This window comes from Macaca mulatta, chromosome 9 (assembly GCF_049350105.2).
Source record: "Macaca mulatta isolate MMU2019108-1 chromosome 9, T2T-MMU8v2.0, whole genome shotgun sequence".
NCBI classification, from domain to species: domain Eukaryota; kingdom Metazoa; phylum Chordata; class Mammalia; order Primates; family Cercopithecidae; genus Macaca; species Macaca mulatta.
In genome coordinates, this window is record NC_133414.1 from 70,020,480 (window position 1) to 70,092,068 (window position 71,589).

The window sequence follows — 71,589 nt, forward strand, 5'->3', positions numbered from 1 at the left end:
GAGAAGACTTTTGAAGGCAGGCATGAACCTGTGATGTGGGTCACTCCTGGGGAGAAGCAGAAAAGAGTGGGTATACGCTTCTGAAATGCCCTCTCATCTGCTGCCATGTCTTCTGTGATTACAGACAGATTGGTAGTATAAAGTTCTTATACAAGGCCAGGCGTGGTGGCTCACATCTATAATCCCAGCACTTTGGGAGGCCGAGGTAGGTGAATCACTTTGAGGTCAGGAGTTCAAGACCAGCCTGACTAACATGGGCAAAACCCTGTCTCTACTGAAAATACAAAAATTAGTTGGGAGTGCTGGCATGTGCCTGTAATCCCAGCTACTTGGGAAACTGAGACAGGAGAATCACTTGAACCTGGGAGGTGGAGATTGCAGTGGGCAGAGATTGCACCACTGCACTCCAGCCTGGGCGACAGAGTGAGACCCTGTCTCAATAATAATAATAATAATAATAAAATTGTACAATCAAACATTCTGGAACCTGAGCGAATGCATGGAAAGCAACTGCCCTTGGGGGTTGCCTGGATCTAGGCAATGGACTTGTACTCTGAGTGATATTTGGGGGTTGTTACTGCAGTGCCCATCCTTCCTGGATACATTTGAATATTAACACGTTTGCCCTCTATTTACTTAAAAGTCTGTAGGCAATCTCAGACTACTTGGCTGAAACACCTTCGAGCCACAGAGAGGGACTTACGAGCACCCTGCCTGAGCAGAATGGTCCTTACGTAAGTCCTGTTTGTAGGGCTGAATAAAGTGTTTTCAAGATGTCTCTAGGCCCTTTGATCTGAGGAAATTGCAGAGTGGCCTCATTGCCAGCCCTTCTACATATTTATTTTAAAATTCCCTTAATACTTCATTTGAGGGGTAAGTGCCTGGGGCCAGGCCAGGGCCGAAAGGTCAGATGACAACTTCTGTGACCAGAGGGAAGGATCAGGACAGGAAGGGGATGCTTGGCCCCCAGCTAGAGAGACAGCCCGAGAGAACAGAGAGAGGATGAGAGGGATGGGGATCCTGCAGAGAACCTAGACACTTAGTGCATCCCTATAAATGTTCACAGGAAAGAAAAGAGGGAGTGGAGGAAGGTGTGAGGACTTCATGAAGTGATTCTAAAGCTCTCATGAAAGAATGACTCTCAAGGGTTAGGAAAATTGCTTAAAATAGGATAATTAGAATGGACTTGACCCATCTATGTTAGAGGGTTTTATAAAACTAGCATAATTGAAGTTGTATATTAATGACACAGAAATAGACAGAATAATGAAAAAGAACAGAAAGGCTAAAAATGGGTCCAAGTATGTATATATACACGTATGTATCCTATATGCATGATAAAGAGAGAATGCCAAAATTATAGAAATACAATGACTTACCAATGAATCATTCCATGTTAAATAGTTAAACATTTAGAGAAAGTGTAAAATCAGATTATTTTATTACATATACAAATTAAAATTAGAAGAAAATATAAGTAACGATTTATGTAGTCTTGGAAGGAAAAAGAACTGTCTAAGAATGCTATCGGACAGGGGAACCCAGAGTGATAATATTGATATATCTGACTACATGAGAAATACATAAAACTTTTCTACTGAAAAGTAAAACACAACATAAAAGAAAAATGGTTATGTATTTGCAATGTACATAACAGATACATCAATAAGAAAATTATGAATATCCAAATAGGAAAATGGCATAAGAATGAGAAAAGGAAACCTAAGGAAGAAATACTAATGGCCAATAGTACTGATATGTGAGAAATGCATAATCTTAGTAGTAATTTTTAAACCTTAATGAAACAGTAATATGTATCCCAAAATCTATGAGATAGAGTTATAGCTATACTCAGAGGAAATAAGTAGCTTTGCTTTCATTATTAAAAATTAAAAAATAAAGAAAACGGACTGAAAATAGTTGAACTAAGTGTTCATTTTTTAAAACAAAATTTTAAAACAACAAAAAAATAAAGGAAGGACAAAACAAATAAATATAAAAGTGAAATTAATGAAATATAAAACAAACAACAATAATAGAAATAAGTTGGGCATGGTGGCTCAGACCTGTAATCCCAGCACTTTGGGAGGCTGACGGGGGAGGATCACTTGAGGTCAGGAGTTCAAGACCAGCCTGGGCAACACAGGGAGATCCCGTTTCTACCAAAAAAAAAAAAAATTAAAAATTAGCCCGGTGTGGTGGTGTGCACCTATAGTCCCAGATACTTGTGAGGCTGAGGCAGGAGGATCACTTGAGCCCAGGAAATCGAGGCTGCAGTGAGCCATGATTGCGCCACTGCACTTCAGCCTGGAAGACAGAGCAAGACCCTGTGTCAAAACAACAACAACAACAAAACAATAATAGATATGACAAATTATCTCAGCAACTAGACTTTTTAAGAGTTGAATTAGACAAATACATGTTGATAAATCTGTATAAGAAGAAAAAAGCCAACATATAGCGTAGTAGCGATAAGAAAGGAGTAGAGATATGAAAAACATAAAAAGAATTTTGAGATAACGTATTCACTTCCTTTTAGGCATTGATCAGAATTGAAAGCAGCAAGAACTCAGGGAATTTGGCATCCCTCCCCATCCTTCCCTTGCTTTTGCTCTGTGGCCTGGGGTCAGATTCTACACTCCTTGCCCTGAAGCTCCAGGTGGTTTATAGCTCCTGGCTAAGGAGGAGGAAAGTGACACTGCTTTTTATCTGACGTGGAATTTAGCTCACAACCTTGGTGCATTAGGCAAGCATGACCATATAACAGTGAGTGTGATGTTAAACCATCTCTCATCACCTTCCCCTCCTTCTCAGGCATGGTTGGGAGCTTCTACCTCTGGACTCCCCAGACCCTTTTCACATAGGGAATCCAAAATGTTCATGACCTTTTCTGATTCCTGCCCTTGGGGTGCTTGGGAACCAGACTCCATCAGTGTAGGAGAGATGACCACCCAAGAACTGCTTGCAGACAGCACAGGAAAAGGTCAGCACTGCTGGGCAAGGTGAGATCTCCAGAGGATGCTCTCACTGGGGAAAAGGGCCTCACATGCAACTCGGCATATGGCTTCTGGTAGTACTTCTGTGATTGTCACGGCCATAAACTCTCATAGGGATAGGAAGCTGGACACATCAGGAGCTCTGGGCAGGGCTGGAGGGCTGGACAATGAGTCCTTTTCCCCACACCATCTGACATCCCTTGGTAATGACTGTGGGGTTAAGTGGCTTTCAGGGTCTTTTCCAGGCTGTGTAGGAGATAGTCGATTAGCTGTCTGGCACAGATAAGGGGGAGGAGAGGGTCAGTATGTGTGCTAATGTTTGTCATCCTTGGCTTAAGAGGGCACTGCCCTGCAGGTCCAGAGGGAACCCAACAAGGGGGTTGCCCTGAGCTTCATCATGCGCCCAGTGAAGGCACCTTCTGGGACTTCTGCAAGAATACTGTGCTTCCACCAGTTGGCTTCCCAGGAAGCCCAAGAACAAGAAACAAGGACAGTGTTGAAGCTGGTGGAACAACAATGTCATTTCCATTTGAGACCCCCTAGGAGATCCCCACCATCCCTCTGTGCACTGGACCCTCTGCTGGTGGCCTAATGGGTCCCAGGCAGAGTCCCTAAAGTGTCCTGAGTTACAGGTTCCCAGCCTGAACCCCTTTGTCCTTTTGAAATGATGTGGGGTCATCACAGGAAAATCACAAGCAAATACTTAGTAGTGTTCTCCAAAAGAACCTGATTCAGAGAAAAGTCCAGATTCTTTCCCTGCTGATGCTGACGAAAAAAAGTAACTGCATTTGAGAGAGATACCCAAAAAGTCCACAAAGGGAACCCAGAGAGGAACCCACAAATCCAGCCCTGACAGGGCTCGGGCAAGAGCAGCAGCAAAGTCCTGTCTTGAGGGGATTCTGAAATTGCTTTGGACACAGACCTGTGGAGGGGCAGGCAAGGAGAGTGTGGGGGTGGCCTGTGGGTCCTGCCCTAAAGAGATCACATTCTAGGCTTGGAAAGGAGACAGATGCATAGACAAGGAGCAGAGCATCCCGCCAGTCTCCGGGGCTTGCTGTGCACTGAGGGCTGTCGGGATCCAGCATGCTGAAGACCTGCGGTCACGCAGTAGGAGCGTGCGTCTGGCCCGACCCTGCAGGGTGGGAACACAGCCCAAGTGAGCAAAGCAACCAGGACAATCGTGGAGAGGAGGAAAGCAGGAGCATCCGAAGTTGCAGACAAGGTGCTTATGTGATCCCACCACTCACCTGGCTGGGCTTGAGTCTCTCTGGATTTGCTGGCCTTGTCTTGGAGGCAACCAGCAGGGGACAGCACGAGGCCACAGCACGGGCTGCGCATGGCCACTGCTGCTGGGGCCAGGGATACTCAATTATCAGAGAAAGGAGGCTGTGCCCGTAACCATATTCCAAAATGAGTTTTGCTGTTTCTCTCTTGGATCCAGCTTAGAGCTGAGTTAAGCTCCAGAGAAGGGAATTGGGTCACACATCTTGGTGGAGGACTCAGATTCATTCATTTATTATTCATTCACTTATTCACTCAACAGTTATTGATTGAGTGTGTATGTGGTTCCCAGCCCTTTTCAAGGCACTGGGACTGCAGAGGTGAGTGATACGGTCTTGTACTAATCACAACAGCAGGGACTAATGTTGGCATGGCCTTTATTGCAGGCCAGGGCTGTCCTAATCGCCTTGCTTATATCAGTTCATCAATTCCTTCAACAACCCTCTGAGGTGGACACTGTCATGATCCCAATTTTACCAAGAAGGGAACTAACACACAGAGAGTGTATTATGTGACTTGCCCACGGTCACACAGGTGCAAACTGGTAGAACCAGGATTTGAATCCAGGCAGTCTGACCTCAGAATCCTCACTCTTTTTTTTTTTTTTTTTGAGACAGAGTCTCACTCCATTGCCCCGACTGGGGCACAGTGGCACGATCTCTGCTCACTGAAACCTGTGCTTCCTGGGCTCAAGTAATCCTCTTGCTTCAGCCTCCTGAGTAGGTGGGGTTACAGGCATGTGCCACCATGCCCGCCTAATTTTTTGTATTTTTAGTAGAGGTGGGGTTTGGCCATGTTGCCCAGGCTGGTCTTGAAATCCTGAGCTCAGATGATCTGCCCACCTCGGCCTCCCAAAGTGCTGGGGTTACAGGCGTGAGCCACTGACCCTGGCTAGATTCCTTATTCTTAACGACTTTGCAACACTGACATAACTTGAGCAGATGGCCAAGATGATGTCAGATAACCATAATTCTTAGAAGAAAATAAAAAGGAGTGCTGTAATGGTGACTGGGGTTGGAGCAACCTTAGCTTCAGTGGTCAGGCAGGGACTTGGGTGGCGGGGGGAATGGTGACATACAATCTAAGACCTGGCAGGGGAAGAGGATCATATTAGTGCTCAATCTCTGTGGACCCCCCCGGTGTGCTAGAACACAGCTTATGACCTCTTACGGAGGACCTTTTGTCTATGATCAAGCACCCCAACTCACCCAGAGTCTCTGGAGTCAGCCCGAGCCAATATTCTTCAGTGGGGAGTATGCAGATATGGACCTGGAGACAGGCTCGGGGAGGTAGGGGCTGAGCCCCCCAGTGGCAGAATGCTGAGAACCTCAAGCACTGGGCCTGCTGGTTTCCATACAGGCACTCAACACACACTCACACATGCACAACAATACCCACAAACAGCCCCAAGCCCATGTGTACACAATTCCCCCCTCAAGGTCTCACGCATCCAGTGCCTCATGTGCTCTGAAGCTCCTCAGAGCTGTCCAAACCCCAGACCCCCTCCCTAAAGTCACAGGAAGCAGTGAGACCCTGGAAATAGGAAGGTTTGGGTCTGCAGTTGGTTTTCACTACTGGGGCGTTGGTCCGTTGAGGGAGATCCTTTGGAGTCTGACAGTATAGAGTTAAACAGCACCCCCTTATAGGGGGTGCTATAAGGAATGGGAAATGGGAAAATGCTGGCTTCCAGGCTCCAGGGTCACCCTGTATGGTGAGAGGCAGGCAGAAAGCCACTGTGATATCTGTATTTCTTGGGGCAGTGGTTTCAAAACTGGCCAGACATCCGGAACACCTGAGAAACCCATGAAGATGACAGATTTCTAAGGTTTTCACTCACAGGGTCCAGAATGATGCCAAGAGCCTATGATTTTGTCAAGCATGCCAGTCAATTCTGCTGGTCACTACTACTTAGAAGAGATGTGCAAGGTGGCACAAGCACAAGTCAGGGTAGGGCAGGCTGGGCTGTGGGTTGGCAATGGCTAGCCTTGCCCAAGGCATTTGCTTGGTTAATGAATGGCTGCTTGCACCCCACTTCTTTGAAACATGCACTTGTGTTTCCTGGACAAACCACAGGTTCATAGTTCGGGACACTGTCTACTCCCCACACAGTGGCCACCAGGGTTGTGAGCACCCTTTCCCAGATGGCCCACTGCCCTGATCTCCTCCCCTCTTCCCAGCAGCACATCAGCCACTCATGGTTACCAGGACAACATCGCTTTACAAAATCCACTTCCTGGCACCTCCAGCCCAGGCCCTCTGATAACATCCAATCCCTTTTCAGTTAATGGAAAAACCCTGAGCTTTGGCAGGCTCAAAAGCACAGATCAGTTACACAATGACAAGCAAACAGCCTTCTAGGTCAGAGGCTCTGCTGTGACACAGAGGGCAAGTCCAGGGACTGACTGTGACCCCTGGCACTGGTCCCCCTCTGACAGCCACAGAGAAGGGAGGCTGGCTGGCACCAGCAGGAAGAAGATTTGACAGATGTGAACACTGGGCCCTCAGCTGGTACCCCAAGCCCCTATCTTCTAGCTTGGACATGGCTAAAGTGAAGCAGCAGAGCTGTAGGACTCTGAGGAAACAGTGTCCTGCAGGCACAAGGCCCTACAATTCCAGGATTCAGACCCAGGCAGGAGCCTGGGCCTCGAGTGTCACAGGCTTTGGTAGTCTCCTTCATTCAAACACAGGAGGGAGATTGTGATTATACTTGCTGTGCATCTACTTCTGTAGACATAATTTAAATCCGAAGTTCCCATCTTGAGGCCAAGGTATATTTGTCATTCTAATTTACCCAGACTGTCTTCTGTAGAATTCAGAAATAGCTGATAAATATTTAGCCCACAATACTTTGGACAGAATTGCCAGGCAACAAAAACTGAAAACAGGGCCGGGCACAGTGGCTCATACCTGTAACCCCAACACTTTGGGAGGCCAAGGTGGGGGGATCTCCTGGGCTCAGGAGTTCGATACCAGCCTGGACAACATGATGAAACCTCATTTCTACAAAATACTAAAAACTAACTGGGCATGATGGTGCATGCCTGTAATCCCAGCTCCTCAGGAGGCTGAGGTGGGAGGATCGTTTGAGCCCAGGAAGTCAAGGTTGCGGTGAGCCGTGATCATGCGACAGCACTTCAACCTGGGTGCCGGAGTAAGATCCTGTCTCGAAACAAAACAAAACAAAAAACAACACACACACACACACACACACACAAAATACAACTGAAAATAGTTCTCAGATCCTGCTGCTTTGCTCCTGAATTGGCTCCTACAGTCTGGGTTTGTGTGTGACAATTGATTCATTAAGTTTTAGAAGAAAGAAGTCTTTAGTACCTATTTATAGACAGGAAAATTGAGGCCGAGGAAACTGACATGCTGCTCAGCACATTAGTCACAGAGCTAACCTGAAACCCCTGTCTCCTGCTCCCAAAATCTGAACTTCCCACCCACCAAGCCGTCTGTCCTTCAGTCCTAACATAGTGCACAGAGACCCGGGCCTTATTCTCCCCTGGGCATGGCCCAGAGCCCGAGCCCAGGCTGCACAGAGTTCTGAACACCAGCTTCCCTTCCAGGAGTGCTCTGAGCATGGCCTTCAGGTTTTTACTCCACGCAAGAGGCAGCAAAGGAAGACTGCAGCTAGGAGATGTCTTTCAGCTCTGTGGTCCAAAAACCAACGTGAGAAATGAATGGCAGAGACATCTACTCCATTAGAACAAACGGCAGGGCTCAAGAGGTTGCTCACAGCCATCCCCACTCCTGCAATCTCAGGGGAATGAGCTGCCTGGGGCCCCTCAGGCCTGTCCGTGGAGTGCGTGGCTTCATTGGGTTCCCTGTGCAAGAGATGCCAACCATTGTCTATTTCTTAGTAAGGAAGCTGCCTGTCCTCAGTCCTTCAGACAGAGAAAGAGGGAGAGAGAAGGGAAGGAGAGAAATAGGGAAAGGAGGAAGGGAGGAAGAAAGGAAGGACGGGAAGGAGGGAGAGAGATAGGAAGAAAGGAAGGAAGAGAAGGAGGGAGGGAGGAAGGAAGAAAGGGAAGGGGGAAGGAAGGATGAGTAGGAGGGAGGGAGACTGTTTGGAGGGTCATCTTAAATCCAAAATGTTCCTCTTGTCCCAGGTCCTGGAAGGCCTGGATGAACTGAAGTTTCTATCTTTGGACTTTCATGAGAATCCTGTATCTTTTTTAAAAATTGTTTTTCTTGGCATCTTTCTTACAGAAAAAGAAACCTGTATCTTCAGATTAACTCCGCCTTCTCCCCAGCTAACACACATCAGGCTTCCATTGCTTGCAGATAAAAACTGAGAAATGAATACAGACAGGCAGTCTGTCTCAATTCCAGACTGAAGGAAGAATAACGTGGCTGCAGATATATTTAGAGAAAGGAGCTCGAAAGAGATGGTCAGGTGCTGGATCAGGGAGAGAACAAAGCCTGACCCATCCGGAAGCACTGACCATGGCAATCTTCCTTACTATCAAATAGAAATAGGAGCCTTCATGCCCTGCCAGGTAAGCCGAGAGAAGAGAGAATCAGCAAGGAACCTCAAAGTGCCAGGGGGCAGGAGAGGAGGCTTATGAGCTGGGGAGGAGGACAGGGCATTGGTGGCATAAAAAGCTCTTAGAGCAGGAACGTAAGGCCATAGTGATTGAAAGAGAGAGAGGAGGAAAAGAGCCCCGTAGAAGGAACTAAGAAAAGCAGTCTGAAAGGAAGATGGAAGAATTGGAGCTTGCCCTGCAAGATTTTTTGCATTTCCCTGACTGAGGGGCAATCATTGCATGCTGGAAAACCACCCCTGTGGAGTACATAACTGCATGTTTTACAGTTTCATGGCTGAAGATATTGTCCTTTATGCCCAGTGTGGAAAAGGAGGCATTCATCTCAGCACTGACCATGACAACCCTCCTTAGCATAACATAGGAAGAACGATATAACCATCACCGGCCAGTTTTCTCATTTTCATCTTGGCTGTGAGAACATTCAGGTGTAACATTCATGCTTGGTTCTGGTCATTCTTTTGTTCTGGGTCACTGTATATGTGTGTCTTTCCTCCCTCTAAAAAGTTTCTGGTCCTTTCTTTCTCTATTTGCCATAAACTGTGGCTTCATATGTGCTTCTAAAGCTTAACCAATTTCCTGTTCCCTCGGTAAGCAGTCTGGATTGCACTGGAAGCAAGTAATTATTTTGCTCGACATCACAAAAATACTCCTCTCATTGACCCCAATTTTGGCTCCTATAGAAGGATTTTTTTGGAATTGAAAATTCAGTGATATGGCTGTCTATGTAGGCCAGAGGCCAAGGACACAGGTCCTGCCACCCTCACCCTGATGGTCCCAATGCCCTTGGCACATACCAGCCCTGCCCTGATAGTCCCGCAGAAGGAGAAAGTGTGCTTGACATTCAGTCCCTGGGTTCCTACCCATGCGTCCCTGTGTAATTTTTTGATGCACCCATTTGACAAATATTCATCAAGCACTTACCAACCATGAGGTGATTTTCTGGTAGTTCAGATACAAAGAGAAGTAAAATAGAAAACTAAGATTAACTAAAACTGTTCACAGAGTTAAAGTGGCCCTTAGCTTATTTATGAAATATTTTCCCATCTCATTGTGTGATAATGGGCCCATTGACCTATAATGGGAAGAGGATGTTACAGGGAAAGGAGGGACTGCTGGGCAGGTGGGGGACTGGAGTAGGAGTTGGGGCTAAGACTCATGAGACTCAGGAGGTCTGCGGAGAAGGGCACACCCTGCGTGACAATTTGCCTCCTCACATGCAGCTGACACACCTCAACGTCGAGTCAGTCTCCTAAAATGATGCAGGAGGAAAAGCTGTTCTTTGGCTTTAAGGTCACCCTAGTGACTAAAGGGTGGCCACGGCTACGTGGGCATGATGAGAGGATTCCTAGGACTAACAACTGTTGCCCACACAGGAGATTGCCAGGTGTTACAGTCAGGCAGTGAGAGGTTGTCTGGCGCAGCTCATGAACAACTAGAAATAATACCTGTGTCCTAGAGAGGTCTGGGCTTGCCATGGAAGGAGTTTAGGCATCCAGTAGTGGTGACTCTTGGGGAAAAGGAATAAGATCTCTCAGTGGCTGGAATCTACAGCCTGCTCTGACCCAGGTGTGGCCCCACTGGGTCTTTCTAGCGGGCTTCAGTGTCTTCACCATGAAATGAGAGGGTCAGATGTGGCCCTTTCCAGGGTGGACTCGACCCAGCGCTGTGCTCCTAGTGGGATGGGGGTGTCCTTTGCCATGTGCTGAACCAGAACCCTTGTGCCCCACAGCCAGCCTCTTCTTCTGTTCTCACCCCACAATCAAATATATCCCCTTCATTTTCCTCCCATCTACATGAAGGAAGGACTCAACACAGGGCAGAAGAAAACCAGTATTGAATTCTCTTCCAAAGCAGCAGAGAGAGCAATAGGGAGCCAAGAAGGGGGTTGAGGAACGTGCCTCTTCAGGCAGGAAACTCACAGACGGCGATGTAGGAGGCCGTGCAGGAGATGTCATTCCAGAGCCCATTGCTCAGGAGAATCACACAGTCCTCCCCTGAACCGTGGTCATTTGGCTCATCCTTCTTCCAGTTGCTGTAGGTCAGCCTCCCGCCCGTCACGTACATGAACTGGCCTTCGGTTGCCTCATCTGTGATGCCCAGGAAGGCAGTGTCTTTGGCCACATCCTGGATGGCCTTATTCTCCTCGGCATTCTTGGGGGCAGCCACCGTGGCCTGGAGCCCAGCACACAGAGCCTTCACTTCGGAGAAAGGCATCCGCTCACCGTTGGTCACGAAGAGCTTCTTCCCAGACATTTTCCCCAAGGAGAAGGCTTGCACTGAAACCACAAACGGTGAATGAGGCTGACTGGGTTTGGAGCCCAGCCCAGGACAGTAGGCAAGGAGTCTGAGTTCCCTGGGAAGTCAGATCTCTGAAAAATTGCCCTGTGCCCAGCAGCTCAGTCCAGAGCCTGGTCAGGAAGCAGACCTCAGCCGCAGAGCCTGGGAAGGGGCGTCCAGACCCCTGCAGACAGCCCAGACTCCCCTGGGATATCCCACCTTGAAAAAGCATCTGCTAAAACCTGCCCCAGCACAGGTGCACATAGGGAGACAGTCTTGGGCCCCACTGCAGGCTTGGGCACCAGGATAAGGAAGAGGCAGGGACAGACATCAGAGCACAGTAGATAACAAGGAAGGAGCACAGACTTTGGAGAGGACAGACCTCCATTCAAACCCTCCCCTGCCACTTGCCAGCTGTGTGACCTGAAATGAGTCACCAACACTTCCTGCACCTCGGTTTCCTCACCTGTCAATAAAGCAAGTTCAACAACCACAACTGAGGTTGCTGAGAGGATTGAATGGAACCATCTTATGGGAAAATGCCACCCAGCACAAGTCCTGGTGTAGAACAAGTGTCCATGAATTAGTTCCCCTCCCACCTCCTCCAAACCTAGAGTGCACTGAAGAAAAGAGTGAGAGCCAAGAACACATTATGGGCGGAGAGAAAGCTCACGCTTCTTCATGTGGTCCAGTTCTGATCTCAGGCTCTGTAGCTGTCTCTCTAAGTTGGCCAGCTTAGCCTCAGCAACTGCAAAGCAACAGGGAGAAGGTATTTATGGAGAAGACCTTAAGTTGGAGAGTGGAGCATTTTGAAAAAAACAAAGTGGCTTACTAAGAAGAACGCTTATTTGAGGAAAATAAGAAAGCAAAAGAAATAAAAGGGGGAAAATGACTACATTCCTGCTTCCCAGCTATACCTCTGCATCCCTTCACAACCCGGAACTTCAGGCCTGGACCCCTGTCTCCACATACAGCTTGCATATTGTCATATTGTAAGAATTCATAAGCAAATACTCAACTCATTACTCTTCTTTCTGAAAACTTTTCTTTGTCATTCATTTTCATTTCTCATTCCAGATACACTTTTTAATACCTTTATTATTTTGACAGACTGGTAGACAAATATGAATAAGTAGGTTGTCATTGTTCTTTTGTTCTTACTGAATTTGCTCCATTTTTCTCTGAACTAAGTTGCTGTGATGTTCCCCTTCACCCAGGGTTCGAAAAAGGCAGAACGTTTTCATGCCACTCTTGTGACAATGGACATAAACCCAATCCCCTAAAGGGCCTATTTCCTCCCTGGCACCCCGGAGGTGCACACTGGACTGTTTCCACTGAAGAAAAGCCAGGGCCCATCTGCTAAGGGGCCTGACGAGGGAATGGCCCTACATGGCTTGAACGTCTGCATCTGGGCACCTATGGGAGTCCCCTCAGGCCCCAAGTAAAGCTGAGAGGACTGGGGGCGCTGGGCCAGGATGCAAAGTTGTGCATCTTCCCATGAGGCAGCAGGAGAAGGGGACCTCCCAGCTGGCCCTCCAGCTCCTCAGGCCCGGGACCCCCAGGCCACCATGCTAAGGTATGCCCCTTACCTGAATTGTCCCCATGATCTCCTTTTTGTCCCCTTGGTCCTGGAATTCCAGGAGCCCCTGTGTTTCCTGGGGGCCCCGACTTCCCAGGAGGGCCCTGCAAACCTCTGAGCCCTTGACCTGTTGCAAGACAAAGGGAAGATGACCCAGTGACTGTCATTCTTTTTTTTTTTTTTTTCCAAAAAGCTCAATACTCCATTCACGTTTACCCCCGGAACAGCCAGTGAGCTAGTGATGTAACCCAAAAAAGGAAGACCCTCCTGCATCCCAGTAGAAGGCCTGCACCAAGGCCAGCTCCCTAAGCAGGTGGGACACCCCTCTGTAGGGACAACCACACACCCCCAGTTCCTGTGTGGAAATATGGGATCCTGGAGAGTCAGCGAGCAGCTTTGTTTTGGAGATAATGGTATTTTACAGGGATTGTTCTGAGTGTAGCTTGGGTCCTGATGAAAGGGGAACCTTAAGCCGGGTGAGGTGGCTCACGCCTGTAATCCCAGCACTTTGGGAGGCCGAGGTGGGTGGATCACGAGGTCAGGAGATCAAGATCATCCTGGTTAACACGGTGAAACACCGTCTCTACTAAACATATAAAAAAAATTAGCCAAGCGTGGTGGCGGGTGCCTGTAGTCCCAGCTACTCGGGAGGCTGAGGCAGGAGAATGGCGTGAACCCGGGAGGTGGAGGTTGCAGTGAGCGGAGATTGCGCCACTGCACTCCAGCCTGGGCGACAGAGCGAGACTCCATCTCAAAAAAAAAAAGGGGAGCCTCCCCAAGTCTGTGCTTTAACCCTTGTGTGGCAGGCTCAAGCACAGATTTGCTTGAACACCTGCTGGAGGTGGAGATTTAGGAAGCCACAGAAACCTGTCCCAGACCTGGCTCTCCCTTTTCCCCCTTGGGTCCATCTCGCCCATCTCTGCCTGGGGTGCCATTGGTGACGGGGATGCCACAGGTAATCACAGAGCAGGTCTTCTGGGCATCCTCACAGGCTTTTGTTTCGGAGCAGGAAGCTGTCACCACAGACAGGAGAAGGACAGGGAATGACGGAAACAGGAACATGGTCCTTACCTTGAAATGAAGAAAGTGAAGGAAGGGAATTTCATCCCATCTGATTTAAATAGCATTTGCTACCCACTGTGGTGTGCTGGACCCTGTGCTGGGGACAGTGGACACAGAGGGAACCATCACAACCCCTGGCTGTGAATGACTTTCAGGCTACTAGGGAGACGGGTGGGTAAAAAATGTGAGAGTTAGATCAGTGCTAAAACAAAGGCAGGTGCAAGATGAACACGAGCCTATTCTCCCTGGGATCCCAGAGCTCCTGCCAGCACAAATCTTAACAGGTAGGCACCTCCTATTCGACAGCCCACAGGGCTCGAGGATTATCCATGAGCCCTGTGTCCAGTGGTCCAGACAAAGGTGAAGAGACCTCATTGCCTGTGTGAGCTTTGGCCCCTGGATTGCTCGGATTTCTTTCTAAAGTGCTAAAGGAGCCATGGTTTCCTTCTTCCTTTCCTATGGAAGGAAAGAACTGTACTCAGACTGGGGCAGGAGACTTGAGGTCCCACAAGGTCCATCTCTTGGCTGGACTTGGTTGATGATATCCACTCTCTCATTTCCTATAAAACTTCTGATTGACATGGTGGGGCTCCAGCTGTCCTCAGAGCAGCCCCTGTTTCCCCAGCTGCTTCTTGACAGTCTTGCATAATGTCTATTTTGTGACAGGCACTTCCTGTGGGATTGGGACCTAGAGTGCCCTGAGGCAGGATTCTAACCTTCAAAATGGGAACTTTTTTGGTGATTGATCCTGTCCAGATGAGACTTCTCTTGGTTTGAGATCTTCCACTGAGAGGCCATTTCACCACCAGGCTCTGAAATTTCTGCTCAGCCTGAGTCTGGAGGGATTCAGCTCCTGCTCCCCATCCTGAAGGTTGCCCAGATGCCCCCCCAGCTCTGTGCCCCTACCCAGCCATCAGAGTCTCTTTGAGCCTTTGTCCAGGTTGGCCTGTCCTCCAGGACACTTGGCAGCCGGGACCCCATGGGACTCTCCCTCTGCTCTGCTCCAGCCTCAAATCCCAATGTCCTGACTCTTGCTGCCCAACACTGCATCTGCCTTTGCTATCCCAGCCACAGTCCCTTAACCCTTCCCTTCCTCCAGGACACAGTGAGAGATGCCCAGTTGGAAGGGAACTTTTGTGGTCATGTCCTTCTCCAACTTTCCTCTTTATATCATCTTTGTCTTTTTTTAAAAATCTCTCCTGTTGGTGCCGAATTGGCACTGGATGCCACAGTCAAGGCTTGTACCTGTCACTGGCATGCACATACCACTTCTATTCTTCACTTTGGCAAAAACCACCCTTTAGTTTGCTGATGGCCAAGTGGATACAGGAAGCTCCCACTTGCTTGGGCCAGAGGGAAAGAGAGGCCCCAGGTGGACCTGATGACCACCCCCAAACCCCTACCTCACCAGGATTCAGTCAAGAAGCCAGTCTCTTGGCCCAGGCCCCTACTTCTTTCCTCCAGAAATGACTTACTAGGGCTTCCTTGGAGCCTGGAGTTAGTGGCAGGGAAGCTGGTCCTCCAGCCCAGGCCTCTGACAGGTGCCTCAGCGATGTCCAATCTAATAAGTGTGGTGACCAGGTACAGGGCTGGATTGGCCTTCAACCCCAGATTAATAATCAACCATCCCTAGAGCTACTGTGTCCTGGGCAGCTCTCCAGGGCTGCTGGCAGGGTCTCTAGCACAACACTGGGCAGCTCTCTACATTAGTGCCCTAACCACCCCCCTACTACTTCCTCTCAGGCATCCATCTCTATGACTCAGCGCCTCTGAGCTTTCAGAGTCACAGGTTCCCAGGGTAGTTTTCTTCAGATATTTATTTTCAGAAGAAGAATGCATAGATTTTCCACCAGACAAATGCATGCACACACACATACACACACATGCACACAAACACCCACATGTGTACACATCTTTGTATCAGTTGATTGAACTACTTCCATTTGTGTTTTGTTTATTATAGGGCTAGGGTGGAGAGACTAAACACCCCTAGCACTGAGTCACTTCCTTCCTCTCTTCTCATTTAGAATGTTTGTCAAATGTCTTCTTTGGGCATCTAGGCACACAGGGCCAGGCACAAGGGGAAGGGGTATTTGCAGCTGACTTCAATCCAAAGCCGAATGTGGGTGTTGGCGCTCGCTGCTCCCTCTGTCCAGATATCTCCTTGTATCTTTGTTTACTAGTGGCATATTGATTGACCACCAACCACTCCCCATCCTTGTAGAATGAGAAGCTCATGAGAACAGGGGTCTTGTTCCCTAGCTGTTGTTTCTCCACCGAGAAGAGTGCCTGGAAACAGAATCAATGCTCAGTAAACATTTGTGGAACAAATGAATCCTCCAGCAGCATGTCCTCAAATCAGCCCTCTTCTCTCTGACTGGAGCTACCATCTGTGCCCCCTTTACCCGTGACCTCACTTTTCTAGGGCAGGAGCTGTACTCAGTTCACATCTCTGTCCCCAGGGTGCAATCCAGGGCTGAGCACAGAGGAGGATTTGGTACAAGGATGAAGAGAGAGGCAGAGACTTAGACCATCTGTGCTCATCCAGGCCTGAATTTCCAGAAGTGTCCAGTTCTTGTCACCAGAGGCTGGTCAAGCCATTCAGGTCCCGGATGTGAGCTTTAATGCTTGCCTTCCTCCAAACTCACACCCAGTCTTTGAAATGCTTCATGTCACCAAATAACTTCAGAGGTTTGTTTTTCCCAGGTGGGGAGTGAGGTGGGTCACTTCCCTATGACTCTGCCTGGTGATGGGGATTTTGGTTTCTCAAGGGTCCTCACCCTGTGTACTCATGTCATCAGGCCCCATCCAGTGGCCCTCTGGTTCCTATTCAGGGGGCCTTCCAGGCATCAAGAGGTGCTTCAATGGTAAATAAGATCCCTCTCAAGGCTGTGTCTCCTGATGCCATTGACACAATGCTGAGGGGCCCATAGGCCCAGAAGACAAAGGACTTTCAATTCACACAGCAAATAGGCAGATCTCCCAGGAAGGTGGGAAAGTGGAACTGACAGATTTGCATTGAGCCGGGATCCTAACTGTGTGCAGACTTAGAGAAAGGGTGGTTCTGAGTGGGCAGAGGGTAGGCAGGAGGTAAATACACCTAGGAGCAAAGAAACCTGAGAAAACCTGGATTCTGGAGGAGACGAGTTTCTCCCCCAAGGATGTGTACCCATAGGTCTGTCCTGTCATAGACTCAGAGGTGAATTTATGCTGCTCTTATGACTATGACTGAATTTTGTTATTTATGTCAAGATGAAAAATTATGTTTCCAGTGTCTCAGCGCAGCATGATCTCCTGCATTGTGGAGACATAAACTCAGTGGAGAACCACACCCACAGCCCAGGCACCTCAGTGGTGTCTCAGATGGAGGCCAGGCAGATTTGAGTTCATGATGGGACAATTATCAAATACAGTAGGGGATAAGCAGAGTGAGAGCTGATAGAAATGACAAGCCTCAGAAATAGCCCTCCAAGGAGTGTGGACCCTACATGACAGATAAATTAATATGCACTTCAAAAGAGGGTATAATGAAGGAATAAATGAGAATTATGTAATTCAATTAATAGACTAGAATTAAAAATACTATAGAGCTAATAAAATTGAATACTGGTTCTTTGTCAGAGACATAAACTTAGCAAATATGGTTGTGGTCATTTGGGTTGTTTCCGCCTTGTTGTAAAATTGCATCTCAGGCCCTTTGCCATAGGACTTCGTAAAGGCTCCCACTAGAGTGTGAGAAGTAAATACTCCAGTCCCTTTGCTGTTTGGTGTGGCCATGTGACCATGAGCTACAACGAAGCTTTATGTGTGCTTACAGGTTTGATATGGCTTTTGTGTTTCTTTCCCAATCATGGGTAGTGTATATCCTGGAAAGTTACATGGAACAGACATGAACTCATCTGAAAGTCTGGAGTCCAGCTGACTGCTGCTGAGTCCAGGCTTGCTCAGCTGAAACCAGCCAAAACTCAACAAACTGGAAGATACAGAGCAGGAAATAAAAACGTTTATTGTTGCAAGCCCTGAGAGGGAGATTTACTATTGTGTTAGCTGACTGATACAATATCAATGATTAATAGAAAAGGTATAAGAAATTAACAAATCAGGAAGGAAAAGGGATTATTATACTAATATAGATAGTACTAACATTATAAAATTATACCATCTACAGTAGATTTTATAGCAATATATTAGAAAACTAGTTAAAATACATAATATTATAAGAAAGTTTATAATTGCTTACTTTGGCCCTAGAAGTGTTAGAATAATGAATATATTATTGTATCACATAAAATATTAAAATGGAAGTCAAAAATTATCAACCATTTCTCCATCAACAAAATGGTTTTAAGGTGAGTTGTAGCAAATCTTCAGAGAAAAGATAATTTCTCTGTTATAGAAATGGTTTGTGTCTACAGCTACTTAGCTAACATGATTAGCCGAATATGTAACACAGAATGCATAAGGACAGAAAAATAGAAAGGAACTCTCAGCCAACCTAATCTGTTAAGTACAGATGCAAAAATACAATGTAAAAAATAGCTATTAAGACCAGCAATGTATTTATGGTTAATAGAAGTCTCTGGAATATGATTTCCTACATTCATTAGCCCATGAATTAACTGCATAATATTTGGTAAATCACTTTGACCTCTATATGCCTCAATATTCTTATTTGTAAATTTGAAAGAATGATAGCAGCTATAAAATAGGGTTAATGAGGATTACATGAGTTAATACTAGTGCCCGGTCCATAGTCTGTGTAATGAGTGTATCAAGCATCAGACCAAATAGGGTATATCAGAGGAATGCAAGGATAGTTCAACATCAAAAAATAATGTAAATCACTAATTTAATAAAGAGCAGGTTTCATTAAGAGCCTAAATTTATATCTCTCAGATCTTGGAACTTGGAGTTCTTTTGTTCTCAAAACTAATATGTAGTCTCAAAACTCTTGTCATTGACAGGCATTTAGGTTGATTCCATCTCCTTGCTATTGTGAATAGTGCTGCAATGAACATTCACATGCATGTGTCTTTATGGTAGAATGATTTGTATTCCTCTGGGTATATACCCAGTAATGAGATTGCTGAGTCAAATAGTATTTTTCATTCTTTTTTTTTTTTTACATTTCATAAGTATAATTCATAAATAAATACTTCATAATTTCTGGTTTGATCCCCCAGAAAGATACAATAATTCTAAATATGTATGTACTTACAAATATGGCCTCAAAACATATAAAGAAACAATTGACAGAATTATAAGAAAAAGCAGACAAATCCACAATCATGTGGAAGATTTTCATACAACTTTCTTATTAACTGATAGACCAAGCTGACACAAAAATCAGTAGATGATAAAATATTGGGAAGATACACTTAAAAACCTGAATTACTTGACATACATAGAACACTGCACCCCAAAATTCAAGGGTAGATACTATTTTTATGAAACATTAATAAAAATTGAGCATATGCTGGGATATTAAAGCAAGTTTCAACAAATTTCAAAAAACGTTCCCTTACCACAGAACAATTATTCTGTATATCAATGATAAAAGGATACTTTGAAAATCTCTATATATTTAAGAGGAAAATTAAGAAGTATGCTTCTAAATAACCTGTAGGCCAAAAAAAGCCATTCTAATAGAAATTAGAAAATACTGTAACTGAATAATCATGAATAATTAAGTATCAAAACATATAAGATCAACTAGAGCTGCACTTGGAGGAAAATTTACAACCTTTCTACATTTTAGAAAAGAAGAATACTGAAAATCATTAATCTAATACCCATTTCAAAATGTTAGAAAAATAAGGCAAGTTAAGCCCAAAGAAAACAGAAGAAAATAATGAAGAGCATGCAGCCATAAAAAATAACCAAATCACATCCTTAGCAGCAACATGGATGTAGCTGGAGGCCATTATCCTAAGCAAATTAAGACAGAGATAGAAAACCAAATACTGCATGTTCTCACCCAGAAATGGGAACTAAACACTGGATTCACATGGACAAGAAGATAGGAGCAATAAACACTGTGGATTCCAAAAGAGGGGAAGGAGGGAGGAATGCAAGGGTTGAAGAACCACCTATTGAGTATTATGTTTATTTCCTGGGTGATGGGATCACTAGGAGCCCCAACCTCAGCATCATACAATATACCTGTGTAACAAACCTGCACATGTACTTCCTGAATCTGAACTAATAATAATGAGCAGAAATTAATGAAATAAAATAAAATGCAACAGAAGGGATAAACCGACAAGTTTGTTCTTAGAAAAGACCAAAAGAATGGATACATTTTGATGAGCTTGATAAAGAGGAAAAAAGAGAAGTCACAAATAACCAATATCAGGAACGATGAGGAGTCTAACACTACATATCCTATAGACATAAAGATCATAAAATGATAATACAAATAACTTTATGCCAGTCAATTTGAAAATGTATAGGAACTGGATAAACTAGAAAAATATCAATTCCAAAACGTACACAAGAAGACGTACAAAAATCTAAGTAGTTTTCTGCATAGATTTATAAATTCAATCTATAATTATGTCTTCATCAGTGAATTTTACAAATAATTTAAGAAATTGTTCTAATCTCACAAAAAATCCTCCAGAAAATAGAAAAAAATTTTAAAATTTTTATTTTTTGAGACCAAAATGATCTCAATACAAAAATGTGACAAGGAAAATACAAAAAAGGAATATCACAGGTCAGTCTCACTCATAATGCAAAAATCCTATGATGTACATAGATAAAAATTTCCTGAGCAAATTATTTGTTTTTTTGCATATATTTCTAAATTATACTTTAAGTTCTGGGATACATGTGCAGATCGTCAGATTTGTTACATAGGTATACACGGGCCATTGTGGTTTGCTGCACCCATCAACTCATCATCTACACTAGGTATTTTTCCTGATGCTATCCCTCCCATAGCCCCCAACCCCTGACAGGTACCAGTGTGTGATGTTCCCCTCCCTTTGTCCATGTGTTCTCATTGTTCAGCTCTAACTTATGAGTGAGAACATGCATTGTTTGGTTTTCTGTTCTTGTGTTAGTTTGCTGAGAATGATGGTTTCCAGCTTCATCCATGTCCCTGTGAGGGACAGGAACTTATCCTTTTTTATGGCTGCATAGTATTACATGGTGCATATGTGCCACATTTCTAAATCCAGTCTATTATTCATGGTCATTTGGGTTGGTTCCAAGTCTTTGCTATTGTGAACAGTGCTGCAATAAACATACGTGTGCACGTGTCTTTATAGCAGAATGATTTATGTACATTTGAGTATGTACCCAGTAACGGGATTGCTGGGTCAAATGGTATTTCTGGTTCTAGATCCTTGAGGAATCACCACACTGTCTTCCACAATGGTTGAACTGATTTACACTCCCACCAACAGTGTAAAAGTTTTCCTATTTCTCCACATCCTCTCCAGCATCTCTTGTTTTCTGACTTAATGATCACCATTCTAACTGGTGTAAGATGGTATATCATCGTGGTTTTGATATGCATTTCTCTAATGACCAGTGATGATGAGCTTTTTTTCATATGTTTTTTGGCTGCAAGAACTGCCACACTGTTTTTCACAATAGTTGAACTAATTTACACTCTAACCAACAGTGTATAAACATTTTATTTTCTCTGCAACCTCATCAGCAATTGTTATTTTTTGACCTTTTAATAATAGCTATTCTGACTGGTGTGAGATGTCATCTCATTGTGGTTTTGATTTGTATTTTTAATAATTAGTGATATCGAGATTTTTTTCATATGCTTATTGGCTGCGTGTATGTCTTATTTTGAAAAGTGTCTGTTCATGTTCTTTGTTCAGTTTTTAATGCTTTTTTCTTGTAAATTTGCTTAAGTTTTTATAGATGCTGAAAATGGGAGAAATATTTTCTCCCATTCTGTATGTTGTTTGTTTACTCTGTTGATAGTTTCTTTTGCTGTGCAGAAGCTGTTAAGTTTAATTTGATCCCATTTGTCAATTTTTGCTTTCATTGCATTGCTTTTGTTGTGTTTGCCATGAAATCTTTGCCTGTTCCTATGTCCAGAATGGTATTGCCTAGGTTGTCTTCCAGGGTTTTCATAGTTTTGGGTTTTACATTTGAGTCTTTAATCCATCTTGAGCTGATTTTTGTATGTGGTATAAAAAAGGGGTCCAGTTTCAATCTTCTGCATATGCCAGCACCATTTATTGAATAGGAAGTCTTTTCTTCATTGCTGGTTTGTTTTTGTTTTAGTTTTGTTGAGAATCAGATGGTTGTAGTAGTGCAGCCTTATTTCTGGGCTCTCTATTCCATTCCCTTGGTCTATGGGTCTGTTTTTGTACTAGTACCATGCTGTTTTGGTTACTGCAGCCCTGTGGTATAGATTGAGGTTTGGGTAATGTGATGCCTCCAGCTTTGTTCTCTTTTTTGGTTCCATATGAATTTTAAAATAGTGTTTTACAGTTGTGTGAAGAATGTCATTGGTAGTTTGATATGAATAGCATTGAATTTGTAAAACGCTTTGGAGAGTATGGCTATTTTAATGGTATTGATTCTTTCTACTCAGAGCAGGGATGTTTTTTCATTTGTTGGTGTCATTTGTGATTTATTTGAGCAGTGTTTTGTAATTCTTATTGTAGAGATCTTTCACTTCCTTGGTTAGCTGTATTGCTAGGTATTTTATTCTTTTTGTGGCAATTGTGAACAGGATCACATTCCTGATTTGACTTTTGGCTTGTCTTTTGTTGGTGTATATAGGAATGCTAGGGATTTTTTATGTTGATTTTGTATCTTGAAATTTTGCTGAAGTTGTTTTCAGCTGAAGAAGGTTTTGGGCCAGGATTATAGGGTTTTCTAGACATAAAATTATATTACAAAGACTCAATGAAAAATTTCAATGAGTCTCTTCAAAAATTTATAGGTTCTCCTGGCCCCTATAAAAAGGGAATATAAACATATAAATGGCATAAAGAGATATACAAAATTTCTACTGTTTGTAAATAGAAACATATACTTATAAAATGTAACAGAATCAGTTATATTAGAAGTACTGGGGGGAAATGAGGTTCCAAAAAGATGGTAGGGTATAAGATCAACAAATAATATATCAAGAGTTTTTCTTACAAACCAGCAATAATTAATTTAGAATATAATAAAATGGTATAGTAACAATAGAAAATTAAACCATAAAGTAAGTAAAAATAAATCTAAAAAGAAACGAAAAGATCGCTGATTAGAAGGAGCTATGGTTCTCAGCACTCACAGAGAGGAATGAAAAGGGCGAGTGAATACAGCACCTGAAATTGAAATATCCAGATAGTCACATTGGGACTGTTCAGGGAAATAACTTGACCCACAGACAAGGAAGGAAAGCAGTGTGGGACAATGGCCCACCCAGGAGTGACACAGAGCCAAGGGAACCCCCACCCCCAGCCAAGGGAAGTGGTATGTGATTGTATGACCCCAGGAAAGCACTGTTCTCCCACAGATCTTTGTAACCCACTGATCAGGAGATCCCTTCATGAGCCCATGCCAGGTCTGACACACAGAGCTGTGTGCAGTCTTGGTAGAGCAGCTACTCTTGCACACACAGAGACCCAGGAGTTTCATATGCCATAGCCCCAGGATCTCCAAAAAATGTGTCTGCAACTCAGAGGTACAAAGGTGGGAGGTCCGCATATACCCCTAGAAAGGGGGCAAAATCCAGGGAGCCTGAGCAGCCTCATTCCATGGGCTCCACTTCCATGGTACCTGCAAGACAATGCCCACTGGCTTGGAATTCCAGACAACCACCAGTAACAGGGTGGAGCCTGCCTGAGACAGAATGGAGCCCCGGGGAAGAGGGTTGACTCAGACCTTTCAGTCTATGGGCTTTGGAGAGTCCAAACAGTCCAGACAAGAAAGAATCCCCCCAGTAGCACAATGTAGTAGCTTTGACAGATGGTGGCCAGAGTGCTTATTTTAGTGGGGGACCCGATCCATTTCTCCTCACTTGGCGGGACCTCCCAGCCAGGCCCTCCAGCCACTCCCGCTGGCACATATTATGGACAGAGATCTGATCTCTCCCTGGGACCACCTTCACTGGTGATACCTCCAGGTATGGGAAGAACTGAGGCAACTAGGGTCTGCAGCAGCCTCCTAGCAAACCACAGCAACCCTGTGGAAGTTAGGCAGACTGTTAAAAGAAATACAAACAGACAGAAAACAACAACAACAACAACGAAAAACAACAAAAACCCCATCCAAAGGTCAGCAACCTCAAAGATCAAACGTAGATAAGCCAACAAAGTTTAGAAAGAATCAATGCGGAAATGCTGAAAACTCAAAAAGCCAGAGTGCCCCTTTTTCTCCAAATGACTGCAACACCTCCCAGCAAGGGCTCAGAACTGGGCTGAGGCTGAGATGTCTGAAATGATAGAAGTAGGCCTCAAAAGGTGAGTAATAGCAAACTTTGCAGAGCTAAAGGAGCATGTTGCAATCCAATGCAAAGAAGCTAAGAATCTTGATAAAACCATAGGGAACTGACAGCCAAAACAGTCAATTTTGAGAGGAACATAACCAACCTGTTAGAGTTGAAAAATACACTGCAAGAACTTCACAGTGCAATTACAAGTATTAATAGCAGAATAGACCAAACAGAGGAAAGAATCTCAGAACTGGAAAACTTGCTTTCTGAATTAAGACAGGCAGACAAAAATAGAGACAAAAGAATGAAAAGAAATGAACAAAGCCTACAAGAAATATGGAATTATGTAAAGAGACTGAATCTATCACTGATTGGGGTACCTGAAAGTGATGGGGAAAATGGAACCAAGTTGGAAAATGTGCTTCAGGATATCATCCAGGAGAAATTCCCCAACCTAGCAAGACAGGCTAATATTCAAATTAAGGAAATACAGAGAACCCCAGTAAGATACTCCATGAGAAGATCATTTCCAAGATATAATAATCAGATTCTCCAAGGTCATAATGAAAGAAAAAATGTTAAGAGCAGCCTGAGAGAAAGGACAGGTCACCTGCAAAGGGAAGTCCATCAGACTAACTGTGACTCTCTTAGTGGAAACACTACAGGTCAGAAAAGATTGGGGGCCAACAGTCAACTTTCTTAAAAAAAAGAATTTCCAACCCAGAATTTCATATCTGGCCAAACTAAGCTTCATAAACGAAGGAGAAATAAAATTCTTTTCAGACAAGAAAATGCTGAGGGAATTCATCATGACCAGACCTGCTTTGCAAGAGCTCCTGAAGGAAGCACCAAATATGGAAAAGAAAACTGTTATCAGCCACTGCAAAAACACACTGAAGTACATAGAGCAGAGACACTATGAAGCAACCACATAAACAAGTCTGCAAAATAAGCAGCTAGCATCATCATGACAGAATCAGATCCACACATATCAATACTATTCTTAAATGTAAATGGAGTAAATGACCCCAATTAAAAGACACAGAATGGCAAGCTGGATAAAGAATTAAGAGCAGTCACTATGTTGTCTTCAAGAGACCCATCTCACATGCAAAGACACACATAGGCTCAAGATAAAGAGATGGAGGAAAATTAACCAAGCAAATGAAAAACAGAAAAAAGCAGGGGCTGCAATCGTAGTTTCTGACAAAACAGACTTTAAACCTGCAAAGATAAAAAAAGACAAAGAAGAGCCTTACATAGTGGTAAAGAGTTCAATTCAACAAGAAGAGATAACTATTCTAAATATATATGTGCCCAATACAGGTGCACTCAGATTCATAAAGCAAGCTCTTGGAGACATTCAAAGAAACTTAGACTCCCACACATAATAGTGGGAGACTTTAACACCCCATTAACAATATTAGATAGATCATTGAGACAAAAAATTAACAAAGATATTCAGGATCTGAACTCAGCTCTGGATGAAGTGGACCTGTAAGATGTCTACAGAACTCTCCACCCCCAACCAACAGAATATACATTCTTCTCATTGACACATCATACTCACTCTAAAATTGATCACATAATTGGAAGTAAAACACTCCTCAACAAATGAAAAAGAACTGACATAATAACAAACAATCTCTCAGACAATAATACAATCAAATTAGAACTCGAGATGAAGAAATTCACTCAAAACCACACAACTACATAGAAATTGAAAAACTTGCTCTTGTATGACTCTTGGATAAATAATGAAATTAAGGCAGACATCAAGAACTTCTTTGAAACTAATGAAAACAAAGATACAATGTACCAGAATCCCTGGGACACAGCTAAAGCAGTGATAAGAGGGAAATTTATAGCATTAAATGCCCACATTAAAAAACTAGAAAGTTAACAACCTAACATCACAACTAAAAGAACTAGAGAACTAAGAGCAAATAAACCCCAAAGCTAGCAGAAGACAAGAAATGACCAAGATCAGAGCAGAACCGAAGGACATAGAGACACGAAAAACCTTAAAAATATAAACAAATCCAGGAGGTGGATTTTTGAAAAAATTTATAAAATAGATAGATCACTAGCTAGACTGATAAAGAAGAAAAGAGAAGATTCAAATAGACAAAATCAGAAATGATAAGGGGGATATCACCACTGACCCCACAGAAATACAACCAACCATCAGAGATCTATGCACCTCTATGCATATAAACTAGAAAATCTAGAAGAAATGGATAAATACGTCCTGAACATATATGCCCTCCCAAGAGTGAACTAGGAAGAAAGGGAATCCCTGAATAGACCAATAATGAGTTCTGAAGTTGAGGCAGTAATAAATAGCCTGCCAACCAAAAAAATCCCAGGACCAGATGGAGTCACAGCTTAATTCTACCAGAAGTACAAAGAAGAGCTGGTACCATTCCTACTGAAACTCTTCCAAAAAATTGAAAGAAGGAACTCTTCTTTAACTCATTCTGTGAGGCCAGCATCATTTTGATACCAAAACCTGGCAGAGATACAACAAAAAAGAAAACTTCAGACCAATATTCTTGATGAACACTGATGCAAAAGTCCTTTACAAAATGCTGGCAAACTGAATCAAGCAACACATCAAAAAGCTTATCCACCACAATCAAGTAAACTTCATCCCTAGGATGCAAGGTTGGTTCCACATACGCAAATCAATAAAAGTGATTCATCACATAAACAAAACTGAAGACAAAAACCACATGATTATCTCAATAGATGCAAAAAAAGCCTTTGATAAAATTAAACATCCCTTTATGTTAAAAACTCTCAGGAAACTAGGTATTGAAGGAACATACCTCAATATAATAAGAGCCATATATGACAAGCCCACAGCCAATATTATACTGGATGGGCAAAAGCTGGAAGCACTCCCCTTGAAAACCAGCAAAGACGAAGATGCCCTTTCTCACCACCCCTATTTGTGTATTGGAAGTTCTGGCAGGGCAATCAGGAAAGATAAATAAATAAAGAATATTCAAATAGGAAGAAAGGAAGTCAAACTATCTTTGTTTGCAGATGACATGATCCTGTATCTAGAAAACCCCATGGTCTCAGCCCAAAAACTTCTTGAGCTGATAAGCAACTTCAGCAAAGACTCAAGATACAAAATCAATGTGCAAAAATCAGTAGCATTCCTATACACCAATGACAGGCAAGCTAAGAGCCAAATCATGAATGAACTGCCATTCACAATTGCCACAAAAAGAATAAAATACTTAGAATACAGCTGACAAGGGAAGTGAAGAATCTCTTCAAGGAGAACAACAAACCACTGCTCAAAGAAATAAGAGATGACACAAACAAATGGAAAAACATTCCATGCTGATGGATAGAAAGAATCAATATCATGAAAATGGTCATACTGCCCAAAGCAATTTGTAGGTTCAATGCTATTCCCATTAAACTACCATTGACAAGCTTCACAAAATTAGAGAAAACTATTTTAAAACTCATATGGAACCAAGAAAGAGCATGAATAGCTAAGACAATCCTAAACAAAAAGAACAAAGCTGGAGGCATCATGCTACCTGACTTCAAACTATACTACAAGGCTATAGTAACCAAAACAGCGTGGTATCAGTACAAGACCAGACACATAGACCAATGGAACAAAATAGAGAACCCAGGAGTAAGACCACACACCTACAACTATCTGATCTTTGACAAACCTGATAAAAACAAGCAATGGGGAAAGGATTTCCTATTAATAAATGGTGCTGGGATAACTGGCCAGCCATATGCAGAAAATTGAAACTGGACCCCTTCCTTATGCCACATACAAAAATCAACTCAAGATGGGTTAAAGACTTAAATGTAAAACCCAAAACTATAAAAACTCTAGAAGAAAACCTAGGTAAAACCATTCAAGACATAGGCATGGGGAAATATTTCATGATGAACACGCCAAAAGCAATTGTGGTAAAAGCAAAAACTGACAAATAGGATCTAATTCAGCTAAAGAGCACAGCAAAAGAAACTATCGACAGAGTAAACAGGCAACTACAGAATGAGAGAAAATTTTTGCAAGCTATACATCTGGCAAAGGTCTAGTATCCAGCATCTACAAGGAACTAAAACAAATTTACAAGGAAAGAAACACATTAGAAAGTGGGCAAATGACATGAACAGACACTCCTCAAAAGAAGACATACATGTGTCCAACAATCATATAAAAAAAGCTCAACATCACTGATCATTGAAGAAATGCAAATCAAAACCACAATGAGCTACCATCTCACACTAGTCAGAATAGCTATTATTAAAAAGTAAAAAAATAACAGGTGTTGGTGAGATTGAAGAGAAAAGGGAATGCTTATACACTGTTGGGTAAAGTGTAAATTAGTTGACCCATTGTGAAAAATAGTGTGGCAATTCCTTAAAGAGCTAAAAATAGAACTACCATCTGACCCTGCAATCTCATAACTGGGTATATACCCAAAGGAATATAAATCATTCTACCATAAAGACACATGCATGCAAATGTTCATTGCAGCACAATAGCAAAGCCATGGAATCAACCTAAATGCCCATCAATGATAGATGTGGTACATATGCATTCTGGAATACCATGCAGCCATAAAAAGGAACAAGATGATGTCCTTTTGCAGGGACATAGATGGAGTTGGAAGCCATTATCCTCAGCAAACTAACACAGGAACAGAAAACTAAATACTTCGTGTTCTCACTTAAAAGTGGGAGCTGAATGATGAGAACACATGGACACATGGGGGAGAACAACACACACTGGGGCCTGTTGGAGGTGGGGAGTGGGAGGTGGGAAAGTCTCAGGAAGAACAGCTAGCGGATGCTGGGCTAGGTGATGAGATGATCTGTGCAGGTAATCACAATGGCACACGTTTAACTGTGTAACAAATCTGCACATCCTGCATATGTACCCCTGAACTTAAAATAAAAGTTGGAAATTAAAAAAAAAGAAATGAGAAGATACCAATTTTCAGAGGCCTAAAGTATTTATCTATAAAATTGGGAATACAGACTGTCCTGAATTTGCAATTGCTCGACTTAAAATTTTTCCACTTTACAATGACTTCAAAGCAATGCAAATCCAGTAGAAGCCATACATAAAGTACACATATAACTGAATTATTCATTCAGTTTCAGTCCAGCATTCCATAAATTTCATGAGACAGTCAACACCTCATTATAAAATAGGCATTGTGTTAGATGATTTTGCCCCATAGCATGCTAACATAAGTTTTCTGGGCATGTTTTAGTTACTCCAGGCTCAGCTATGATGTTTGGTAGGTAAGGTGCATTAAATGCATTTTCCACTTAATATATTTTCATCCTGCAAAGTGTTTATTGGGATGTCACCCCATCGTAAGTCGAGATACATCTGTACATGCTTCTACTTGTTTTTTTTCTTAATTTTGAAGAAGCCTCAACAATTTGTGTGCTGGGTCTTAGGCACATGTGGAATGGTGACCAGAATAAAAATTATCACTCATGAAAGACTGACAAATTGTTCCCCTCATTTTCATTGGTTTTCTGAGAGTTAATCCAGAGCTTCCTTCCACCAAAGAACAGTAATACATGCACTGAGGAAGAGTGTTCACAGGTGTTACCGGGGGAGAAGAGAGAGGTGGGACATATATGTAGCTGCCTCCTCAAGCAATTGGAGACATTGTCGCATTCCTGTGTAGCCCTGGGTCATGGGACAGTGGTCCCATTCCATGCAGACCTGAGACTAGGGTGGCTCAGTGAGGCCTGGGACTGAGCCCTGAGTGCCACCATCACTGCTGGGCTGCAGAAATCATTCAGGTGACTGAGTAGGGAACAGAAGACATGGAGTCCCCACCCACAAATGGACCATGTGGATTCATGATGCCCATGTGTTCATCTGAATGGTGTCTGTAGCTCCCCATCCCCCTGCAGCATCACAGGGAGGAGAGAAGGTCGCCCCTCCCACCAAACAAAGCACATCCTGAGATTGAATTTTCCAATCTTGAGGAAAGTGGGAGCTCAGAGCCAGAGTTCATTTGACTCACAAAAACACAGAAATGTGATGTTTCTTGGAACCAAAGCTATGGAAACTCATGTGAACACATTCATGATTTATTATGCTTAAATCATCTTTATTCAGCTCAGGAGTGGGGTGGCTGGGAGCATAAGCTTCAGGTACAGGAAGATGGGTTTGGATCCAGCCTCTGCCACTTGCTCTTTGGAATAATACTCAAAACATTTAACTCCTCCAAGCTTCAGTGTCCTTATAGAAAATGGGTAAACAATACTGGTCCCGTGACATTGTGTGAAGATTGAATAGGACATAATAAGCTGTATTAGAAGTGCTTGTCAAGGTGATTGGAAAATGATAGCTGCTCGGTCAATAGCCTCTGTGTGTAGTAACAGTTCTGGTAGTAACTTTGGTAGCCGGGGGGATGGTAATAACTGTGATGGCAACAAGATTCTTATTCCCATTTCACAGAGAAGACACAGGCTCAGGGAAAAAAAAATCTTCAACTGTCACTGGGTAACTAGCCCACTCCACGACACATCCTAAGACCTGGCACACGATAATTTTAATGAAATATCTGGGTGAATGGATTAATGAAAGGAGAAAGCAGAGCCTGGGGTGTGGGGGTGGTGTGAATGCCCACTGAAGTCTGAAGTTGGGTGCAGATTTGTTCATCAGTTGAAAGCTAATCTGGTCACATCTGGAGGTGGCTCTAGGTCACCCTAGAGGTCTAGACAGGCTGTCTTCAGGTCAGGGGGCTGAGTTGCCATCCAAAGACTCAAAGGAGTGAATCGTACACATCAGTCATGGGGTTGGCCTGGCCACCACCCTTCTGGAACACCACCTGGCCTTCTGACCTCATGGAGAGCCTGACCAGGCCTGCCCTGGAGACCTCAGAGTGCCAGAGAATCTCCACTGCGGCCTTGGCTCTGCACAGTCAGGGCTTCCCTGAAGTCTGCTCTCTCTGTCATTATGCTTGGCCAGGACTGCTCATCCTGATGGCACTGGGCAGGAAGTGGGCTGCAGAGGGAGAGCAGAGGGGACCAGGAGGCAGGCACTCTGTGTGACATCGGAGGGTCCTTCTAGCCCAAGACCTCACTGCTGCCATCTGTAAGTGAAGGAACCGGACCAGATGGGGAATAAGGAGGGCTCCATCTCATGCCGAAGGCCAGGGCTAGGAGTGGCTGCCTGGGGTGCAGTGCTGGGAGGGTTTGCAAGGGAAGTGTCAAGGCTGGCCAGGGAAGAGTCAGGGCCCATCAGGGGAATGAAATGGTTAAGGATGCCTTCAGCTCTAATAGCCACAAGTGAATTCTATTGAAAGCGAGTTCCAGCATCTCACAGACCAAGTGGAGCCTCGGGATGGAGGCTGAAGGCCAGACAGGATCCTCCCTGTCCCGTGGCATAAATGCCTCTCAGAACTCACAGATGGTCAGTCGGTTGTACAGGCAGTTCCTGTCATTCCACCGCCCGTCTGTGTACATCTCCACACACTGCTCGGTTCCCCGACCCGCGGGCTCCCCTGGGTACCAGTTGGTGTAGTTTACAGGGGTCCCATCTGAGTAGCGGAAGTCTCCAGGGCTTGGTCCTTCAGTCAGGCCCACATAGGCATACGTGTTGTACTTCTTCACGAAGCTCGCAATGGCTTCGTTTTCCTCTGGACTCCTTGGGACAGCAATGTGGCCGCCTGCTCTGGCGCATGCCTCCTGAATGGCATCAAAAGTGGCAGACTGCCCATTGGTGGAGAAGACCTTCCCTCCTATTGCCAGTATGGACTCCTGTAGACTGAGGGCTGGGAGCAGAGGAGACTGGGTCAGGCCATTGACTGCTTTGTCTCTAAGCCACCTCCCTTACCTGGGCTTTCTGCTACTGGACTCTCCCCAGTCTCTCCATCTCTGCCTCTCTCTGTGTCTTCTCTTCCTCTTCCAATTGCAGTTTTCTAAATTCTCTTCTAGGCTTTCATCCATTTATTCACTCATCTAACAATTACTCATTGCCAGAAATGGTGCCATTTCCTGGGATTCAGTGGAAAGCAAGACGGGTGGAGAACTTGCTTTCCTATGAAATGGGGAGTGAAGTGTGTCGGGTTCTGTCTCCTCTGGGCCATTCAAAGACATCAGAAAAGCAAGCATCATTCCTTTCCCCAAGACCTGACATGTGCGAGCCTGTTTGTCATCTCTATGTTCTAGAAGCTGCTGCCGAGAATGAGGAGAATTTGTGGGAAACTCCTACCCTGTGAGGCCCAGGGGGTCCCCTTACCTCCCCTTGTCTGCAAGATTTGATGTCTGAAGTCGTGGAGTGTGGCTTGGAGCTCCTCATCTAGATGAGCTGGAAGCCCTGCGGAGAGCGCCCCACACAGAAGGAGGGGCAGGCCGGTGAAGACCCCCACTTGCTGCCACGCAGGCATTTTGCCATCTGCAATCCTGGAACTCTGCCCTTTCATTGCTGCTAGGCATCGCCCGGGCCCCAGGCTCAGAGGGTCCACAAGACTCCAGTGTGTCTCCACACCCCTGGTCCCCTATTCTTTAGCGAAGCATTGCCCCTGCTGAGACCCCCACCCCTTGTCCTCTTTCCTGCTCTGTCCCTCGAGTGGCTCTGTCTGCCCGCCTCTGTGGGGCAAGTCCCTCTCCCGCACCCTCCACCAAGGGCAAGCATGATGCTCTCTGCGCTGCCCTGATGGCCTTGCTTACCACTCTGAGCTTCAAATTCCCATCTGCCTGTGGGCTCCTGATCACACCATCTGCCTGGATGTCTGGTCCACATTCACCCTTCAGACCGCCCCCAGCGCTGCATCCCAGGACGCGCCTCCCCCGCCTCCCAGCGCTGTCCCTTGTCCCACACCTGACTCCGTGTCTCCCCATCGGCGGTCACGAGGCATGGAGGACTTCCCACACCTGCCCTTCCCTGAATTGTGACCACACTCCCCAGACACTTTGGCTTTTTCCCTCAAGTTCACATTCTCTTACTTAGGTTGAGCCAAATGCCCTTGGGGAACCTGCAGGGTTTGTCTGATCCCCATCAGCCCTGTGTAACGGACTTCAGGGTTGCTGTGCCCGTGTTCCCACTGCCCACCTGCCCCACCCTGCTCACCTGGAGGGCCCCTCTCGCCAGGCTCTCCCTTCTCTCCACACTCTCCAGGGATACCAGGGGCTCCAGGCAGCCCATCATTCCCAGGAAAACATGGCATATCTCCAGGCGGACCCATGGGGCCTGCAGAGAAAAGAGACATGGATGTGTGGGATCCGTCACCCACAACTGATTGGAGCTAGTGAGACTCGACCCTCATTATCAATGGGGCTGTCCCAGTTATCACTCCATGGGCACTATGAGGACAGACTCTCCAGGATGTGCCATCCTAAGGGCCCCAGGAGCCCATCAGGTCCCACCCAGCTCACTATGGCCCACAGCCTAGGGGCCTAGACAGACGGGCCTTCTGTAAAGGGGTCTGTGTCCCTCAGCAGAGGGTGGGGTCTCCCGCACAGTACCTGGAGGGCCAGGGTCTCCTTTGACACCATCTCTCCCATCCCTGCCTGGCAGGCCATGGGATCCAGGAGTGCCGGGGATACCAGGGCTTCCAACACAAATGTCCTTCACTTCGCACGCAGCGCCAGAGGCTGCCATCAAGGTGAGAGTGAGGGCCAGAGGGCACAGCCACATGGCTCCGGCTCCAGCTGCTGCTCCTGCAGGAGGGATGGCCGTGAGCCCATCTGCCGCCTCTGCCAACATCTCCCCCACTGTGCTCTGTCAGGACTCAGGAAGCTGGGCAGAGCCCGAGAGGCAGGGCAGGCGAGACCAGAGTGCTGGGAAGACCCGAAGCACCCAGGAAAATTCCCAGCATCATCTGGCACCTGGCGCGGTCTCCCGCTTCAGGCCTCTGGCTGGAGGTTGTGGGGTCTCCAGGCTGCTGAGGAGGAGGAAGAGTAAGGAGCTCTGGGGAGCCCGGGGACCTGGGCTCCACTGTAGTCTCCTTTCTGTCAGTGCCTCACTGTTACCCTGGGAAACTGGCTTCACCTCTCTGACTTCAGCCGAATCTTCCATGCTCTGCAGAAAAGCTGCCCTGTGCCTCCCAGTCTATTAGGAGCAAGGATGAGGTCACTCACTCACTGACTCACTCCATCTGTCCCTCATATGCTCAGTTACCTTCTTTTCAGGCTCTAAGAAATCAGCAACCTGAGAATGAAAAGAGATGAATGGGGCCTGCAGCCTGGCCCCCTTCAAGGTGGTCATGATGGAGTCCCCCCTTTCTTTTTGGGGTCTGTTCTCTCACTGCCCCTCCTGTAGACCCTGCTGAACCCTGTAGGGATGGATCTCGCCAAAGAAGATAACAAACATGAGGATCTTTGCAGGTCACTTATGCTGACTGTGCTGTGAAACACCTCCCAGTAGGGGATGGGGAGTCACTCTTCTTCCCAGCCTGGGCCTTGGTCAGGCCTGTGGCTGCTGGCTGGTCCTCTCTGCCTGTGATCCTCAAGCTGGAGAACACCCAAGGGATGGGGCTAAACTCACCCACACACAGAGCCTCCAGCTCCTTGGGTCTCTGCCTCCAAGTCAGAAGGCAAGGTAGACAGCAGCGTTTATAGGTGTGGGGGCTGCCAGGCTTCCTCCCATCCCTGAGAGCCCTACCACAAAACCTGTGCTCCAGGCAGGAAATGGGCATGGTGTTTACACAGCACATTTCCCCAAGAGCACTCAGGCTAGAGGATCTCCAAGGACCCTTGAGGGGAGCACAGAACCTGCCAAAGAGGAACTCCAGGTCTGTAAGAAGAGAAATCCTCCCGTGGCTGAGGTCACCCACCCTGTCCCTAGCAAGCTCCTTAGCAGTGAAAGCTGAGAGCCCTTACACAGGCACTAAGGAAGCCCCATTGGGTTCCTGGTTTAGATTCAGACAATGAAGAAGTCACTGTTCCAGCTGAGCATGGTCAGGTTGATTCAGGCCAACCTGTCTGCCCTGTGACTTGGCTCAGCCCTGAGCCCCAAGCTCCCCTAGCCCATGTCCCTGGAGCTTGTAGCTGAATTGGTGGGCACATGGGCAGAATGACAAGCAAACATGCTTCAAGTTCTGCTTCCCTCTGCTCTGGCGGGTTCAGCTAGAGGAATCAGGGCAGCACCTGGAAAGTCATGGGAGATCTGCAGTTTCTGTCTTTCCGTCTTTGGCAGAACTATCTTTGGGTGATGTCTGGCAACCTGCAATGGTGATTATGCTAAGTGTCCCAGTGATATATGAAGTCCTAGTCCTGGTTCAAGCATCTGGATTAGGAGGGAATCTCCTACTGTGGAAGTGGTGACAATGGGAACCAAGACAGGAAAACCTCCCCTGGTTTATTTGGAATTGGTTTGATGAATCTCAAACCCTTGAGGAGTCTGGAGCTCTTCCGGGCAGCAGGAGATCAGCCAATGGACCCCACTCCTGGGAGTGGGAAGCTGGCCAGTGCAATTTGCAGCATGGACTCTTTCTGCTGCCCCAGTGCTGCCTGCTACAAAGTGAGATGAGTGCTGGGCCAGGTGTGGGATGGGGGAGCCAGGACAGAGCAGGGCAGGGGCAGATGGGGAGCAGCTCTAGCAACTCGGCTGTGGGCGGGGGCGGGGCTGTTTTGCAGGTGATGAGCAGGAACAGAGGCCAACTCGGATGTGCAGGGCCTTGTGGTTGGCAGGGCAGGGCGTGGCTTTAGGGAAAAGGCACACCTGAGTTTTGACCCAGCGCTGTCACTTTTTACCCATGTGGACTCGGTCAGGTTATGTAACATTTTGAGGCTCAGTTTCCTTTTTGTTTTTATTATCTTGAAACATCAAATTTACAGAATTGCAGGCATGGTAAAAATATTTTTTCCTGAACCTATGAGAGGAGATTGTCAACATGAAACCCCAACACCCCAATACTTTAATGTGTTTCTCACGCAAAGACATTTTCGCATTATAACCATAATCAAGAAATTAACACTGATACAATAACTCCACATAGTCTTCAGGCCCTATGCAAAATGTACCCAACACCCCAATAGTGTCCTTTATAGCAAAGGATCCATTTGTGAGCCATGTGCCATATTCCTTTGTCACGCTTCTCCAGTGTCCTGAAACCCACAAAGTCCCTCTGTCTTCCCTTCACCTTCATGACCTGAACACAGTGTGAAGATCACAGGGGACAGACTGTGTAGAATGCCCCTCACTTTGTTTATTTTTTGGTTTGTTGCTGTTGTTCTTTTTTTTTTTTTTTGATGTATTGGCTCACAATTAGATTCAGGTTCTGTAACTTTGGCAGAAATACCATAGACACCCGCTGTGCTCCTCCCATTCTACCGGGCAGCATGGGACTTTAGTTTGCCCCAAGACTGATGATGTTCGTGTTGATCATTGAATTAAGGTGGTGGGTGTCACGCTTCGCCACCATAAATACGTTCTTTTTCTGGTTTCAATCAGTGACTATGTTGTGAGGACACACTTTGGGACTATTGTAAAGATCCCATTCCTCATCACACTGTCTCTGTTGCCCATCGATTGCTTTGTAGCAATGTGCATGAGGCCTACCACCCGCCGTCAGGGAGTGCCAAGCACTCACCTGCAGGCTGCAGGGGCCACTATGCGTGTTTGATGTTGAAACAGCTACAGTTTACCAACACGTGGCACCAGTGAATCTAAAGAATGTCGTTAAGAAGATGGTTCTCCTCCCAACACAAATTTGTCACTCTTAGCTCTAAGAATTGCTGTAGTTCCTGCTGAGTTCCGAGTGCCCATGCCAGGCCACTCAGCTGTGTCCATAGCCTCCTCCCCCTGCTTAGGCTTCACTGCCCCCGCCAGTCCACTCTCCTTCAGTATCTTTCTCACTCTCCTCGGGGCCTCACCCTCCACGTTGGGCTTCCTCCCTCTACAGGGACATCCTCTTCACACAGCCAGTCCTTGGGCGCCCATGCCAAGCCACCTCAGAGTCCACAGTCTCATTGCGCTTGGAATCCCACTCCCTGTGGCTGGACTCCCGCCTCATCCAGTATGACTGAAACCAGGAAGATGATGCTTTCCCATGTGGGCAAGGTAAGACTGAAGGTGATATGGACAGGAGACAGGGAAACACTGGGTAGAAGTGTGGTTCCCAGCAAAGGCCCCACCCTCAAGACCCATGGTCCTAAATGGGAACAGACATTTCTGTTTTTGTGAGCAAAAAGTTGCCTTTTGGCCCCCCACACTCCCTGTCCTGCACTCATATAAACCCTGAACCCCAGGCACCAGAAGCAGACCAGCAGACCAGCAGACAAGCAGACGTACAGCGAAATGATGTGGCAGAGAGAGAGAGAAAAAAGGAGGGACAGCTGAACACTGAGGAGAGTTTGACTGGGGCGATTGGAGAAGAGTCCAGCTACTGGGAGGCCCAACTCCAGGGGAAGATCACCTTCCACTCCATTCCTCCTTCCAGTTCCCTATCCATCTCCCTGACAGCTGCCTTCACCACTCAATAAAACCTCGCACTCATCCTCTGAGCCCGTGTGTGATCTGATTCTTCTGGGATGCTGGGGGTGAGAGTTCAGGTTACAGAAAGCTGTCACACTGGCCCCCTGCCTTTGAGCTGATTAACACTCAAGATGTCTGTGGACGGGAAAGTTGAAAGAGCTTGTAACAGGGGGGTTGCAGGCACCCACCCCTAGACACTACCACAGGGCCAAAACCCAAAGCACTCACCCTGGCCTCTGTAACCTGCCCATCTGCATGCTCCCCTGGGGGTTTGAGCAGTGGGGTGACTGAACAGGCAAGCCACACCCCTATTGCGTGTCCTGCAAGAGGGATAAGGGAGCTCTTCCATTTTAGCTGGAGCCCTGTCTGGGATATTCATCGGGAGGGGGAGTACAGATGTGAAACTGTCAGATCTGTATCTTCTCCAGGGCCCTGCCACCTCTCTCTTTCCTGCTCTGTTTCCCTTCACAGGGGTCTGGCTGCCACATTGGACTGGAGTAAAACCCTCCGACAACCAAAGGCATTTTTGCTGCAAGGCCCCAAGACTGAACTCCGTTGGCCAAGACCCACAGACTTCACTTGGTGTCTTTATTTCTTTCACAGTTTGAAATGGTTCTTATTTCTTCCTTTATAAAGTTAAGAGTTTTGCTACAGGCTGTGGCTATACTATTAAACAGAATGAGTGTTTGGCTTAACCATCAAAGGTGCAAATCAGAACAATGTGGTTTTTGTTTTTTCTTGAACGCGCCGATGCCCACATCCACTCTGACAGCCGCAGTCGCTCATGGTACACTGCCCCCCCCTTCTCATACTCGCTCCCCTCCTGGCTCGGGCACATAGGAATGTCCACAGCATGCAAAAGCCATGCCCAGTGGCCACAAGGGGTGGGAGAAACAGTGGCTCCTGCCAGGGGCCCTGCTGGAAAGGCCAGCCAGCACTTCTTGGCTGCCACGCCAATGGAACTTTCCCTCCTCTGGCCAAGGAGTTCAGCCCTGTTCGATCCTGGGGAAAGATACAATGATTAAAGCAAAAAATTTGCACTGAGCAAGGGGTTCTTCCCTGTTAAATACAGTAGGAAATTCTTCTTCAAAGGTTTAGCTTGCTTAAATTTCCTTGTCCTTTGCTCCCTGCTTTCAAGACCAGACTTCCTTACTCTCTGTGTTCCCCCGGCCCTGGTAAACAACCTTCCCATCAGTCCTTATCTATAGAGTGCACATTTAACATCTGCTACCCACTCTGTGAATTACTTCTTCCATCACAAAGGCTTCTCCTGCTGAAACTGATCTTCCTGCCTACCCACCAGGGTAACTGCATTCCTGCACTTTTCAAGTTAGCCAACCGGGTTCAGCTTAGATTGTACAGTCCAACTCCAGCCAATGGAGGCAGGGTACAGTTACAGGGACAAGCTGCATTAAGAGACAATAAAAACCCCTTCTTTCCTTTGTTCTGGGTGCTCTCACCATTGCTCCACATGCGAGACACACCCTCCTGCAGAAGCAAATTTGCCTTGCTGAGAAAATTTGTGTTCGAGTGCTATTTCTTTAGCGGCATTGAAAATTTGTTTCTAACATTCCCCCAGTACCTTCCCCTTTCTCCCCTTACACTGTTTTGGGTTTTTGGTTTTTTTCTTTTCCTTTTCTAAGCAAGAGAGTTCCCCCTCCCAGCACTCTGCTGCTGAAAGGGAAAATAACAGAGGAGCAGGCCCTGCTGGATGATACCAGCACACTTGGCAGAGCTCATTTGAAACAATCTAAACAGATACGTGCAGCCTCTTGAAATACTTTTTAGTCCCACACTTGATTCCAAACTTCAGACGGAGGCCCTAGAAAGGAAAACCAGATCTGAGGGATCCAAAGCCAGGCATCAGGCACAATGTAAATGGGCAGGACCAATTCCTGCACACTAAATCCCCACCCATGGAAGGAGGCCATGCTTCATGGCATAAATGAGGCCCAGGGAACTCAAAGGTTGTTGACAGCAGGGGAAGATGGAGGCATAGGTGAAGGCAAATAATTCCTATTATCTAGGCCTTTTCTGCTTTATGGGTGCATGCCACATTGGTAATCATGAGTGGCACCTGCCAAGGTCACCAGGGCTCAGGAACAAAAAGATGGAAGAGAAAGGAAGGACACTCACTTTCTCTATCCATCACACCCTGAGTTTTCACTGAAAGAAAGAAAGGAATGAGGGATGCCTCTATTCTCTGTCTTTCAGAATAGGTATCCATCTCTCTTCACCATCCCCAGCTTATACCCCTCTGGAGTGTATTCAGAACCAATGAGACTGCTTTGACCCTCTTAATCTGGAAGAAAAATGCCTCATAGCCCTCTACACAAAGGTTTGGCCAAATTATGAAGGACTGGGTGGGCCTCAGGAAGGAACCATACATTTCAATACTATCCAGCAGTCGGACTTTTTCTGTACACATGAGGATAGATGGTCTGAGGTCCCACATGTGTAGGCTTTCTATACCTTGCAAGGTAATCCAGACCTTTGCTGACAGTGTAAGATTGATCCAGTCCTCCTGTTTGCCATCTCAGGGAAGACTGCAAGGGGCAAGCCTAGGAAACTAAAGATATGAATCCCAGAGGCACCCCAAGCAGAGAAGCCAGCCCCCACAGCTCTTCCCCTCTGGGTTCACCCCAACCTTCCTATTCACCTTCAGCCTCTCACTTGCCCCCTCCTAAAATTCCTTACCCTACACAAGCCCCAACCTCACTCTTGCCCATTAAACCAATGCCTGGTGAATTTGGGCCCAGTAAGGTCCAGGTCCCCTCCTCTCTACAGGACTTAAAGTGAATTAAGGGGGATTTTGGGAAGTTTTAAGATGACCCCAACAGATATATAGAGGCTTTCCAGAATTTCACCCAAATATTTGATCTCTCCTGGAGAGACATTATGGTGCTTTTGAACCAGACCTTGACAGACATTGAGAGGCAACCTGCTCTGCAAGCAGCAGAGAGATTTGGGGATGAGCTTAGTATCCCATATAGTGTCAGGGAAGGGGGCAAACATTATCCAACTGGAAGAGAAGCAGTGTCAATAGATTACCCTAAATGGGATCCCAATGACAAAATGGAAGACTGGAAGAGGAGACACTTTCAGAGGTGCATAATGGTGGGCTTACATAAGACCAGGACCAAGTCTCTCAATTATATTAAATTATCCATGATTGACAAGGGATTCGATGAAAATCCCACTGCCTTCCTGGAAAGGCCAAGGGAGGCCTTATAGTAAAGCAGACCTCTCTATCCCCTGATTCAGTTGAGGGACAACTAATCCTAAAGGATAAATTTATTACTCAGGCAGCCCCTGATATCAGGAGGAAGCTACAAAGACAGGCCCTGGGACCAGTCAGTACTTTAGAGAACCTTCTGAAAGTACCCACCTTGGTCTTTTATAATAGAGATAGGTAGGCACAAGAGAGAGAGGAAATACAGGAAAGAAACAGAGACTTTAATGGCCAACAGACAAGCCCACAAACCCCAGAACTCTCAGGGTACACTTGTTGATTGCTACAGATGTGGTAAACCAGGGCATTTTAAGAAGAATTGCTCAGACAGCATGAGGAAGCCACCTCAACCCTGTCCAATCTGCAATGGGGACCGTTGGAGGGTGGACTGTTCCTGGCATGCTGGTCACCAGGTCCAGAGCTAGTCTTCCAAATGGTCCAGCAGCAGGACTGACAGGTCCCAGGGCTCCTCTCCTGACTCCTGTGGTCCAGACCACCATTACCATCCAGGTGCCCTGGGTAATCATGGAAATTGAAGGGGGAAAGTGGACCTCCTTTTGGACACTGGGGCTGGTCTCTCAGTTCTCTTGAATCCAGGCCCCCTCTCCTCTCTTAGAATGACTGTAAGGGACATCTCAGGAAGGTCTTTAACCCAATATTTTTTCCAACCCCTTAGCTGTAGCGGGGTTGTTCACCAAAGCTTTTCTAATTATGCCTGAAAGCCCAACTCCTCTGTTGGGTAGGGATATTCTGGCCCATAGGGGGACAACCATTCTGATGGCCCCTAGGGAAACTCTTTATCTAATCCTAGTAGAGGCCAATATGAACCCAGAAGTTTGGGCAACTCAAGAGAAGATTGGCAGAGCCACAACTACCATACCAGTCTGGTTCCATCTTAACGATCCCACCTCCTTTGCTAACCAGAAACAATATCCCCTGGAACTAGAGATTAGGAAAGGACTAGAAGTCATCATTGATAACTTGAAGATGGAGGGCCCACTCAAACCCTGCAATAGCTCTTGTAATACCCCAATATTGGGGGTACTAAAACCCAACTAGAAATAGAGACTAGTTCAGGACCACCTCCTTGTTAATGAGGCTGTGGTTCCAATACACCCAATGGTTCCCAATCTGTATACCCTGCTAGCTCAAATACCTGAGGGAACTAAATGGTTCCTGGACCTAAAGAATGCCTTCTTCTGCATACAATTATACCCCAACTCCCAGTATTTGTTTGCATTGAGGATCCAATGCAAACAAATTTGTTTGAGGATCCCTCTAACCAAACCACCCTGTTAACCTGGACAGTGTTACCTCAGGGATTCCAAGACAGCCCCCACTTGTTTGGGCAGGCATTATGGAGAGATCTCTCCAAGTTCCTTTATCCTCAAGTCAAAGTTTTGCAATACATGGATGACCTTCTTTTCTGCACTCCAAGTGAGGAAATCTCTCAGCAGGGAAGTAAGGCTCCTCTTAATTTTCTGGCTAACAGAGGATATAATGTTTCAAAATGTGAAGTTCAGCTCTGTCAGACTTCAGTGAAGTACCTAAGCCTGGTCTTGTCAGAGGGGACCAGGGCATTGGGCAAAGAAAGGATTAAATCTATCTCCTCCTTTCTCCTCCCCAAACACTCAATCAACTGAGGGGATTCTTACACATTACAGGATTCTGCAGACTATGGATATCTGGGTACAGTGAAATAGCACATCCCTTCTATCACCTAATAAAGGAGACTCAAGCAGCTGATACTCACTGCCTAATTTGGGAACTGGAGGTTAAAAGGCTTTTGACCAACTAAAACAAGCCTTGCTTAAGGCACCAGCCCTTAGTCCCCGCCTTGGGAAAAATGTTTAATCTTTATATATCAGAAATAAAGGGAATGGCACTGGGAGTCCTAACACAGGCCCAGGGTCCAGCCCAGCAGCCTGTGGGCTAACTGAGTAAAGAGCTAGATTTGGTAGCCAAAGGATGACTGGCCTGTCTCTGGTCAATTGCAGCAGTAGCCTTGCTGGTACCAGAGGCTACTAAGTTAACCATGGGTAATAACTTAACCATTTATACCCCACATAATGTGGCAGAAATACTTTTAAGGGGAGTCTCTGGCTAACAGGCAACCACCTCCTCAGGTATCAAGCTCTGTTATTAGAAGGATCTTCAGTCCAATTAGGAACCTGTCCCTCCCTAAATCCAGCTACCTTCCTCCCAGAGGAAGCTGGGGAACTTAACATGACTGTGAATAAATAGTAGTACAAACTTATGCGGCCAGAGGAGACCTCAAGAAAACCCCCTTAAAAATCCAGACTGGATTATTTTTATGGACAGATGTTCTTTTGTTGAAAAAGGAAATCTTAAAGCAGGGTATGCAATAGTTACTCTGAACTATATTGTTGAGAGCACACCTCTCTCCTCTAGCACAAGTGCTCAACTGGTCAAACTAATCACCCTCATGAGAGCACTTGAATTAAGCAAAGGAAAAACAGTTAACATTTATACTGATTCTAAGTATCCTTTCCTAGTTCTCCTTACCCATGCCACTATCTGGAAAGAGAGGAACTTCCTCACAGCTAATGGGTATCATTAAATGCCATGAGGAAATTAATAGACTATTTTGCTGTTTTCCTCCCACGGGAAGTGGCAGGAATACATTGTAAAGGCCACCAAAGAGGGATAGATGAAATAGCTGAGAGAAACAGGCTGGCAGACTGAGCAGCTAAATCGGCAGCAAGGGGGCCCCAGGTCTCTGACCCACTTGAAGCCCCACTGATCTGGGAGGGCCCCATCAGAGAAATAAAACCTCAATACTCTCCTGTGGAAATAGAATGGGCCACCTCTTGGGATAGTATGCTTTATCTACCAGCTGGCAACCAATGAAAAGTTCTTAAAAGCCTTCTCCAGATCTTCCACCTAGGTAAAGATAAAACCTATCAACTGGCTCAGATTGTTCTCAGATAAAAACCTGATATAAACAGTTAAACAGGTTGTTAATGCTTGCAAGGCCTGCCTTAAAAACAATCCCCTTAAATAACAGCATCTTCTCCAAGGCTACCTGGGGGAAGACTGGCAAATGGATTTCACCCATGTGCCAAAGGCAAGGGGCATCCAGTACCTCCTAGTATGGATAGATACCTTCACTAACTGAGTAGAAGCATTTCCACGTCAGACAGAGAAAGCCTCTGAGGCTAGTACTAATCAATGAGATAATTCCTCACTTTGGACTCCCTAAGTACCTCCAGAGCAATAATGGCCCCTCATTCAAGGCAGTTGTCACTCAGGGGGTCTCAAAGGCACTAGGCATACAGTACCATCTTCATTTTGTTTGGAGACCAAAATCCTCAGGAAAGGTGGAAAAGACGAATGATATTATCAAAAGGCACCTGAAGAAACTGTCTCAGGAGACTCATCTCCCCTGGACTACTCTTCTTTCCATAGCCCTGCTGTGTATCAGAAACACTTCTTCAAGGCTGGGTTTGAGTCCCTTTGAGACTATGTATGGATGGTCTTTTCTCACGAATGATTTCTTGCTAGACCAAGAAACCTCTGATTTAATTAAGCACAAACCTCTTTGGTCCATTTCCAACAGAAACTGAAACAACTGTTGAAGGCCCAGTCCCGTGAACCAGGCCCACCTCTATTCAACTCAGGGGACCTAGTACTGGTAAAGGTACTTCTTTACCTTTCTCCCTCAATATGCCCTGGTTGGGAGGGACCTTGCACTGTACTTCTTTCCACTCCTACAGCGGTGAAGGTCAAGGTCACCAGAATAGACTCTTGGATTCAGTATACGAGGAAAGGCCTGGGAAGCCAACAGAGTCACCTCTTTCAACCTAGAAGAGCACCCAAAATACCATTGTGAAGAGATCAGGAAATTCAAGCTAAAAATCACAAAAGATAAGTGTTAATTAACATTCCATGTATGTTCTCTTTATAGTCTTGCCTATGCTTGCTGTTCCTACCTTTGTTCTGTTCTATACCATGGGGTATAATAGTGTTTTCAGGGAAATTAGTACATTTTACTTCTTATTTCCGTGTCTTTGGCACTAGATTCTTTCCTTGTAAAACACACACTTTTAACCCATGCCTATTTCACCTTATAAAACTTTTTTTCCCTCTCTCACTTAGAGGTCATCAAACTCAAGATGTTTAGGCAATCAGAGCCTCAGATGATGGCTCCCCTTTGCCAGGGACCCTTAGATAGACCTCTGGGAGGAATCTGACTGACATTTTCCCCAAAAGAGCTCCCCCTGTCAGCAGGAAGTAGCTAAGACTGGTCATCATCCATATTCTAATGGCAGTTAGATGTGCCTCTTCAGAGGCGGGAAATGATAGTGACGGGAGACAGTGAAACACTGGGTAGAAAAAGGGTGGTTCCCCAACAAAGGCCCCACCCTCAAGCCTGAAGACCTGTGGCCCTAAATGGGAAAAGACATTTCTGTTTTCATGACCAAAAAGTTGCCTTTTGGCCTGCCACAACCCCTATCCTGCAACCATATAAACCCTGAACCCCAAGCTCCAGAAGCAGACCAGCAGACCAGCAGACAAGCAAATGGACAGTGGAACGATGTGGCAGAGAGAGACAGAGAGGAGAGGAGGAACATCTGAACACTGAGGGGAGTTTGCACAGAGGTGATCAGAGAAGATACCAGCTACTGGGTGGCCCGCCTCCAAGGGAAGATCACCTTCCCACTCCATTCCGCTTTCCGGCCCCCAATCCATCTCACTGAGAACCACCTCCACCATTCAATAAAATCTTGCACTTATCCTTCAAGTCCACATGTGATCTGATTCTTCCAGGATGCTGGGTGAAAGCTTGGGATACAGAAAGCTGTCACACTGGCCCTCTGCCCTTATGATAAGGCAGAGGGTCCATTGAGCTGATTAACACTTAAGCCACCTGTGTATGCAAAGCTGAAAGAGCTTTGTAACACAAGGGTTACAGGCACCCATCCCTAGACACTACCGTGGGGCCGGACCACAAAGCACTCACCCCAGCCTCTGCACCTGCCCATCTGCATGCTCCCCCTAGGGGTTTGAGCAGTGGGGCAACCAAACAGGTGAGCCACACCCCTGCCATGCATCCTGTGAGGGGGATCAGGGGACTCTCCTGTTTCAAAGGGGTGCTGAGTGGAGGCCATGCACATGCCCTAAGCACAGTGCATGGGCTTCTCTGCATATTTGAGGCCTCTCTCTTAGTGCTCAGGGGACCCTTCCCCTGACCCCTTTTCCAGCTGCCCTGGGTGCTAGCAGTAGGAGGAGGCTGTTTGTGACTGCTGGTTCTTTCTGTCACTTTGGATCATCACAGCACTCTATGAGCTGTACAGAGAGTAAATCCCCATTCCATACTTCAGTCAACTGAGGCTGACAGGGATTAGATGGATTGCCAAAATTGTCTAGAAATCCTTTTTCCAGCTCAGTCCTCAACTAGAACCTTCCCAGAGTCAGAGGAACATGCTTGTTCTACCTGTATCTGAAGACAAGGGAAGGCACAAATTAATTTACTAATCATGGATATATTTCAAGATCACTTATAATGTCAGAATCTAAGGGACAGCTCAGTCACATGAAGGGGATGGAAGTTGAGGCTTTTCTTTCCTGAGGCTGCCAGTAAACTAAGCAAATATGTGTGTATGCATTATATACATACGTACACACACATATGTTGTGTGCTGTATATTTACACACATGTATATTACATTGATGCCTCTCTAATAATGCCATTTTATTCTTAAAAAGAATAACACAATATCTTTCTGTTGCCTAGAAATAGCATCCAATTTGCCTTAAAAATCACATTACTTGTTTTTATTTCCATTTTTGCCAATGCAGCCCTGTCACCCTTCTTTCTCCCCTGAACATTTTGAACTTTCCAAACCCCAGAGAAACACATGACGCTTTACTGAGGTTTTGAGGAGAGGGAGAGAGGTTTTTCCATTCTGCACCTTGGAGGAACTGAAACTGGCAGGTAGCAGCAACTGTCTTCAAAGAAATAGGCTAAGGAGCACACACGTGCAGACACACAAACACACATTCTCTTACTTTGCACCAATAAGATCATACGGCATATACTCTTCTACAGTTAGTGTTTTCTTTTATATATCCCAGCCATCTTTTCAGATTGACACATAGGGATATAATTGTAACTATAGTCTTTTCTTGGAGTTTGTTTGTTTTTACTTCTGGTAATGTATTCTTTACTCTCTTTTTAATTTAAAACATGTTATTTTGACACAATTATTTTACATATGTATGGGCACAGTGGACTATTTTGATACATGTATGTAATGCGCAATGATGAAATCAAGGTAAGCAGCATATCCATCACCTCAAAAACTTATCATTGTTTTGTGTTGATAACATTCAAAATCCTCTCAAGTATACAATAATTTTTTGGTTGGCTATGGTCACCCTACAGTGCTAAAGAAGGCTACAACTCATTTCTCCTATCTAGCTGTAATGTTGTACCCATTGCCCCACCTTTCCCATTTCTCATTCCCCTTAATCTTCCCAGCCTCTAATATATTCTGTTCTACTGTTTGCTTACTGTTCTATGTTTACTTCTATGATATTAGCTAAGTTTTCTTAGCATCCACAAATGAGTGAGAACATGCTGTGTTTAATTTTCTTTTCCTGGCTGTATTTCACTTAATATAATGGTTCATCCATGTTGCCATGAATGGCAGAATTTTAATCTTTCCTATGGATGAACTGTATTCCATTGTGTTTAGTTACTACATTTTTAAAAAATCCATTCATTCACTGATAGACACTTAGGTTGATTCTATATCTTGGCTATTATGAATAGCTCTGCAATAAACACAGGAGGGCAGATACCGCTTTAACATACTGGATTCCTTTTCTTTGAATACCCAGTAGTGGGGTTGCTAGATCATATGATAGTCCTAGTTTTAGGTTTGCGAGAAAGCTTCATTTTGTTCTCCACAATGGCTGTAGTACTTTCCATTTCCACCAAAAGTGTATAAGAGTTCCCTCTTCTCTGCACCTGCACCAGTATTTATTCTTTTTTGTCTTGTTGATAAAAGCCAGTCTACCTGGGGTGAGATAATTTATTTTTGTTTCATTTGCATTTATCTTAGGAATAGTGATATTGAGTGTTGTTTATATATTTGGCCATTTGTACGTCTTCTTTTGAGAAGTGTCTGTTCAGATCATTTGTCTATTTTTAAATTGGATTATTTGAATGTTTTGCTGTTGAATTGTTTGAGTTCCTTGTATATTCAGGTTATTAATCCCTTATTGGATGAATAGCTTGTGAATATTTCTCCCACTGTGCAGGTCATCTCTTCACTCAGTTGATTGTTTTCTTTTCTGTGCAGAAGTTTTTTAGTTTGATACAACCGTATTGGTTTATTCTCGGTTTTTGTTCCCAGTGCTTTTGAGGTCTCTCCACAAAATCCTCATCCAGACCAATGTCCTGAAGCGCTTCTCCTATGCTTTTTCCTACTAGTTTCATACTTTGGGTCTTATGTTTAAGGCTTTAATCCATTTTGTGTTGATTTTTTAACGTGTAAGAGATAGGGGCCTAGTTTCATTCTTCTGCATATGAATATTCAGTTTTCCCAGCACCACTTATTGAATATTTATTGTCCTTTCCCTCAATGTATGTTTTTGGTGCCATTGTCAAAAATCAGTTGGCTATAAACGTGTGAATTTATTTCTGTGTTCTCTATTCTGTTCCATTGGTCTATGCATCTGTTTATATGAGTACCATGCTGTTTCGGTTATCATACATTTGTAGTACATTATGAAGTCAGGTAATGTGATGTCTTCAACTTTTCATTTTTTGCTCAGGATTACCTTGACTACTTGCTGTCTTTTTATAGTTCCATACAAACTTTATGATTTTTTTTTCTTTTTTTAAAATAAACATGGGGTCTCGCTATATTGGCCAGGTTGGTCTTGAATTCTTGGCTTCAAGCAATCCTTCTGCCTCAGCCTCCCAAGTGCTAGTGAGAGGTGACAGCATGCCAGCAGCCCTCACTCTCGGCACCTCCTCGGCCTCGGGTCCGCTCTGGCCACGCTTAAGGAGCCCTTCAGCCCGCCGCTACGCTGTGGGAGCCCCTCTCTTGGCTGGGAGAGGCTGGAGCTGGCTCCCTCTGCTTGCCGGGAGGTGTGGAGGGAGAGGCGTGGGCAGGAACCAGGGCTGCCCTGGGCTCCTGGGGGCCAGCGCGAGTTCCGGGTGGGTGTGGGCTGGGCAGGCCCCCCACTCTGAGCAGCTAGCCAGCACCCAGGGGCCCGGGTCAGTGAGGGACTTAACATCCTAGCTGGCAGCTGCAGAGGTTACACTGGGTCCCCCAGTGGTGCCTGCCAGCCGGGGCTGTGCTGGAATTCTCGCCCGACCTCAGCTGCCTCCCCACTGGGCAGGGTTCGGGACCTGCAGCCTGCCATGTCCGAGCCTCCCCGCCCCGCTGTGGGCTCCTGCGGGCCCGAGCCTTCAGGACAAGCACCGCCCCCTGCACCGCGGCGCCCAGTCCCCATCAACCGCCCAAGGGCTCAGGAGTGCCGGTGCACAGTGTGGGGCTTGCGGGCAGCTCCGCCTGTAGCCCCTTGTGGGATCCACTAGGTGAAGCCAGCTGGGCTCCTGAGTCTGGTAGGGGCTTGGAGAACCTTTATGTCTAGCTAAGGGATTGTAAACACAGCAATCAGCACCCTGTGTCTAGCTCAAGGTTTGTAAATACACCAATCAGTACTCTGTATCTAGTGCAAGGTTTGTAAATACACCAATCAGTACTCTGTATCTAGCTAACCTAGTGGGGACTCCGACAACTTTTCTGTTTAGCACTCTGTGTCCAGCTAAAGGATTGTAAAAGCACCAATTAGCACTCTGTGTGCGGCTCAGGGATTGTAAATGCACCAGTCAGCACTCTGCCAAAACAGACCAATCAGCTCTCTGTAAAATGGACCAATCAGCAGGATGTGGGTGGGGCCAGATAAGGGACTACAAGCAGGCTGCCTGAGCCCCCAGCGGCAATTCAGGCTCCCTTCCACACTGTGGAAGCTTTGTTGTTTAGCTCTTCACAATAAATCTTGCTGCTGCTCACTCTTTGGGTCCGTGGGGCCTTTATGAACTGTAACAGTCACTGCAAAGGTCTGCAGCCTCACTCCTGAGGCCAGCGAGACTGCGAACCCACCTGAAGGAACCAACAACTCCAGACACTGCCTTTAAGAGCTGTAACACTCACCTCCGAGATCTGCAGCTTCACTCCTGAAGTCAGTGAGACCACGAAGCCACCAGAAGGAAGAAACTCTGGGCACATCTGAACATCTGAAGGAACAAACTCCGGACACACCATCTTTAAAAGCTGTAACACTCACCGTGAGAGTTCATGGCTTCATTCTTGAAGTCAGCGAGATCAAGAACCCACCAATTCCGGACACAATGCCACTGCACTCCATCCTTGGTGACAGAGCAAGATCTTGTCTCAAACAAACAAACAAAAAATTCCCCAACTTTTCATTTTGTTGGTATTTTGTGCTGCTTTTTTAGTCTACTTTTTGCTTATTTCCATATTTTTTATTTTTTATTTTTTTTGAGACAGAGTATCACTCTGTTGCCCAGACTAGAGTACAGTGGTGCGATCTTGGCTCACAGTAACCTCTGCTTACTGGGTTCAAGCAATTCTCCTGCCTCAGCCTCCCGAGTAGCTGGGATTACAGGCGTCACCACCACGCCCAGCTAATTTTTTTGTATTTTTAGTAGCTATGGGGTTTCAACATGGTCAGACTGGTCTCAAACTCCTGACATCAGGTGATCCACTCACCTCTGCCTCCCAAAGTGCTGGGATTACAGGTGTGAGCAACTGCACCCAGCTTCTACTCCAAATTTAAAAATTTCTCTCTTTCTACTAATTTGGAGTTTGGCTTTTTTCTTGCTTTTCTAGTTTCTTAAGATGAATTTTAGGTTCTTATCTGAAATCTTTCTACTTTTCTGATGTAGGCATGTAATGTTATAAATTTCCCTCTTAACTACTGCTTTTGTTGTCTACCATAGGTTTTGGTATGTTGTGTTTCTATTTTCATTTGTTTCGAGAAATTTTAAAATTTTCTTCCTACGCCATTGCGGTCAGAAAAGGTTCTTGATATCATTTTAATATTTTTATTCATTGATACTTACTTTGCAGCCTAAAACGGTGTATCCTGGAGAATGTTCCATGTGCTGATAAGAAGAATGGGTATTCTGTAGCTGTCAGATGAAATGTTCTGCAAATGTCTATTAGGTCCATTTGGTCTGCAACACAGTTTAAGCCAACTTTTTTTTTGTTGATGTTCTGTCTAAATGATCTAACAATGCAGACAGTAAACTGTTGAAGTCCCCAATTACTATTGTATTGGAGTCTGTCTCTCCTTTTACATCTAATAATATTTGCTTTTATCTTGGTGTTATGGCGTTGGGTACATATATATTTACGATTTTCATATCCTTTTGATGCAGAGAAGTGTGTGGACATTCAGGTCTTCAGAAAGGAATGATGATTCCTGATATTTCGGAATGGCCCAGAGGCGACAGAAGTGTACACAATCCACTCCTAATGGCTTAGGAAAGCAAGGTCTTTGCCTATTCTTGCTTTCTATTGAATCCCAGAAAATTGCACCATTTCTGGCAATAAGTAATTGTTAAATAGATGAATGAGTACATGGATGAGAGCCTAGAAGAGAATTTAGAAAATTGCAATTGGAAGAGGAAGAGAAGACACAGAGGCAGAGATGGAGAGGCTGGGAAAAGTCCGGTGGCAGAGAGCGCAGGTGAGAGAGGTGGCTTAGAGACAAAACAGTCAATGGCCTGACCCGGACTCCTCTGCTCCCAGCCCTTAGTCTACAGGGGTCCATACTGGCAGTAGGAGAGAAGGTCTTCTCCACCAATGGACAGTCCATCACTTTTGATGCCTTTCGGGAGGCGTGCCCCAAAGCAGGCGGCCACATTGTTGTCGTGAGGAGTCCAGAGGAAAACGAGGCCGTTGCAAGCTTCGTGAAGAAGTACAAAATGTATGCCTACGTGGGCCTGACTGAAGGTCCAAGCCCTGGAGACTTCCGCTACTCAGATGGGACCCCTGTAAACTACACCAACTGGTACCCAGGGGAGCCCGCGGGTCAGGGAACAGAGCAGTGTGTGGAGATGTACACAGACGGGCGGTGGAATGACAGGAACTGCCTGTACAACCGACTGACCATCTGTGAGTTCTGAGAGGCATTTATGCCACGGGACAGGGAGGATCCTGTCTGGCCTTCGGTTTCCATCCCCAGTATCCGCTTGGTCTGTGAGATGCTGGAACTCCCGTTCAATAGAATTCACTTGTGGCTATTAGGGCTGACGGCATCCTTAACCACTTCATTCCCCTGATGGGCCCTGACTCTTCCCCCAAATCACTGGCCAGCCTTGACACTCCCCTTGCAAACCCTCCCAGCACTGCACCCCAGGCAGCCACTCCTAGCCTTGGCCTTCGGCATGAGATGGAGCCCTCCTTATTCCCCATCTGGTCCAGTTCCTTCACTTACAGATGGCAGCAGTGAGGTCGTGGGGTAGAAGGACCCTCTGAAGTCACACAGAGTGCCTGCCTCCTGGTGCCCTAGCTCTCCCTCTGCAGCCCACTGCGTGCGCAGTGCTATCAGGATGAGCAGTCCTGGCCAAGCATAATGACAGAGAGAGGCAAACTTCAAAGAAGCCCTGACTGTGCAGAGGTAAGGCCGCAGTGGAGATTCTCTGGCACTCTGAGGTCTCTGTGGCAGGCCTGGTCAGGTTCTCCAGGTGGTCAGAGGGCCCAGTGGTGCCCCAGCACGGCGGTGTCCAAGCCAACCCTGTGACTGACATGTACAATTCATTCCTTTGAGTCTTTGGATGCCAACTCAGGCCTCTGACCTGAAGACAGCCGGCCTAGGCCTCTAGGGAAGAGCCCCCCAGTGCAGACGTGATCCAAGTAACTTTCTGCTGATGAACGACTCTGCACCCCACTTCAGACTAAGTAGGCATTCACACCACCCTGTCCCCCCACACCACCGGCTCCACTTTCCCCTTCCATTAATCCGTTCACCCAGATAATCATTAAAATTAACGTGGGTCAGGTCTTAGGATGTGTCATGGGGTAGGCAAGGTAACTGGTGACTCTTGGGGATTTTTTTCCTTGAGCTTATGTCTTCATCTATAAAATGGGGATGAAATACTTGTTGCCGTCACAATTATTACCATAACCCCAGCTAGCAAAATTACTACCAGAGCTGTTACTACACACAGAGGCTATTGACCGAGCACATATCATGCGCCACACACCTTGACAAGCAATTCTAATATGGCTTATTACATATTATTCAATCTTCACACAATGACATGGGACCAGTATTGTTTTCTCCATTTTTTTATAAGGACACTGAAGCTTGGAGGAGTGAAATGTTTTGAGTATTATTCTAGAGAGCAAGTGGCAGAGGCTGGATCCAAACCCATCTTCCTGGATCTGAAGTTCATGCTCCCAGCCACCCCACCCCTGAGCTGAACAAAGATGATTTAAGTGTATGTAATAAATCGTGAATGTGTTTATATGTGTTTCCTCTGCTCTGGTTCCAAGAAATATCACATTTCTGTATTTTTGTAAATCAAATGAACTCTGGCTCTGAGCCCCCACTTGCCTGAATATTGGAAAATTCAATCTCAAGATGTGCTTTCTTTGTTTGATGGGAGGGGCCACCTGCTCTCCTCCCTGAGATGGTGCAGGGGGATGGGGAGTTACAGACACCATTTGGAAGAACACATGGGCATCATGAATCCACATAGTCCATTTGTGGGTGGGGATACCATGCCTTCTGTCCTCCATGCAGCCACCTGAATGATTTCTGCAGCCCAGCAGTGATGGTGGCACTCAGGGCTCAGTCCCAGGCCTCAGTGATTCATCCTAATCTCAGGTCTGCATGGAATGGGACCACACTCCCATACCCCAGGGCTGCGCAGGAATGAGACCATGTCCATACTTGCTTGAGGAGGCAGCCACACGTGTGTCCCACCTCCCACTTCTCTCCCGTAACACGCTCCCAGAAAGGCTCCCACTTCTCCACCCCAATACCTGTGAACACTCTTCTTCGGCATTTATTGCTTTTCTTGGGTGCAAGGAAGTTCTGAATCTACACTCAGAAAACCAATGAGTATGAGGGGAACAATTTCTCAGTCTTTTATGAATGAAGCATTTTAATCTGATCACCATTCCGCATGCACTTAGGATGCAGCACACAAATTATTGAGTCCTCCTCCAAATTATTTTAAAAAGAAGGAGAAGGATATACAGATATTCCTTGACTTATGATGGGGTTATATCATGATAAATACATTGCCAGATGAAAATGTCATAAGTTGGGAATGCATTTAATACACGTAACCTACCAAAAATCATAGCTTGACTTAAACTACCTTAAACATGCCCAGAACACTACATTAGCCTGTAGTTGGGCAAAATCATCTAATACATGGTCTATTTTATAATAAGGTATTGACTATCTCGTGGACTTTTACTGTACTGGAAGTGAATGAAGGATTTTATGTGTACTCAAAGTATGGCTTCTACTGAATTCACATCACTTTTGAACCATTGTAAAGTTGATAAATTGTAAGTTAAACCATCAAAAATCCAGGACCATGTGTATTCCCAATTTTATAGATGAATACTTCAAGCCTCTGAAAATTGATATCTTTTTGTTTCTTATTGGGATTATTTTTACTTTCTTTATGCTTTTATTTGCTATTGTTACTATTTTTATAAGATTTTAAATTAATTATTGCTGATTTGTTAAAAAAAAAACTCTTAATTTCTGTTGATCTTATACCCAACCATCTTTTGGATTCTCATTTTCCCACTAATACTTCTAATAGAACTGATTCTGTTATATATATATATTTTTATTATACTTTAAGTTCTAGGGTACATGTGCATAACATCCAGGTTTGTTACATGGTTATACATGTGCCATGTTGGTTTGCTGCATCCCTCAACTTTTCATTTACATTAGATATTTCTCCTAATGCTATCCCTCCACCTGGCCCCCACCCCCAAACCGGACCCAGCGTGTGATGTTCCCTATCCTGTGTCCATGTGTTCTCATTGTTCAACCCCCACCTATGAGTGAGAACATGCGGTCTTTGGTTTTCTGTCCTTGTGATAGTTTGCTTAGAATGATGGTTTCCAGCTTTATCCATGTCCCTGCAAAGGAAATGAACTCATTCTTTTTTATGGCCGCATAGTATTCCATAGTGCATATGTGCCACATTTTCTTAATCCATTCTATCATTGATTGACATTTGGGTTGGTTCCAAGTCTTTGCTATTGTGAACAGTGCCGCAATAAACATATGTGTGTACATGTCTTTGTAGTAGCATGATTTATAATCCTTTGGGTATACACCCAGTAATGGGATTGCTAGGTCAAATGGTATTTCTAGTTCTAGATCCTTGAGGAATCACCACACTGTCTTCCACAATGTTTGAACTAATTTACACTTCCACTAACAGTGTAAAAGCGTTCCTGTTTCTCCACATCCTCTCCAGCATCTGTTGTTTCCTGACTTTTTAATGATCGCCATTCTAACTGGTGTGAGATGGTATCTCATTGTGGTTTGACTTGCATTTCTCTGATGACCAGTGATGATGAGCATTTTTTCATATGTCTGTTGGCTGCATAAATGTCTTCTTTTGAAAAGTGTCTGTTCGTATCCTTTGCCCACTTTTTGATGGGGTTGTTTGATTTTTTTTTTTTCTTGTAAACTTGTTTAAGTTCTTTGTTGATTCTGGATACCAGCCCTTTGTCAGATGGGTAGATTGCAAAAATTTTCTCCCATTCTGTAGGTTGCCTGCTTGTTCTGATGATAGTTTCTCTTGCCATGCAGAAGCTTTTTAGTTTAATTAGATTCCATTTGTCTATTTTGGTTTTTGTTGCCATTGTTTTTGGTGTTTTAGTCATGAAGTCTTTGTCCATGCCTATGTCCTGAATGGTATTGCCTAGGATTTCTTCTAGGGTTGTTATAGTGTAAAGTCTTACATTAAGCCTTTAATCCATCTTGAGTTAATTTTTGTATACAGTGTAAGGAAGGGATCCAGTTTCAGCTTTCTACATATGGCTAGCCAGTTTTCCCAGCACCATTTATTAAATAGAGAATCCTTTCTCCATTGCTTGTTTTTGTCAGGTTTGTCAAAGATCAGATGGTTGTAGATGTGTGGTGTTTTTTCTGAGGTCGTTGTTCTGTTCCATTGGTCGATATCTCAGTTTTGTACCAATACCATGCTCTTTTGGTTACTGTAGCCTTGTAGTATAGTTTGAAGTCAGGTAGCCTGATGCCTCCAGCTTTGTTCTTTTTGCTTAGGATTGTCTTGGCAATGCAGGCTCTTTTTTGGTTCCATATGAACTTAAAGTAGTTTTTTCCAATTCTGTGAAGAAAGTCAGTGCTAGCTTGATGGGGATAGCATTGAATCTATAAATTACTTGGGGCAGTGTGGCCATTTTCATGATATTAATTCTTCCTATCCATGAGCATGGAATGTTCTTCCATTTGTTTGTGTCCTTTTTATTTCATTGAGCCGTGGTTTGTAGTTCTCCTTGAAGAGGTCCTTTACATCCCTTGTAAATTGGATTCCTAGGTATTTTATTCTCTTTGTAGTAATTGTGAATGGGAATTCACTCATGATTTGGCTCTCTGTTTGTCTATTATGGATGTATAGGAATGTTTGTGATTTCTGCACATTGATTTTGTATCCTGAGATTTTGCTGAAGTTGCTTATCAACTTAGGGAGATTATGGGCTGAGATGATGGGGTTTTCTAAATATGCAATCATGTCATCTGCAAACAATGACAATTTGACTTTCTTTTTTCCTAATTGAATATCTTTTATTTCTTCCTCTTGCCTGATTGCCCTAGCCAGAACTTCCAACACTATGTTGAATGGGAGTGGTGAGAGAAGGCATGCTTGTCTTGTGCCAGTTTTCAAAGGGAATGCTTCCAGTTTTTGCCCATTCAGTATGATATTGCCTGTGAGTTTGTTATAAATAGCTCTTATTATTTTGAGATAAATTCCATCTATACCTAGATTAATGAGAGTTTTTAGCATGAAGGGCTGTTGAATTTTCTTGAAGGCTTTTTCTGAATCTATTGCGATAATCATATAATTTTTGTCATTGGTTTTGTTTATGTGATGGATTATGTTTATTGATTTGCGTATGTTGCACCAGCCTTGCATCCCAGGGATGAAGTCCACTTAATCATGATGGATAAGCTTTTTGATGTGCTGCTGGATTCGGTTTGCCAGCATTTTATGGATAATTTCACATCAATGTTCATCGAGGATTTTCACATCAATGTTCATCAGGATATTGGCCCAAAATTCTCTTTTTTTGTGTGTGTCTCTACCAGGCTTTGGTATCAGGATGATGCTAACCTCATAAAATGAGTTAGGGAGGATTCCCTTTTTCTATTGATAGAAATAGTTTCAGAAGCAGTGGTACCGGCTCCTCTTTGTACCTCTGGTAGAATTCGGCTGTGAATCTGTCTGGCCCTGGACTTTTTTTGGTTGGTAGGCTATTAATTATTGCCTCAATTTCAGAGCCTGTTATTGGTCTATTCAGAGATTCAACTTCTTCCTGGTTTAGTCTTGGGAGTGTGTATGTGTCCAGGAATTTATCCATTTCTTCTAGATTTTCTAGTTTATTTGCATAGAGGTGTTTACAGTATTCTCTAATGGTAGTTTGTATTTCTGTGGGACCGGTGGTGATATCCCTTTTATCATTTTTTATTGCATCTATTTGATTCTTCTCTCCTTTCTTCTTTAATAGTCTTGCTAGTGGTCTACCTATTTTGTTGATCTTTTCAAAAAACAGCTCCTGGATTCATTGATTTTTTGAAGGGTTTATTTTGTGTCTCTATCACCTTCAGTTCTGCTCTGATCTTAGTTATTTCTTGCCTTCTGCTAGCTTTTAAATTTGTTTGCTTTTGCTTCTCTGGTTCTTTTAATTGTGATGTTAGGGTGTCAATTTTAGATCTTTTCTGCTTTCTCTTGTGGGCATTTAGTGCTATAAATTTCCCTCCACACACTGCTTTAAATGTGTCCCAGAGATTGTGGTTTATTGTGTCTTTGTTCTCATTGGTTTCAAAGAACATCTTTATTTCTGCCTTCATTTCGTTATTTACCCAGTAGTCATTCATTAGCAAGTTGTTCAGTTTTTCATGTAGTTGTGTGGTTTTGAGTGAGTTTATTAATCCTGAATTCTAATTTGATTGCATTGTGGTCTGAGAGACAGTTTGTTGTGATTTCTGTTCTTTTACATCTGCTGAGGAGTGTTTTACTATCATTTATGTGATCAATTTTAGAATATGTATGATGTGGTGCTGAGAAGAATGTACATTCTATTGATTTGGGGTGTAGAGTTGTGTAGATGTCTATTAGGTCTGCTTGGTCCAGAGCTGAGTTCAAATCCTGGACATCCTTGTTAACCTTCTGTCTTGTTGATTTGTCTGATATTGACAGTGGGGTGTTTAAGTCTCCCATTATTAGTGTGTGGGAGTGTAAGTCTCTTTGTAGGTCTTTAAGGAATTGCTTTATAAATCTGTATGCTCCTGTATTTGGTGCATATATATTTAGTACAGTATATCTTCTTGGTGAATTGATTCCTTTACCATTATGTAGTGGCCTTCTTTGTCTCTTTTGATTGTTATTGGTTTAAAGTCTGTTTTATCAGAGACTAGGATTACAACCCCTGTTTTTTTGTTTTCCTTTCTATTTGCTTGGTAGATCTTCCTCCATCTTTTTATTTTGAGCCTATGTGTGTCTTTGCACATGAAATGGGTCTCCTGAATACAGCACACTGATGAGTTTTGACTCTTTATCCATTTTGCCAGTCTGTGTCTTTTAATTTGGGCATTTAGCACATTTACATTTAAGGTTAATATTGTTATGTTTGAATTTGATCCTGTCATTATGATGTTAGCTGGTTATTTTGCCCATTAATTGACGCAGTTTCTTCATAGCATCAATGGTCTTTACCATTTGGCATGTTTTTGCAGTGGCTGGTACCAGTTGTTCTTTTCCATGTTTAGTGCTTCCTTCAGAAGCTCTTATAAGGCAGGCCTGGTGGTGACAAAATCTCTCAGTATTTGCTTGTCTGTAAAGGATTTTATTTCTCCTTCACTTATGAAGCTTAGTTTGGCTGCATATGAGATTCTGGGTTGAAAATTCTTTTCTTTAAGAATGTAGAATGTTGGCCCCTACTCTATTCTGGCTTGTAGGGTTTCTGCTGAGCGATCCGCTATTAGTCTGATGGGCTTCATTTTGTGGGTAACCCAACCTTTCTCTCTGGCTGCCCTTAACATTTTTTCCTTCATTTCAACCTTGGTGAATCTGACAATTATGTGTCTTGGGGTTGCTCTTCTTGAGGAGTATCTTTGTGGTGTTCTCTGTATTTCCTGAATTTGAATATTGGCCTGCCTTGTTAGGTTAGGGAAGTTCTCTCAGATAATATCCTGAAGAGTGTTTTCTAACTTGGCTCCATTCTTCTTGTCACTTTCCAGTACACTAATCAAACGTATATTTGGTCTTTTCACATAGTCCCATATTTCTTGGAGGCTTTGTTCATTTCTTTTCACTCTTTTTTTCTCTAATTTTGTCTTCTCATTTTATTTCATTAATTTGATCTTCAATCACTGATATCCTTTCTTTGACTTGATCAAATCGGCTATTGAAACTTGTGCATGTGTCAGAAGTTCTTGTGCCATGGTTTTCAGCTCCATCAGGTCATTTTAGGTCTTCTGTACACTATTTATTCTAGTTAGCCAGTTAGCCATTTATCTAACCTTTTTTCAAGGTTTTTAGCTTCCTTGCAATGGGTTAGAACATGCTCCTTTAGCTCGGACAAATTTGTTATTACCAACCTTCTGAAGCCTACTTCTGTCAACTCATTAAATTCATTCTCCATCCAGTTTTGTTCCCTTGCTGGCGAGGAGCTGTGATCCTTTGAAGGAGAAGAGGCACTCTTTTTTTTGGAATTTTCAGCTTTTCTACTCTGGTTTCTCCCCATCTTTGTGGTTTTATCTATCTTTGATCTTTGATGTGACCTACAGATGGGGTTTTGGTGTGGATGTCCTTTTTGTTGATGTTGATGCTATTCCTTTCTGTTTGTTAGTTTTCCTTCTAACAGGCAGACCCCTCAGCTGCAGGTCTGTTGGAGTTTGCCAGAGGTTCACTCCAGACCCTGTTTGCCTGGGTATCACCAGAGGAGGCTACAGAACAGCAAGTATTGCTACCTGATCCTTCCTCTGGAAGCTTCATCTCAGAGGGGCACCCGCCTGTTTGAGGTGTCTGTTGGCCCCTACTGGGAGGTGTTTCCCAGCCAGGCTACATGGGGGTCGGGGACCCACTTGAGGAGGCAGTCTGTCTGTTCTTGGAGCTCAAACACCATGCTGAGAAAACCACTGCTCTCTTCAGAGCTGTCAGACAGGGACATTTAGGTCTGCAGAAGCTGCCTGTTACCTTTTGTTCTGCTATGCCCTGCCCCAAGAGGTGGAATCTATAGAGGCAGTAGGCCTTGATGAGCTGCAGTGGGCTCTGCCCAGTCTGTGCTTCCAGGCCTCTTTCTTTACACTGTGAGCTACTCAAGCCTCAGTAACGGCAGACACCCCTCCCCCAATCCAGCTGCAGCATCGCCGGTCCATCTCAGACTGCTGCACTAGCAGTGAGCAAGGCTCTGTGGGCATGGGACCTGCCAACCCAGGTATGGGAGGGTATCTCCTGGTCTGCCGATTGCTAAGACAGTGGGAATAGTGCAGTATTTGGTCAGGAGTGTACCGTTTCTCCAGATACAGTCTGTCACGGCTTCCCTTGGCTAGGAAAGGGAAACCCCCCAACCCCTTGTGCTTCATGGGTGAGGCGATGCCCTGTCCTGCTTCAGCTTGCCCTCTGTGGGCTGTACCCACAGTCCAACCAGTCCTAGTGCAATGAACCCGTTACCTCAGTTGGAAATGCAGAAGTCACCTGTCTTCTGCATTGATCTTGCTGGGAGCTGCAGACTGGAGCTGTTCCTATTCGGCCATCTTCGATTCTGTTATATTTCATAAATACTGTTTGTATTTACAAGTGATGGAAATTTTTCCTGTTCCTATATGACATTTATATTTTAATGTCTCAATTCTTATCTTTATATAGGGGACAGAAACCTCTATAGCTTTTGAAGAGACACAATGAAAATGGACTCTTTGTGTATAATGTGAAGTTGGCCCTGATTATGTAACAGGAGCACTTCCAATATGTCACCATTGAAAACGTTGCCGTTTTAAGTGTCTAGTAAATACTTTGTGTCAAGGTAAAAATGTTTCCTCTTTTTTTCTAGTTAGCTAAGATTGTTTTCATTATGAAAGTGTGCTGCACTTTACCAGATGAATTTTCAGCATTTTCTTTAGTCTGTTAACATCAAGGCAAGAGTGTCAAGCAAGTAGTACTGGCATCCAGAGGATGCCACTGAGCATAAGAGGCTCTAAGTTCTTCATTATTTAAGTTTGGAGAAATGCCCCAGGAACTCCACCATAGGACCTGCAAGGAGTGGGCTGTTCAGCAGAAGTAGTTTAATAAGCCCCATTTCCTTGTCAGTAAAAGAAGGCCTGGAGAGAATTGAAGGTTGCTGACCCACCTTGGGTGACATTTGTGCTCTCACAGTGGAAATCATCCCTTCCTGTCCTCTACTTTTGGGGTATAGGAAGCGACTGTCTTAAGCCCCTCCTAATCTTTGTGAGTAGTGATGCTCAGGTTACCTCACCATCTCTGATTAAGTCATGAAGGCAGGGATGGGTAATCATTTCCTCTTGTAAAATTCTGACATTTGGAACCAGCAGATGGACTGATTTTATGGAGCATGGGGAGAAGAAGAGGAAGGACAAAGCTGTGAGCAGGAGTGTTTTGGGGCAATGTGGATTGCAACACCGTGGATTGAGTTTCCTAGGGGGCTATGTGAATGCCAGTATCACAGAAGCTGCCTGGGGTTCACACCCTACTCACGAGCAAGTTGCTTCCTGAAACTCAGGGACCCCAGCAACAAGACATTATGGACTGAAATGTGTACTGGTGCAAAGGTGAGGGTAAGGGACATGCAGCTAGAGGCAATCATAGAGTCTCTTTCCTGAAGAACCAGCTGCTGAAAGGAACTGTCATTTGTAATTAGTCACACAACCAGTCAGTGTGGGCTGAGAGGCAGTAGTGTACCTGCTGACATGTGGTTCCTCCTGTGAGCAGGTATTGCCCACCATTGGCACCAACAGCATTCTCTCTACCCTCTGCACATGCAAAGAAATAAGACAGTAGGCCACTGCCCAACCTTTCACTTCAAGTAGCAACAGCTTCAAGCTGAGCTACCACTCTATGGCCTGAGTGGTGGAAATGACAAAACTGGAGGACAATGTCATTTGTTTGGACTGTGTTTGAAATCAACCCTAGAAAGTTTGCATTACAGGAGTCTGGGAAACAATGTATGAAGAATTTTCAGACCATGTATTAGTTTTGGGAACAGGCTTCAAGCTTCAAGATTGCATGGATCTGAATTAGGCTCTTAATAAAACCTGCTCTTTATTAAACTAGTGATTTGCATTGATTTACTTTTTGATGTTGAGCCATCCTTGCATTCCTTGGATATACCTACTCGGTCTGATGCTATATATGCTCATCACACATCCTATAGGGTAGGCACTATACTAGTTAAACTTATTAACCCTATTTTATAGGTGCTATTATTTTCCCCTATTTACAAATAAGAATGTCAAGGGATATAGAGGTTACAGTGATTTTCCAAATATTATGCAGCTAGTTCATGGGCTAATGAATGTAGGAAGTCAGATTCCAGAGACTGCTATTAACCATGAATACAGGGCTGAACTCTAATAGTTATTTTTTAAACTATATTTTTGCCTCTCTGCTTATAAATTAGATTTTCTAAAAGTTTCCTTCTTTTGTTCAATCCTTATCCATTCTGAATTATATGTTCAGCTAATCATCTCAGCTAAGTAGTTTTTTAGATATAAACCATTTCTGTACGAGAGTAGTCTCTTCTCTGAAGATTTTATACAACTCACCTTAAAACCATTTTGTTGATGGAGGGATGGTTGTTAATTTTTGACTTCCATTTCTGTATTTTATGATTAGTCATATATCAATTACTCTGATATATCAATCATTCTTGGGCCAACTTAAATAATTCTAAACTTTCTTATAATATTACATATTTTACCTAATTTTCCAATGTGTTGCTATAAAATTAACTGTACATAGTGTGATTTTATAATGTCAGGACCATCTGTCCTAGTATAATAATCCCTTTTCTTCCTGATTTGTTCATTGTTGTTTGTTTGCTTGTTTGTTTGAGATGGAGTCTCCCTTTGTAGTCCAGGCTGGAGTGCAGTGGCACGTACTCAGCTCACTGCAACCTCTGCCTCCTGGATTCAAGCGATTCACCTGCCTCAGCCTCCCAAGTAGCTGAGATTACAGGCATGCACCACCACGTCCAATTAATTTTTGTATTTTTAGTAGAGATGGGGTTTTACCATGTTTGTCAGGCTGGTCTTGAACTCCTGACCTCAGGTGATCCACCTGCCTCGGCCTCCCAAAGTGCTGGGATTACAGGTGTGAGCCACTGCTCCTGGGCTGGTTTGTTAATTCCTTATACCTTTTCTATCAATCATTGATATTGTATCAGTCAGCTAACACAACAGTAAATTTCCCTCTCAAGGGCTTACAACAGTAAACGGTTTATTTCCTGCTCTGGATCTTCCAGTTTGTTGAGCTTTGGCTGATTTCAGCTGAGTGGGCTTGGACTCAGCAGCAGTCGGCTGAACAGACTTTCAGGTGAGTTCATGACTGTTCCATATCACTTTCCAGGGATGCATACTTCCCATGATTGGGAAAGAAACACAAAGGCCATAGCAAACCTGTAAGCACTCGTTAAGCTGCTGCTCCCTTCGTCTCAGCTCAGGGTCACATGGCCACACCAAACAGCAAAGGGGCTGGAGTGTTTACTCCTCACACTCTAGTGGGAGCCTTTGTGAAGTCCTATGGCAAAGGGCCTGAGATATAATTTTACAACAAGGAGGAAACAACTCAAAACTACTACAGCCATATTTGCTAAGTTTATATCTCTGACAAAGAACCAGTATTTTATTTTATTAGCACTATAGTTATTTTTAATTCAAGTTTATTAATTTAATTATATAATTTTCATTTATTCCTTCATTATACCCTCTTTTGAAGTGCATATTAATTTATCTGTCATGTAGGGTCCACACTCCTTGGAGGACTATTTCTGAGGCTTGTCATTTCTATCAGCTCTCACTCTGCTTATCCCCTACTGTATTTGATAATTGTCCCATCATGAACTCAAATCTGCCTGGCCTCCATCTGAGACACCACTGAGGTGCCTGGGCTGTGGTATCTCCACTGCATTTAAGTCTCCACAGTGCGGGAGATCATGCCACGCTGAGACACTGGAAACACAATTTTTCATCTTGGCATAAATAGCAAAATTCAGTAATAGTCGTAAGAACAGCATAAATTCACTTCCGAGTCTATGAGAAGACAGACCTATGGGTACACATCCTTGGGGGAGAAACTCGTCCCCTCCAGAATCCAGGTTTTCTCAGGTTCCTTTGCTCCTAGGTATATTTACCTTCTGCTTACCCTCTCCCCACTCAAAACCACCCTTTCTCTAAGTCTGTAGCACAGTTAGGATCCTGACTCAATGCAAATCTGTCAGTTTCACATTCCCACCTTCCTGGGAGGTCTGCCTATCTGCTAAACGAATCGAAAGTCCTTTGTCCTCTGGGCCTATGGGCCCCTCAGCATTGTGTCAATGGCATCAGGAGACACAGCCTTGAGAGGGATCTTATTTACCATTGAAGCACCTCTTGATGCCTGGAAGGCCCCCTGAATGGGAACCAGAGGGCCGCTGGACAGGGCCTGATGACATGAGTACACAAGGATGAGGACCCTTGAGAAGCCAAAACTCCCATCACAAGGCAGAGTCACAGGGAAGTGACCCACCCCACTCACCACCTGGGAAAAACAAACCTCTCAAGCTGTTTGGTGACATGAAGTGTTTCAAAGAATGGGTGTGAGTTTGGAGGAAAGCAAGCATTAAAGTTCACATCCGGGATCTAGGCAGCTTGACTAGGCTCTGGTGACAAGAACTGGACACTTCTGGAAACTCAGGCCTGGATGAGCACTGATGATCTGGTGTCTGCTCGAGGTCTCTACCTCTCTCCTCTCCCTCGCACCCAATCCTCCTGTGTGCCCAGCCCTGGTTTGCACCCTGGGGACAGAGATGTGAACTGAGAATAGAAAAGTGAGGTCACTGGTAAAGGGGGCACAGATGGTAGCTCCAGCCAGAGAGAAGAGGGCTGATTTGAGGACACGCTGCTGGAGGATTCATTTGTTCCATAAATGTTTATTGAGCATCGACTCTGTTTCCAGGCACTCTTCTTGGTGGAGAAACAACAGCTGGGGAACAAGACCCCTGTTCTCATGAGCTTCTCATTCTACAGGAGTGGGGTGGGTGATCAATCGATATGCAACCAAATAAACAAAACAGTCCCACGTGGAAGCTATAATTGGCAGAAAATTAGAACAGAGAATTACAACTGAGTGACTACTTAAAATTACAGGGTTAGCAAAGACCTTTCTCCTAGGATAATATTTAAGCTGAAAGCTGAGTGACAACAAATAAGCAGGCAGAGATGCAGGGAAATGTCCAGGCAGAGGGAGCAGCAGGTGCCAATGCCCACATTCAGCTGTGGATTGAAGTCATCTGCAAATACCCCTTCTCCTTGTGCCTGGCCTGGTGAGATGTCCAAACAAGACATTTGACAAAGGTTCTAAACGAGAAGAGATGAAGGATGTGACTCAGTGCTGGGGGTTTTTAGTCTCTCCACCCTGGCCCTGCAATGAACAAAACACAAATGGAAGTAGTCAATTGTACGCATGCATGTGTGTGTGTTTGTGTGTGTGTGCATGTGTTTGTCTGGTGGAAGATCTATGCATGCTTTTTCTGGAAATAAATATTTGCAGAAAGCTACCCTGAGAACCTGTGACTCTGGAGGCTCAGAGGTGCTTAGCTGTGGAGACAAATGCCTGGGAGGGAGAAGTGCAGGATGGGGTGAGGGCACTAATGTAAAGAGCTGCCTAGCACTGTGCTGGAGACCCAATGGCATCCCAGGCAGAGATGGGTGAGATGGACCCAATGGGGAAAAGGGACATCCAGGTCTGACCTGTGTCTTTCTGAATCTCCACCTCCAGCAGGCATCTCTTCCACATGAGGGTGCGAGCACAGACTTGGGGAGGCTCCCATTTCATCAGGACCCATGCTACACTCAGAACAATCCCTGTAAAATGCCATTGTCTCCAAAACAAAGCTGCTTGCTGACTCTCCGGGATCCCATAATTTCACACAGGAATTAGGGATGTGTGGTTGTCCCTACAGAGGGGTGTCCTGTCTGGTTAGGGAGCTGGCCTTGGTGCAGGCCCTCCTCTGGGATGCAGGAGTCGGGGGTCTTTTTTCTTTGGGTCACCATTAGCTCGCTGGCTGTTCCAGGGGTGAACATGAATGGAGTATTGAGATTTTTGGGAAAAAAATGAGTGACAGCCACTGGGTCACTTTGTCAAGGGTTCAGAGGTTTGCAGGGCCTTCCTGGGAAGTTGGGGCTCCCAGGAAACACAGGGGCTCCTGGAATTCCAGGACCAAGGGGACAAAAAGGAGATCGTTGGGACAATTCAGGTAAGGGGCATACCTCAGCAGGGTGGCCTGAGGGTCCCAGGTCCTGGGGAGCTGGAGGGCCGCTGGAAGGTACCCTTCTCTTGCTTCTCCTGTTGCCTCATGGGAAGATGCTCAATTCTGCCTCCTGGCCCAGCACTGCCAGCCCTCTCAGCTTTACTTGGGGCCTGAGGGGACTCCCATAGGTGCCCAGATGCAGACGTTCAAGCCATGTAGGGCCATTCCCTTGTCAGGCCCCTTAGCAGATGGGCCCTGGCTTTTCTTCAGTGGAAACAGTCCAGTGTGCACCTCCGGGGTGCCAGGGAGGAAATAGGCCCTTTAGGGGTTGGGTTTATGTCCATTGTCACAAGAGTGGCATGAAAACGTTCTGCCTCTTAGTACTCCTGGGTGACGGGGAACATCACAGCAACTTAGTTCAGAGAAAAATAGAGCAAACTCAGTAAGAACAAAAGAACAATGACAACCTACTTATTCATATTTGCCTACCAGCCTGTCAAAACAATAAACGTATTAAACAGTGTATCTGGAATGAGAAATGAAAATGAATGACGAAGAAAAGTTTTCAGGCCAGACGCAGTGGCTCACACCTGTAATCCCAACACTTTGGGAGGCCGAGGCGGGTAGATCATGAGGTCAGGAGATTGAGACCACCCTGGCTAACATGGTGAAACCCAGTCTCTACTGAAAATACAAAAAATTAGGACAGGCGTGGTGGCTCACGCCTGTAATCCCAGCACTCTGGGAGGCCAAGGCGGGCGGATCACGAGGTCAGAAGATTGAGACCATCCTGACTAACATGGTGAAACCCCGTCTCTACTAAAAATACAAAAAATTAGCTGGGCGTAGTGGCGGGCGCCTGTAGTCCCAGCTACTCGGGAGGCTGAGGCAGGAGAATGGCGTGAACCCGAGAGGCAGAGGTTGCATTGAGCCGAGATTGAGCCACTGCACTCCAGCCTGGGTGACAGAGCAGGACTCCGCCTCAAAAAAAAAAAAAGAGAAAAAAGAAAATTTTTCAGAAAGAAGAGTAATGAGTTGAGTATTTGCTTATGAATTCTTACAATATGACAATATGCAAGCTGTATGTGGAGACAGGAGTCCAGGCCTGAAGTTCCAGGTTGTGAAGGGATGCAGAGGTATAGCTGGGAAGCAGGAATGTAGTCATTTTCCCCCTTTTATTTCTTTTGCTTTCTTATTTTTCTGGAATAAGCGTTCTTCTTAGTAAGCCACTTTGTTTTTTTCAAAATGCTCCACTCTCCAACTTAAGGTCTTCTCCATAAATACCTTCTCCCTGTTGCTTTGCAGTTGCTGAGGCTAAGCTGGCCAACTTAGAGAGACAGCTACAGAGCCTGAGATCAGAACTGGACCACATGAGGAAGCGTGAGCTTTCTCTCTGCCCATAAGGTGTTCTTGGCTCTCACTCTTTTCTTCAGTGCACTCTAGGTTTGGAGGAGGTGGGAGGGGAACTAACTCATGAACACTTGTCCTACACCAGGGCCTGTGCTGGGTGGCATTTTCCCATAAGATGGTTTCATTCAATCCTCTCAGCAACCTCAGTTGTGGTTGTTGAACTTGCTTTATTGACAGGTGAGGAAACCGAGGTGCAGGAAGTGTTGGTGACGCATTTCAGGTCACACAGCTGGCAAGTGGCAGGGGAGGGTTTGGATGGAGGTCTGTCCTCTCCAAAGTCTGTGCTCCTTCCTTGTTATCTACCGTGCTCTGATGTCTGTCCCTGCCTCTTCCTTATCCTGGTGCCCAAGCCTGCAGTGGGGCCCAAGACTGTCTCCCTATGTGCACCTGTGCTGGGGCAGGTTTTAGCAGATGCTTTTTCAAGGTGGGATATCCCAGGGGAGTCTGGGCTGTCTGCAGGGGTCTGGACGCCCCTTCCTAGGCTCTACAGCTGAGGTCTGCTTCCTGACCAGGCTCTGGACTGAGCTACTGGACATAGGGTGATTTTTTCAGAGGTCTGACTTCCCAGAGAACTCAGACTACTTGCCTACTGTCCTGGGCTGGGCTCCAAATCCAGCCAGCCTCACTCACCCTTTGTGATCTTCCTATCTTCCTTCCTTCCTTCCTTCCTTCCTTCCTTCCTTCCTTCCTTCCTTCCTTCCTTCCTTCCTTCCTTCCTTCCTTCCTTCCTTCCTTCCTTCCTTCCTTCCTTCCTTCCTTCCTTCCTTCCTTCCTTCCTTCCTTCCTTCCTTCCTTCCTTTTCTTTCTTTCTTCCTTTCTTTCCGTTCGTTCGTTCGTTCGTTCGTTCATTCGTTCGTGTTTTTTTTTGAGACGGAGTCTCTCTCTGTCGCCCAGGCTGGAGTGCAGTGGCCGGATCTCAGTTCACTGCGAGCTCCGCCTCCCGGGTTTACGCCATTCTCCTGCCTCAGCCTCCCGAGTAGCTGGGACTACAGGCGCCAGCCACCTCGCCCGGCTAGTTTTTTTGCATTTTTTAGTAGAGACGGGGTTTCACCAAGTTAGCCAGGATGGTCTCAATCTCCTGACCTCGTGATCCGCCCATCTCGGCCTCCCAAAGTGCTGAGATTACAGGCTTGAGCCGCCGCGCTCGGCCCTCTCTCTCTCTTTCTCTCTTTCTCTCTTTCTCTCTTTCTCTCTTTCCCTCTCCCTCTCCCTCTCCCTCTCCCTCCTTCCTTCCTGGAAAATGTCTGGGAAGAAGCTCTTTGTGACCAACGGTGAGGGGATGCCTTTCTCCAAAGTGAAGAATCTATGTGCTGGGCTCCAGGTCACAGTGGCTGCCCACAAGAATGCCGAGGAGAATAAGGCCATCCAGGATGTGACCAAAGACAGTGCTTTTCTGGGCATCACAGATGAGGCCACCAAAGGCCAGTTCATGTACGTGATGGGCGGGAGACTGACCTACAGCAATTGGAAGAAGGATGAGTCACACGACCATGGCTCAGGGGAGGACTGTGTGATTCTCCTGAAGGACAGGCTCTGGAATGACATCTCGTGCATTTCCTGCTTCCTGGCCATCTGTGAGTTTCCCACCTGAAGAGGCACGTTCCTCAGCCTCCTCCTTGGCTCCCAGCTGAAATCTCTGCTGTCCCTCCAAATTAATATGTTGAAATCCTAACTCTCAAGGTGACAGTATTAGGAGATGGGGATTTGGGGAGGTAATTAGGCCGTGAAAGCAGAGGTTAATGATTGGGATTAGTGTCCTTAGTGCCCCAGAAGAGACTTCAGAATTCTAGTTAGCCCCCTTACACCCTATGAGGACAGCCAGAAGGTGCCACCTATGAACCAGAGCAGACCCTCACAAGACATCACATCTGTTGGTGTTTTGCTCTTGGACTTTCCAGCCTCCAGATCTGTAAGAAATACATATCTGTTGTTTATAAGCCCTTTAGTTTGCAGTATTTTGCTGTAGCAGCCTGAGAGGATTAAGACAGCACCAAGAACCAAAACCACACAATATTATAAAATACTAACAATGCAATGGCTGCACATAAGATCTATTCAAAGTTTTTATACTGTGTTATACTCCACAAATTAAAACTGACTTTTTGCCCATTTTCTAATTAGATTGTTTGTTTGTTTTTTGACTGTTAAGTTTTGAGGGTTCATTATACATACTAGATACGAGTCCTTCATTGGATATGTGATCTGTAAATATTTTCTTTCAGTCTGTAGCTTGTCTCTTCATACTCTTAACAGGGTCTTTCACTGAGCAAAATTTTCCATTTTGGTGAAGTCCAGTTTATCAATCTTCTTTTAATATATTGTGTTTTGGTATCAAGTATATGGACTTTTTGCCTAGTCCAAGATTGCAAACATTTCTTCTGTTTTTTCTAAAATTTTATAGTTTTACATTTTAATTCAAGTCTATCATCCATTTTGAGTTAATTTTTGTATAAGATGTGAACCTTGGATTGACATCCCCCTCTCTCCTTGTCTTCCTCCCTCTGTTTCTCCCTCTATCCCTCCTTCACCTCTTTCTTTCTCTCTTTCTTTCCTTTCTTCCCTCCTTCCTTCCTTCCTTCCTTCCTTCCTTTCTCTCTCTCTCTTTCTTTCTTTCTTTTTTTCTTCTTTCTTTCTTTCTTTCTTTCTTTCTTTCTTTCTTTCTTTCTTTTTTTCTTTCTTTCTTTCTTTCTTTCTTTCTTTCTTTTCCTTTTTTTTTGGCAGAGTCTCACTCTGTTGCCCACACCCAGGTTGGAGTGCAGTGATGCAATCTTAGCTCATTGCAACCTCTGCCTCCTGGGTTGAAGTCATTCTCATGCCTCAGCCTCCCAAGTAGCTGGGATTACAGGCACGCACCACCATGCCCGGCTAATTTTTGTATTTTGTAGTATAGACAGGGTTTTCTTGGCCAGGCTAGCCTCAAACTTCTGGCCTCAAGTGATTTACCCACCTCGGCTTCCCAAAGTGCTAACATTACAGGCACTAGCCACCACACCGGGCCTCCTTCCTTCCTTCCTCCCTTCCTCCTTCCCTCCCTCCCTCCCTCCCTTCCTTCCCTCCCTCCCTCCCTCCCTCCCTTCCTTCCTTTCTTTTTATTCCTATGGATGTCCAATCACTTTAGTACCATTTGTTGAAAAGGTTGTCTTCCCTTCATTGTGTTGCTTTTGCTGTTTTGTTAAAAATGTTGGACATATTTTTGTGGGTCTGTTTCTGGGTTCTCCATTCTGTCATAGTGATATAAGTGTCCATCTTGCAGCCAATATCACACAGTCTTTTTTTTTCCCATCTCTCTAATAAAAGATTACTGGAACCGTCTCTCAGTAAGGTGGAGAACTTGATTTCAGGGAAACTGGTGTTCTATTCAGAGTACAAGGAAATATGTTACAGTTCTTAGCACCCTTCCTTTGTTTAATCTATACTCCTCAATCTTTGTCCAGCGTACCTTCACACAGGGGATATGGAGGTTGAGGAGAGTTTGTTTTTTTCACTGAACATGGGACGGTTTTTGGTCTTTTTGTATTCTTTTGTATAATTTTGATACATTTTTGTGGTTGTATGATATCTGTAATGTATTTTTATTTGGT

The 71,589-nt window shown here is 45.0% G+C and overlaps 2 protein-coding genes across 9 annotated transcripts; both read right to left on the reverse strand.

The window, feature by feature from the left end:
* Nucleotides 1-10,649: 10,649 nt before the first annotated feature.
* MBL1 (mannose binding lectin 1) lies at nt 10,650-15,431 on the reverse strand. Its single transcript, XM_001096399.5, has 5 exons — nt 15,224-15,431; nt 13,565-13,757; nt 12,697-12,813; nt 11,781-11,855; nt 10,650-11,106 (listed from the first exon to the last, which is right to left on the reverse strand). The coding sequence occupies exons 2-5, from the start codon at nt 13,746-13,748 to the stop codon at nt 10,733-10,735; spliced, it is 750 nt and encodes a 249-aa protein (XP_001096399.1). The 5' UTR covers nt 13,749-13,757; nt 15,224-15,431; the 3' UTR covers nt 10,650-10,732.
* Nucleotides 15,432-30,263: 14,832 nt separating this feature from the next.
* Nucleotides 30,264-34,818, reverse strand: SFTPA1 (surfactant protein A1). 8 transcript variants are annotated; one of them, XM_077944856.1, is made up of 7 exons: nt 34,670-34,714; nt 34,304-34,333; nt 34,012-34,064; nt 33,649-33,843; nt 33,254-33,373; nt 32,423-32,500; nt 30,267-31,955 (listed from the first exon to the last, which is right to left on the reverse strand). In XM_077944856.1, exons 4-7 carry the CDS (start codon nt 33,818-33,820, stop codon nt 31,579-31,581), a joined length of 747 nt encoding a protein of 248 aa, XP_077800982.1. In that variant the 5' UTR covers nt 33,821-33,843; nt 34,012-34,064; nt 34,304-34,333; nt 34,670-34,714; the 3' UTR covers nt 30,267-31,578.
* Nucleotides 34,819-71,589: the final 36,771 nt, after the last annotated feature.

Coding starts and splice junctions, on each gene's coding strand:
- MBL1 (XM_001096399.5), bottom strand. CDS start 13,748: ATGTTCCTGTTTCCGTCATTCCCTGTCCTTCTCCTGTCTGTGGTGACA. Junction 12,814..13,564: donor GGGGGAAAAGGGAGAGCCAG/GTCTGGGACAGG, acceptor GTCTTGCAACAG/GTCAAGGGCTCAGAGGTTTG. Junction 11,107..11,780: donor ACTGGACCACATGAAGAAGC/GTGAGCTTTCTC, acceptor TTGTGGTTTCAG/TGCAAGCCTTCTCCTTGGGG.
- SFTPA1 (XM_077944851.1), bottom strand. CDS start 34,201: ATGGAAGATTCGGCTGAAGTCAGAGAGGTGAAGCCAGTTTCCCAGGGT. Junction 33,374..33,648: donor AGGAGACCCTGGCCCTCCAG/GTACTGTGCGGG, acceptor TTTTCTCTGCAG/GCCCCATGGGTCCGCCTGGA. Junction 31,956..32,422: donor AATCTTGCAGACAAGGGGAG/GTAAGGGGACCC, acceptor CTCTGCTCCCAG/CCCTCAGTCTACAGGAGTCC.